At 49.0% G+C, this 70,972-nt stretch overlaps 2 protein-coding genes and 2 pseudogenes across 6 annotated transcripts; 1 reads left to right on the forward strand and 3 right to left on the reverse strand.

The window, feature by feature from the left end:
- Positions 1-5,043: 5,043 nt before the first annotated feature.
- On the reverse strand, positions 5,044-6,501 carry LOC103631542 (exosome complex exonuclease RRP46 homolog; annotated as a pseudogene).
- A 487-nt stretch (positions 6,502-6,988) lies between these two features.
- On the reverse strand, positions 6,989-8,902 carry LOC103631543 (uncharacterized membrane protein YuiD-like; annotated as a pseudogene).
- LOC100383701 (uncharacterized) lies at positions 8,675-13,295 on the forward strand. Of its 3 annotated transcripts, none has more exons than XM_035959745.1 (14): positions 8,675-9,012; positions 9,159-9,230; positions 9,312-9,388; positions 9,660-9,741; positions 10,572-10,704; positions 11,097-11,161; positions 11,245-11,294; positions 11,381-11,422; positions 11,590-11,641; positions 11,737-11,788; positions 11,885-11,898; positions 12,031-12,138; positions 12,326-12,469; positions 12,546-13,295. In XM_035959745.1, the coding sequence occupies exons 1-14, from the start codon at positions 8,956-8,958 to the stop codon at positions 12,933-12,935; spliced, it is 1,338 nt and encodes a 445-aa protein (XP_035815638.1). In that variant the 5' UTR covers positions 8,675-8,955; the 3' UTR covers positions 12,936-13,295.
- A 16,318-nt stretch (positions 13,296-29,613) lies between these two features.
- On the reverse strand, positions 29,614-43,233 carry LOC100285618 (COV1-like protein). 3 transcript variants are annotated; one of them, XR_552431.4, is made up of 8 exons: positions 42,838-43,141; positions 41,769-41,821; positions 41,566-41,675; positions 40,966-41,133; positions 31,793-31,890; positions 30,812-30,938; positions 30,199-30,371; positions 29,614-30,006 (listed from the first exon to the last, which is right to left on the reverse strand). XR_552431.4 is itself a non-coding variant. In XM_020539024.2 (8 exons), the coding sequence occupies exons 1-7, from the start codon at positions 42,478-42,480 to the stop codon at positions 30,268-30,270; spliced, it is 675 nt and encodes a 224-aa protein (XP_020394613.1). In that variant the 5' UTR covers positions 42,481-42,495; the 3' UTR covers positions 29,620-30,006; positions 30,239-30,267. The 3 variants fall into 3 exon arrangements, 2 of the variants coding, with proteins under 2 accessions (XP_020394613.1, NP_001151981.1); XM_020539024.2 differs by lacking the exon at positions 42,838-43,141 and adding an exon at positions 42,466-42,495 and having other exon boundaries at positions 29,620-30,006; positions 30,239-30,371; NM_001158509.2 differs by having other exon boundaries at positions 29,666-30,006; positions 30,239-30,371; positions 42,838-43,233.
- Positions 43,234-70,972: the final 27,739 nt, after the last annotated feature.

The raw sequence follows: 70,972 nt of genomic DNA on the forward strand, positions 1-70,972 counted from the left end.
AAGTTCGACGGTACCCACGTTCTTAATGTTAAGTTCGTCGGGGCCGTCGAACTTAAATCTCTAAGTTCGTCCAAAAATTGTCGTCGACTATATTCGTCGGTAAACCCACGTTCTTATGGTAAGTTCGACGACCTATTACATTAAGTTCGAAGGTTTTTCACCCACGTTCTTTAACCAGTTTCCTGTAGTGTATACATGGTTTCCTGACCCCCCAGGAGACAAGTGCCCGTTCTTCAGAGCCGGACCTCCAGGTTGTTGGACGCACAGGACTTTAGTTTTAAATACTAGGACACCCGCCACGGAGTGGTGGAGTGTGCAGGATTTTGGGTACGGAACCAGGCTAACCGCCCACACAGGCTCCGAACCATCTATGGAACGGGCATCCGTTCTTTAGAACCGGCCCCCAGGCCTTCCCCCGGTTTTGTAAAGAAATAAATATTGTTTTCTAAGCAGCATTTAACACTTATCTGTGTAACACATGTTCCTGTTGTGTGCGATATTGTTGACTCTTCCTTAGTACCTGGCCCCCCGCCTGGGATGCAGGCTTGATGTGGTGAGGTTGGATACCAGCGTTTCTGAAAAGGTTGTCAACAATCCTCGGGAGGCAAACTCACCGGGATCTGGATCTGTACACAACTTTTAGCTAGAAAGCATTAGTAGTACACCTCATAGGGTTCTCCGTCTGACATTAGTCACCCTTTGATACATGCTCGGGACCTGCAGGTTTTAGTCCGGGTGGCCAAGTTGCGTGTCCAGACCCCCTTGGGTCGCGGTTCTAGATACTAGGGCACTTGTCGCAGGGCGGTGGAGCGTGCAGGCCCATGGCACGGGACCAGGCTGAGCGGCTGCACGGGCTCCGGACCACCCCAGGAGACTAATGTTCGTTCTCTAGCTCCGGTCCCGAGGTTGTCGGACCCACAAGACTTATAACTCTAGATACTAAGTTCCCATCATGGGGTGGCGGAGCATGTAGGCCCACGGTACAGGACCTGGCTGAGCGGCTACACGGGCTCTGGACCACCCTATGGAACGGGGTCCCGTTCTCTAGAGTCGCCCCCAGGCTGTTGGACCTCTCTACTTTCATATCAGGGGCCCTAAACTGCAAGCCTGGCTGTTCAATTCGAATGTCGCCATGTCAGACAGATGGAATCGTACGGGTGGGTTAGCTAAAAAGTATTATCTAAAAAAATGCAGGGTAGGACCATAGAGCAGCAAGATGGAACTATCACAAGAGCACAGCTGAGGGGGGTAGTTCCTCTTTATAACTTGCCGTGCATGTGTGCATACCAATAGGCCGGGTTCATGGGGACAGACCCCACCGGGTTGTCGTACACGTATGCGTCTTCTAGTTACAACAAAGGGGAACAGACTCGACCCCTTAGTCTTGCTCTATGGATAGAACTTACAGAGATGTTTGGCATCGGGGCAAGGTACTCCTCCAGTCGTAGCTAGATGGTTGCCCCTGGGTCGGTGCACTCCCGTTACTTCGAAGGGTCCTTCCTAGTTGGGGGAGAGTTGCGAAGCCCTCCTTGGTATGGTACTTGCCGTGGGGCTAGGACCTGACCCAGGGTTTCCACCTGCATTTGACACGGGAGCCCTCGTCTCTGGTTGTGGTCACTCCTGCATGTACCTGTCTGCAGCCCGGACTCGCGGGGGATCCGGAAGGGCCTCCGGTGGAAGGCGTGCTTCAGCTCCGTAGATCGAGGAACGCGGGGTCCCTCTAGGGTCCGTCTAGTTGTCTTCACCGGAGTAGGAACCTCCGGCGAAGATATCCTTCAGGCCCCCCTCAGGCGACTGATACCCGAGGTCCCGCTCAGCCGCGGCCACCTCGCCGTCGTCCACCTTTTCCTTGACGGGGCGACAGCGAGGCGGGGAGCCGTCTTTGGAAGACAGCTCGCACCGCTCGCTGACGTGTCTTGCGAGGTCAATGATCTCACGACACTCCGCGGCGCTGTGGCGACCGTTCGGGTGCACAGGGCATGAACCACTGCTACCCTTCTGCGGCCGCTGGTGTTTGTTGCGGTCGCCCTGACCTCCGGTCGCGGCTGTGACCCCCAGAGCGGTGGACCGCGACTTTTGGTAGTCGCGATCCTTCTTCTTCTTCTTCTTTCCGTCCCGGGGGACGGCCCCCGAGCCACCCGACTGGGCAGCTCCAGTTTGTGGGGCCGAGTGCCATGCACGGCCCTCGACGGCTCTGGCGCACTTGTCGGCCAGAGCAAAGAGAGTGGGGACAGTTTCCATGTCATGTGTGGCCAACTTCTCCAACATTTTTTCATCACGTACTCCCTGTCGGAAGGCCGTGATGATAGAAGTGTCAGAAATACGAGGTATCGTACCTTGCACCTTGGTGAAGCAGGAGATGAACTTCCGGAGGGTCTCCCCGGGCTCCTGCCTCACTGCATGGAGGTGGGCCTCCACACCGTGCTGTTGGTAAGCACTTGCAAAGTTTGCCACGAACCGCGCACAGAGTTCTTCCCAGGAGTAGACTGATCCCGAGGTGAGGTTCATGAGCTAGGTCCGGGCAGGTCCAGACAAGGCCACATGAAAATATGTTGCCATCACAACTGTGTTTCCACCTGCTGTCGTGATGGCGGTAACGTACACCTGCAGGAACTCCGACGGGTTCGTCGTTCCATCGTATTTTTCCGGCAGGTGCGGCCGGAACTTGGGTGGCCAAGACGCCGCGCGGAGATGATCCGCAAGGGCGGCACAGCCCACACCGGCCAAGGGGACACCCGTTTGGGACCGGGTGCCCATTGGTGTCTGCGGTGCAACCGCAGCGAAGTCTTGATCAAGGTCGCGACCATCGATGTTTTGGCGGCGCTCGCGCGCCCTTTCCAAGGATACCCGGGCGTCCTCTCTCGCATGCCTGCGGTTGAGCTCTGCCCGGAGGTCGTTGGTCTGTGCGCCCCTCACTCAGGGCGAGCGCACAGATGCTGATGCCTCATGTTGGCGTTGGGATGACCGCGTCTTCGACCTGGTCGAGGTAGAATGCGCCATACCGAGCAGTCGGTCGACGTCGTCCCGCCATTGCTTCATGGCTCCTGGTGAAGCCGTGGAGCTTGGAGGGTGTCGCAACAACTCCCTGGCCGTCGATAATGCCCCCGGAGACGCCCTTGATGGAGTCCAGGACACTTGCGCTGCTGTGCGCTGCCATGCGGTGTGCACAGCAGGAGTACCTGGTACTGGGTGACTGGGAACCTGCAGTGTGGAGGAAGCAGCTTCTCCCTCCACCGCAAAGTCTACCGAAGTCTCAGCACGATGCTCAGTGATCTGCACCATCATGCTTGGGCTAGGGATCAAGCGAAAACCTAATGCCTCTGCCCCTACCTGGCGCGCCAAATGTTGGCACCCGCCCTAAATCCTGAGATGAGGAGGGGCTTAGGCGTTTTGCTTGATCGTTGGAATGAATGGGAAGAACTCAAGAACACACAAGGATTTAGAGTGGTTCGGGCCACCGGAGCGTAATACCCTACTCCACTGTGAGGTGTATTGCTCGAAAGCTTGTATGAGCTTGCGAGTCTAAGGTGTGACCTAAGATTGTGTGTGTGTGTAATGTCGCATGCCTCCCCTTTTATAGCTGAAGGGGCGCATGCACAAAGGTACTGGGCCCCGACATGTGGGCCCAGGGACATAAGGAATATAGTGCTTGGAGTTTTCTAATGTCTGTTGTCGAGACAATCTTCTTGTGCCCTGACACCCGAGATCTCCGTATCCTCGGCGTGCAGGGGAAGCTTCTTGTAGAAGGGAGGATGAGTATAGCGTGCTGCCTGCTGGATGACCTTGACGCCGTATGCCAGCTGATGGGACGGGACACATTAAATGCTGAGAGGGCACGTCACCCGTCAGCGCAGTGGCAGGCGGTGCGTCCTCTCCTCAATAAATGCAGGGGCTGCACGACTTCACGTCAGGCTCGGCCCGATAGCTTATGTCATGGGCCACAAGCAGTGGGTCTCCGCCTGAGCGGGAAGTGGAGGGCAAGGCCCGGACACGTGTCAGCACTGGACCCCTGCTCATACTAGGGTCCTCCTCGTTCTGGGACCCTGCTGAGGTTCGGACTTACCCGGAGGCTCCGGACTTATATGTCTCGGGGTCCAGTGTCCTTCTGTGGGGGCCCGGACCTACTGGGATGTGTTGTCTCTCCTTGCCACGTGGCGCCCTTTGGCCTGCCCATGCGGTGGGGTCAGGCGCCGTCTCCTGTGTGGCTAGGAGACGTTGCATGGGTGCGGCGTCTTCATGCTGTAGAAGAGGGTACCCCTGATTTAGGATACCGACAATAGTGTTTCCTGCCATGCCAACACGCATGGGTGGGAAAATTTGGTGGCCAAATCGACGGCCAATGCAGCGACCAAATCTGGGCACAAAAATGTAATTGGCGTGGGAGTACTGGCAGGCAAATCCTAGACTTGACTGAAATAAGTGGCATATGCTCGATCAAAGCCCAAACTCTGGCATAGCCGACAGCAACCACGTCATAAAGTTGTCCCAAAAAGCAAGATTAACAAGCGTGTCTGCCCAAATAACTCTACCACCTACAACTAAAGTCTAATGAGATTTCAACATATGTATAACCAAACCAAAACCAGTGGCAAGTTATAAGATTTGCTGTCGTGGATCGGCAACATATTTCGAACAGGCCAAACCAATGAACCTACCAAAAGGCAACTCACCAGCACCTTTTATGTCATCTAGAGTGCAAGTAATGTAAAACTACTGTTGCTAGCTTCAACCTTAAACACAGGTCAAACCAAACCTACTAACTTCAGCACAATTTGGTTGACCAATAAGGTTTTAGCACCTTCTTCTAATTCAGATAAATAGAGTAGTATAATTTTAGCCTGGGAACCTATCTTTTTGTAGAATTTAACCAACCGACAGGGGAAAATGTTGGTCACTGTATGTAGCACATATAGAGTTTTTCTGAATATCACATGAAGTCAATACCCTTAGTAAATAACATTTTATCTATCATTGAATGTCCAACTACCAACCAAATTTGACCAGAACCACAAGAGTTATCAGTCCACACTTGACACGTGTATGTCACAGAAACAAGAAAATAAGACCTGTAGTAATAACTGCACCATTGTCCATCACCCCACAACCAATCGCGACTGTAGTAAATAGAAGCTTGTGACTTGTTAGCTACATTACCTAAAGCTAAAGGAATGACGCTAAAAATGTACTCAACTTACCAATGAGATGTTTCATAAGGATTCCAACAAATGCAAGGGCAGCACAGGAAGCATTAATTGCACATGGAAGAAGCTAAGCACTATCAAGGAAACAAGGGCTAGCTTCGATTGAAAAAATGAAGCTACTCATATTTTGGGTTTATAGGTCTTGGAGTGCACATGATGTTCATAGGGACAAAGATTCAACTCCCTTAAATTCCACACCTAGTTGATGTGATCGATTTGCTCATGCCTTCATGCATTATTCCCTATAATTTACTACCTAATTGATCCTAGCAGATTTATCCAAAAAATCAATGGCAAAGAGTCAACAGCCTAAAAATTGAACTTTTAATATTGAATGCAGGACAACAAATGCAATAAACATAAAGCAGACAAACTATATTACTGCTACATCATGTGGAAAGATATAGAGCCATCATGAGCCACAACCTGTAATAGCGAGATTAACAATGGAAAAGTGATGTTTAGTGTATGAGCATGGACTGCAATAGCCAACATAAGAGTTTTGGAAGTGGGCATCCTATCCTAGTAATTATTGTACCTCCCATCAATACTATAAGTTGTTCATTAGTGCACATAAGCACATCAAGTCTGCACCCTTGGGGATGCACTGAAAAAGGTAGTTATTAAGGTTAAAATAAGAGAACTAAGAGGTGCATTTTACTTTGTTTATGGCATTTCCAGTGCAATTGATATAATTGGCTCTAATAAGAGTAAAAATATGTCCACTGATTTTCCATCGGTTCGCCAAAAGTAGTACTATATATGATTTACTATATAATGTATCTAGCTACATTGTACCTAACACAACCAACAACAATTGTGGAACTGTTTATAGAACAACAGAAGTAAATCAAGAGTAGCATGGTAGCTACCAGCCAGGCAAACATTACCTGAAGCACGACAGAGGTGGTGGTGTTAGGATGAACTGTGAGCAAGCAAATACTCTGCAACGTTCTCTTGAGTGTCATCTCATACTCCCTCTCTTGCCTTCCTGCAAAAACAACTCGCCATTTCAGTGACCCAGTAACACGCACAACCTTGGGACAAAATGAACTCGAGGGGAAGAGCAGGGTATCGATCTGGCTAGTCTTGGGCTTCCACACGACTTCGATGGAGGCCTTCTCGGTGTTCTCCCCCTTACGGTCCCTGGCTTGGGCCCATACACGGCGGCTAGCACGACGATTCCGCCCTGCGCCCACCGCGCGCAGTCGTGGGCGCGGTGGAACAGGTTCCCGGTGCAGGTGAACAGCCGGAGCTGGTTCGGGTTCTATCCATCTGTGCGGCTACCTCCCTCCATCATCCCTTACCACTACGCTCCGGTCAGGGGCGTCCCAGAGTGCGAAATGAAAGTAGAGGCCTAATTTAACATACTAAAATAAGAATAGTAGTATGTGATAAAGGTGTAAACTTAGTATTGTACCTCCTGGTACATAATATTCACATGAAAATCATCAATTTCTTTGTGTTCTTTGTAATGAAATCTTCAATAATATATTCATAGTCAATCTTTTCTAGCATATCTCCCTCAACTACTATGACAACCAATGCATTAAGTCTTTCTTATATCATTGTAGAGCGCAAGTAGGACTTTAATAGCTTCAACTTAGAAAAGCTTCGCTCAGCCGGTGCAACAGTCACAAAAATAGTCAAAAAGAACTATGTATGCAATGGTTGCATTAGGAAAATAATCATGCTCCTCCAGAAAATTTTGAATTTCAAGAGGACCAATATTGTTCTGTGGAATAAAACCTTGGAGAAAACCCAATTCCACATACAGGTCATTTGCATCAATTACCAAAGGCATCATACATCACCTGCAAAGTGCCGCAAGAAACAATCAAGTCTGTATTTTGATAAGCAATACATGCAGTGAAACCGGGGTGCCGAAGTTGTGTTTCTGAAAAAAGGTGATGAAAAAAGCCACAATAACTAATCAATATTTCTGAGATACCAAAAAATAAAACATGGGGCAAGTAGGGACGGACTGTTGGAATTAAAGCACATCACACATGCCTAAGTGCTATGGCACTGTATGCCATCATTTTGCATTAATCCTTTGTTCTATAGGTTTCATCCTCATCTGATCAGGAAGTAGATCTTGGCTATCAGATTTCTACCATAACCCCAGCCGCATTTATCGTTCTATATGTATCAACTGGAAGTCTGAAACTTCAGCAACAAACTGACATTAATGTCCTACAGTGTACTCAACTCCCATCAATATCGTACAGTCATGTCCTCGTATGTACACAGTACTTGTACTTCTGCCTACAATCTGCACGGCACGAATGTACCTTCCACGACTGAGGTCCATACTTGAAGCTAAGTGAGGTAACCTAAGGAAGCAATTCATCAAGCAAGAGTTTTGAAGTGCAAAGGACACTCATTTGCCTCCCCCAGATCACCACAACACGTCCCAAAATGATCAGGCTGCCTATCACCGCCTGCCAAAGATGGCCAGCGCGTTTTTGGTGTCGAAAGGGAGAGGGGGAGCGGGGAGGGGAACCAACCACGGAGGCGAAGACGGCGGCGGTGGCGAACAACGAGCTGGCGAACCCCTCCTACAGGCCAACGGCGACAGCGAGCGCTGTGACGGTGGCCGAGTGCGAGGACGGTATCCCGCCGGAGCCCACCAGCTGCTTCGCGTCCCACCGGTTCTCCTTATACCTGCACGTCGGTCGCGCGCGCGGAGGAGGGGTGGGCAGATGCAGATCCCGTTAGGGAGGGAGCTCAGATCCGGGCACCGCGTGGAGATAGAGAGGGGGGGAGAGGGCGTACCAGGTGGTGAGGACCTTGATGGACTGCGCGATGGCGAAGGTGAGCACCGCGACGATGAGCGAGCAGTTGGAGAACACGGCCAGGTAGGAGAACGAGGGCGCGCCCGGCGGCGGGGCGACAACGCACAGGCTTTGGATGGAGAGAGGGGGGAGACGGACTGAACGAGAGCGAGGGCGGCTGGCACGCGGTAGATGCGGGGCGAGCCGTTCGGGAGCGAGGTCAGGGGAGGCGAGGGGAGGTTGGGGATTGGGTGTGGGGGGAGGCGGGCAGAAGCCTGGGCGATACACACGATACGGATCGTCCAGATCAATGGGTTGCAGGGGTTGCTCGCGTGGACGAGAGAGTGGTGGGCGATGAGCAAGGAGACACACGCGGGCGTGGGCAGTATCGGACGGACGACCAAAACAGAGGCGGGAGAGAATAGACGGTTAAGATCGTCGGAAGTCAGAACACAAGGGAGGCAGGCTACCCCTTGTAGCATTAATAATCCTCTTTCATCATAATTCAACTTATATATAATATTTCATCATAATTCAACTTATATATAATATTTCATCATAATTCAATTTATAATTTCATCCATAAACCCTAAACAAACAGGACAGTAACGAAGAATAGAGATAATTTTAACCTGAATTGCAGCAGTCGTTGCCACTGCTACTAGTAGTTACTACCGTCTACCGCCCACTATTTCCTTCCCCGCCACCTACTGACCTACCCCTCCACTTCCCTACCCTACTCTCCCCCCTCCCTCTCTCTTCCCCGCCTCTCCTCTCTCTTCCCGCAGCGGCAGTCGACGGCAAAACCCTAGATCCCTCTCCCTCTTAAACCCTCTACGAGGTAACGTTTCTTGCCCGGAGATTAGAGCTTTGGCTCTAGATCTCTCTTCTCCCCGTTTCCTCGATTGGTTCGGGACCTTCCATACGACCAATTTCGTGGTGTATATTGGCTGCTGCCTGTGTTACAGTGCGGGAGGATGTCGGAGCCTTCCAAGGTAATCCACATCCGCAACGTCGGGCACGAGATTGCCGAGGTATGTAGGGGATCAGTTAATGGGAAATCTTTAATCTTTTGGGCTTTGTTCTTTCTGGGGTCAAATTTTAATCCGATTGTTTGGTTTATGCGAAAGATTTGATTATTAGCTATTCTCCCACCGCTCCCCTGCCGTTGTGTTTGCAGTCTGATCTCCTTCAGCTGCTGCAGCCGTTCGGCGTGGTCTCCAAGATCGTCATGTTGCGTGCCAAGAACCAAGTGGGTTATTTCTTAATTCCAGCACTTGACTGAGTAGATTGACTATAGGTATTGCTTACTTGTGCTTGTTTCGAGGCTCAGACTCTTCTGCAGATGGAAGACATACATGCTTCCGTGAGTGCGCTGCAATATTACACTTCCGTTCAACCTAGCATAAGGTAATTTGGTCTATGCGTATTGGCTGCAATGCTTTATGGATGCCAAGGGCTCCAAAAGAGATATCCATACATGTATTACAGTGTAAGCAGCCAAGTAGCATGGTCATATGGCTGATAGATAATGTGTAGATTTATGGATGCTGATGATATATTTTTGGACTTTCTGTTGCGACAAGTGTTGAAATTAAGTACAACCTCTTTTTACCAATTGAGTTTAACATTCCATCCTATATGTGATTTATTATTTTGTGCATCATGTTTTACATTTTAGGGGAAGGAATGTTTACATGCAGTTCTCATCTCACCAAGAGCTTACCACAGACCAGAGCTCGCATGGAAGGAATTCTGATCAGGTATGCCATAATTATGTAATTTATAAAGTTTATTGTTATATTTCCTAATATAGTCTATACCTGAACCAATATATGCATTTATGCTATAGGCCTTGGTTGTAACTAATGCATGTTGGATATTATGCTATAGGCCCTGTATGTAACTGATGCATATTAGTGCATCATGTTTTGTTTTATTTTCTTATTGACCTTTGTTGGCATTAAGCTGTACGATAATTAATTAACCACATCTGACATGTAGGCATGAAAACAATAGTGCATTGACTTAAAACACGAAAACAATCATATTTCTTATTAGGTCCACTATTTGTGTGTGAGCGTATTTTTGGTTAATGTAGCACTGCGTTCTTTTAATATGTCTCTGTAAAACATCAGTTCTTGGGACTCTGGTATTGGTTTAGTTGCCGGCATGGCTACAGGTTTTTTGTGGTTTTTTTGGGGGTTGGGCTGGTTTGTTTTGAAGTAGGATTTGTAGTCCCCTCCATTTTCAGCAATCCATTTCATAACAAAATTGTGCTTGGTTATTAGTTTTGTAATGATGGAAAGGATGGGAGAAGGTTCTTAAAAGTTTCCATATGATGTAGCAGCGATAAAACTAGATCTCTATAAAAGTCATTGACATGTGCAACTAATTGTTAGAAAAGTGTACTGATTGTAAGTATGTTTAGCTGTAGTTTATATCTTTCTACCTCCTCTTGTAGATAGAGTTAGATTGTATCACATATCTGCTGTCTCTTGTATTCCAACTAGTTATACACATTCCTCCCTATTTATTCTTTTCTTTCTATCTCCTCTTTTCTGTCTCGGTGCTTGCTGCTGCTTGGCCTCAGGAGTCTGAACCCAACCGAATCCTCTTAGTTACTATCCACCACATGATCTATCCTATAACGGTGGAGGTTCTACATCAAGTATTCAAAGCTTATGGATTTGTGGAGAAGATTGTCACATTTCAAAAGTCAGCTGGTTAGATTTTCCTGCTCTCTTTCTCTTTCACCACGCACACGTGCACCTAGTATGCATTTTCTGATTCCCTTACAGGTTGCATGTGAATGGTAAGGTGGATTTACCAATTGATATGAGCTTTATATGCATTAATGTGGGTTCACTGGGCTGTACCCTGTTTCAAAAATTAAGCTATTAACAACAGCTTTAACCACTAACAACATTATTCGCTGTAACATAGCTAATAATTAAAAGTTCTAGATGTGCCTGCAAGTGGATGGTACAGCTTGTGCATCTACAACTTGTCTGGTTACAAATTTGAATGCTTTTTGTGCCAAAAGTGTTCACAAACTTAACCATCTAGCCCAATTTATCATCTTTAAGGTTCGTTATTCTTTGCTTAACTGATGCAGGTTTTCAAGCTCTTATTCAGTTTCACTCGCGCCAAGAAGCTGTGGAAGCATTTGGTTCTTTGCATGTAATAATTTATATTGTTCAGCTATGTTCTTACTGTGCATGTATATCTGGGACCACTTATTCTTACGAACAAAAATTTCTCAGGGAAGGAACATATATGATGGTTGCTGCCAGCTAGATATTCAATATTCAAAGTATGAGCTGTAGCCTATCACATTTTAAATTTGTTCTCACTTTCTACAACTTAATTTTTTCTTGTTTTCTTTTACCGAAAATCCAGTCTCAGTGAACTGCAAGTCCATTACAACAACGACCGATCTAGGTAATATTGGCTTTTTTTCATTCCTGCTAGATGTAGCAATGTGTGTTGACGCCAGTTACCTTCAGATAATTGTTCCATCGTGCAAAGTTCACATGCAACTTCGTTTAGTGGTTAGATCTTTTTTCTGTGATGAATTTTATTTTCTTAGTTCCTCTTTCTTTCCTCAGAGATTTCACAAATCCATCATTACCTACAGAACAACGCCCTAGGGCCTCTCAGGTTGGTGGTTGATACTTATGCTTACACTTTTTGACTGACCATTTTGATTCTGTGAAGCTAACTGTGTGGTTTTCTATTTTTTAAACTTACTGGAGCAGCAAGCTTATCCTGATCCAGCTAATCTCTATGCCTTCCAACAAGCTGGAGGTAGCATACTGAAACTTCCATCACTCGGATAAATTATTATACATCACTGATATTTGCACAAAATCTTATTCGCCTTTCTTTTCTTTTTGTTTGCAGCTTCATATGCACAGGTTGGTAACTGAATGGATTATCTGATGCTGTATTTTTTAGCAGAAAATCATTGACCTGAATATGTTCACGTTTGTTGTGTGCTGTCTTGTCTAATTCATGCGAATACTCATACAAAACTTTTGCAATACCAGATGGGGAGGGCTGCAATGATTGCTGCCGCATTTGGTGGAACTTTACCTCATGGAGTGACTGGTACCAATGAACGGTGCACACTCATAGTCAGTAATCTGAATAATGATGTAAGCCTTGAGTTGTTTTGAATACTTCAAGGATCGTTTCCTAGTTGTAACTGTGTTAAAATTCTTTACTCTTTCGAATAATATTTGCTGGTTGGTGAGTTCCTTAATAGTCAGATACCTTTTATATACTGCTGTGACATTTAGGTCTTAAAACTTACTACCTGTAATCATTCCATTTTCTGTGCAGAAAATTGATGAGGATAAGCTCTTCAATCTGTTTTCCTTGTACGGAAACATAGTTCGTATCAAGGTACTGCGTAATAAACCAGATCATGCTCTTGTTGAGATGGCTGACGGGTTGCAGGCTGAGCTAGCTGTGCATTATTTGAAGGTACATTCTTACTCACTGATATATGCATTAAGTTACATTCCTATTGTTGCAGTTCACAATACCTATCTCATTGCAGGGGGCTATACTATTTGGGAAGAAGCTGGAAGTTAACTACTCAAAGTACCCTAACATTACACCTGCCCCAGATGCCCACGACTACTTGAACTCGAGCCTAAACCGATTCAACAGCAACATGGTAAAAAACTACCGACATTGCTGCTCTCCAACAAAGATGATCCACATCTCTGCCCTCCCCCAAGAGATCTCTGAGGAAGCAATCCTGAACCATTTGTCTGAGCACGGTACTGTTGTCAACACCAAGCTATTTGAGGTGAATGGCAAGAGGCAGGCTCTCGTTTTATTTGAGACTGAAGAGGCAGCGACCGAGGCCCTCGTGTCAAAGCATGCCAGCACACTTGAGGGTAACACGATCCGGATCTCTTTCTCCCAGATGCAGAGTATATAAGCCACCTCAAGGGAAAGCTCATGTCGCCCTCGCTTACCACCCGGCGAGCACTATTTAGGAAGCATTTCAGACTAAGATGTGAATCCTCTGCGCCATTCTCCAAGACATGCTGTCTGAGCTGTACCTCCCCCTGACCTTCGGGTTTTCTTTTCACTCTACACTGGCCTTGCACCAAAAGGTTTCTGTGTTTCTTTCCAAATCCTGTTGGCTAGGTTATCAAAGGACATTTACCCCTTGTCGTGATATTCTGAGTTGGAAGGCCTGTTAATTGTGTGAATCGTATTATCCTTTTGCCTGGACGCTATTTGCCTTGTTTTATATTTTTTTCGGTGTAATTGTTGCACTGGACTTACTTGCAGCTGCGACCTTTCTGAACACAATCCATCAATGTTTTTAAGTCTCCACTAAGCCTGATTAGTCGTCCAGGTCGCCTGGAAGGGGATCAGGTGTCCTGGCATTCGACTAATCGCTTGACTTAGGAGCGATCAGTTGTCCAATTTGGTGAGAAACCGTCCAACCAATTGTAGGAGTGATTAGTCGTCCGATTATAGGTCTTATATTTTTGGTCTGTCTACCAGGGTCTGTTTGGATTGACTTATTTTTGATGAGCTTTTCTGAAAAGTTGACCGAGAAGAATCTAATTGTTTGGATACGTATATTATGAGATTATAGATTCTGAGTGAAAAAGGAAATAGGCATAAACACAATAATCAACACTTAATTAAAATTAGACATGATTTGTCCATTACAACATTAACTATTGACTAGTTCAGATAACTAACTACGACACTAATGCATTAGAAATTACATCTCTAAAAGCATTTATGTCTAACTCATCTGATATGGTAGTACTCTCACTTATAGCCACATCTTGAACATGCCTCGTGCTAGGTACATATTGGTCAAAGTCGTGATCGTCCCGAACAAAGTTATGCAACATCATGCATGAAATAATTATCTTCGTTTGTTTCGTCAGTGAAAATGAAGCTAGATTGATAAGAATTCTACACTTCATCTTCAGCACCCAAATAATCGCTCTATAACATTCCTCGGTGATGAGTGTGCGTAGTTGAAAACTTATTTGGCACCAACAGGTTGCCTCGCATGCTGCCATTATGAAATGTTGTACTTTTGACCCTTATAAGGTGCAAGGTATCCCTCCGTGTTGGGGTACCTAGAATCTACAAAATAATATTTCCCTGCAAAACAAATTTATTATGGTTAAGCTCATACATAACGACATTAACTGGAAATGCTACAAATGTACAATGTACTAATACCTTCTGGAGGATGCGGAAACCTATCCCCGTACGTGATCAAAGTATCCTGTAGCACTCGTGTCATGCACCGAACCAGGTCATCTAGTCACGACAAATGTGTACCTCATATCGAAGTCACAAACGACCATGACATTCTGCAATGCGTAACCATGACGACCAATATATTTGAGTTGCATTGACAAAGGGACAAAGTCGTGAAACTGGCTTCTATCGATAACTCCTATGTTGTCCTTGAAATGTGGCCAAAACCTAGATTCCCATAGTCTAGGGTGAATCTCAGTGAAATGGGCATCCTTTGGCTTAATCACGTCATTGGACATCCTATATATTGCGTGAAGGACTTCACTCAATTTCCGGCTTATAGTTTCCAAAGAGTAGCCGAACTTGTTCCTTATCTGTCTAAATGATTGGGGGCCCCACAAGCCCACAAGAAAATAGCAAGTGCCTCCTTCGTACTAACTTTGCGACTCGCTACGAGGCCATAATCGTTCACCAATGTCTCATGAAGACGACGAAAAACAGTTTGCCGCATGCGAAACATATCGTAGCAATCATCACTACTCTTTAAGGTTCTCTCAGCCCATTAGATACATGTCTCTGCCATTAGTTGTCGTGCAACCCCCCTTAAGGAGCTCCCCCAGATATCTAATGCAAGAAGAGCCACCATAAATTCCTCATGAAATTCGTCATCATTTTGTTCATCCTCGGTTTGCATCATCTGCATACTAACAACATATGTACTAGAATATTAGTCATCCACAATTCAAACATATAGTTACTAAGCACTACTACAAACTATTTAACAACATATAAGCACTATCGGTGTCAGACTTACAAAGAACCAGACTCGCTCTCAAGTGTTTTTACTCCAACATAATTGTTGGGGACTTGTTCTCAAATGCTATGAATTAAGAACAAGGCAACATAAAGTGTTAAATGTCAATGTCCTTCGTCCATGAAACATTATTCCCTTGAGGATAATGGGCCTTGGACGAAGGCTAATAAGAGCATAATTACGAAGCTTAAATCTTCGTAATAAAATTTCAGTAAAAATTATAAGATAACATAAAACAAAAGGTATAAAAGGGATAAAATACATCATAGACGAATTACATTGTATCTACTTAATATATTGAGTTATTGAATACAATAATACCTTTGCCTTGGCAAAAGGTTGGATTCCGGAAGATGCGATTGCAAATACTCGAATGCGTGAACAGTAACGGAATACTGTTCACTATTTATAGGCACAGGACACAGCCTGTGAGGAATTACAAGTATGCCCCTTATAAAAGCTTACAACATTGACTTAGACCTTTATGGACTAAAAGGTCATTCTATCTTTAAGTCGGTTTGTAATACCGAAGCTTCACGAAGAGGAACCTTCGGCTATCTTATACAAACAGCTTCAGCCGAGGACCACTTCTTTCTATAAGACCTTCGGCGACGAAGCATAGTCCCAACACTAATACCATGACCGAAAACTGCAACCATAACTCCGATGGCGAACAAACATGAACGACAATAGTTCTAGAAAAATTAAAACACATGACCGACAAGAACAGACTCAATACAGTAGACCGAGAAAACGAAAGACTCCATCACACCAGCACGAACAATTATACTAATTGGACTTTTCATGCTTCTCGTATGCGCGGCGAAGTCAAGCGGTCCTTCCTTTGTCCCAAGAGTTGCAAAGACATCCCGGTGACGTATGTCTATTAACAGTTGAGTTGCAAAGAAATGCAAATAGCTTGCTTCGGTAGCACTGTCTTCAATCACTTGGTTCAATTGAGCTGCAGCCTCCTTGCGTACCGGGTCCTCCTCATACTTAGAAATGGTCTTGTTGGAGCTAAATGTCATTGCCTCAAAGGCATTAACAATCCTTCTCATGTAGTCATCCCTCTGTTCCTTTTTCTTCCTAGGCTTCAGAGAGTCATGGTACACCTTGCGCTTTCTTTTCATTGCAGTGCTTGGGCAAGGAGTACTATTTTTAGCAGCAGCGATCACATCATCCTCGTGACCATCAGAGGATGAATTTGCATCCTCAATTCTAGGAACTAGGGTAGTCTCATTGGGCACACAATTTGGCCAAACATGATCTTTAGGCTATCCACATTTTCAAGAGGGGCAGATTTGAATATAATACACCCTGGCATTGCCTGCAGTAAAATTTGATTGCCTATTTTTAGATGGTGAGTAGTAATACTATTCTCTACGATGAAATGAAACATAAAGTCTACTTACTTCATTTTGCTTGGCCCACCACTCATCTGGTGCACTAATAGATCCTGTATGAGGATCTCGACCAAGTCTCGTGGCCCTTTCATTCAGCGTTTTCCATTGGGTGTACATTCTTTTGAGACCGTTCCACCTATTTTTCATTTGATCCCTAGTGTATGTGCGTCCAGTTCGTTCCTTAAACTTACTAATAATGTTGGCATACCCTTCTGCATTCAAAAAGTGATGCGACATGTTGCATGGATTCACCTCTTCTACACATAATTTAGTGTAAATTTTAGTTGCTCTCGTGTCCCACTTTGCTATATCTTTCCCAGATTTGTCCATCTAATGGAAAACAAGTATATTGGTAAGAAACAAGGATTAAGGTTTGACAAAAGATAAAGGTAACACAGAAGGATGTTGAAGAAATGGTATTACCAGAACTGCAAAGGAAGCTTAAGAAAATAGAACGCATTAGACATGATATATATAATATTATCAAACTAATAGGTACCCTTATGACAAGTTCACAAAGTACTTTGCATACTTCACATCAATCCACCTGAGCAGTGACGTTCATACCCCTTGGAACGTCTGTACAAATAGCCTAAACAAAAGCCTGCTCCTAACATAGGTAGCCTTACTAAACCATAGTACATGACTCACTAACTTAGAACTCATTGTCACTAAAGGATGACATCTGATTTGAGTCATATTCAACACCCTACATGTTTTCGAAGTGCTCGGCGAAGTTGAGAGCACCTAGAGGGGGGGGTGAATAGGTGATCCTGTGAAACTTGAAACTTAATCCACAAAAACTTGATTAGACGTTAGCACAATAATGCCAAGTGGCTAGAGAGGAGTCTCAACAAAACACAATAACCACAAGAGATCAATCACAGAGAAGGCACAGTGGTTTATCCCGTGGTTCGGCCAAGACCAACACTTGCCTACTCCACGTTGTGGCGTCCCAACGGACGAGGGTTGCAATCAACCCCTCTCAAGCGGTCCAAAGACCCACTTGAATACCACGGTGTTTTGCTTGCTTTACTATATCCCATTTGCGAGGAATCTCCACACTTTGGAGCCTCTCGCCCTTACACTTGAAATTCACAAAGAAGCACGAAGTAAAGGAGGGATGAGCAACACACTCAAGATAAGAAATCACAGCAACACCGCGTACACAAGTCGCAACAAGAGCTCACAACACAACTCAATGAGTTCACAACTCAACTAGAGCTCTAATTGCTATCGCAAGGAATCAAAAGCGCGGAATCAATGTCTTAGTGCTTAGGAATGCTTTGAGAATGCTTCGTATCCTCCTCCATGCGCCTAGGGGTCCCTTTTATAGCCCCAAGGCAGCAAGGAGCCGTTAAGTGCATTCCAGGAAGGCATTTCTTGCCTTCTGTCGACTGGCGCACCGGACAGTCCGGTGCGGATCTCTTTCCTTATTTGGTGAAGCCGACCGTTGGTGCCTTGGAGCCGTTGGCGCACCGGACACTGTCCGGTGCACACCGGACACAGTCCGGTGCACACCGGACAGTCCGGTGCCCCCTTCTAGTCGTTGGCTCGGCCACGCGTCGCGCCCGGATTAAGCGGCCGACCGTTGGCCCGGCGACCGTTGGCTCACCGGACACTGTCCGGTGCACACCGGACAGTCCGGTGAATTATAGCCGTACGCCGTTTATTTCTTCCCGAGAGCAGCAAGTTTGCCTGAGCCAGCCTGGCGCACTGGACACTGTCTGGTGCACCACCGGACACTGTCCGGTGCACCCAGACAGAGCTGGCTTTGGCTGAACAAGGCCATCTCTTCTCCAATTCGATTTCTCCTGTTTCCAGCACTTAGACACAATACATTAGTCTCTAAAACAATGTACTAAGTCTGAGAAACATACCTTTATACTTGATTTGTACTTCGTCCACCATTTGACACTTAGGCACTTGTGTTGGACACTAAATCACCAAAACACTTAGAAATGGCCCAAGAGCACATTCCCTTTCAATCTCCCCCTTTTTGGTGATTTATGCCAACACAACATAAAGCAAGTAGAACAAGTACAAAATCAATTCAAATAAAAACTCAAATTTGTTTTGAATCAAATTTGGCATATATGGATCATTCTTTGCCACCACTTGGTTTGTTTTTGCAAATCAGACTCAATTTCCTATTTCTTAGTCAAACACACATGTTGAAACCTAAAGAGATATTTCACGAGAAATTGATCAAGGATTCAAAAACTCCCCCTTTTTCCCATAATTAAACCTTCTTCCCACAGGAGACCAACTCTTGACAATAAGAGCAAATAAGAGTACTACTATTTTCAAAATTCACAAAATTCACAAGTTTCAAAATTCACAAGTGGTAGCTGATCCATTTATTGCTTTGGCCTTATTTTCTCCCCCTTTGGCATCAAGCACCAAAACGGGATCAATTTTGGCCCTTTAACCCCATTGCCTCACCAAAATCTTCAACTAAGAGTAAAAAGGCAATAAGAGTACAAAGATGAACTTGGAAAAGTTACTCTTTCATCGAAGTGCAGTGGAAGTCTTGCATGATCCAGGTCCACCTTTTCCCTTTCAAACCTCCTTTGAGACTAAAATAAGTAGACTCAAGCACACAGTTAGTCTCAAAGGGTCAAGTTGTAGCACATCTCCCCCTAAATTTGTGCATCACTTGCAAAGGACTTGTGAGGTCCGGGGAGTGCTTGTACAACTTGAGCACCATAAACACACAAAATGTATTAAGGAATATGATCAAGGCATAAAACACATGTATGCTATAAATCAATCCAAGCTCCGCGAATCTAAGACATTTAGCTCACTACGCAACTTGCAAAAGGTCTGCTCATCTAAAGGCTTGGTAAAGATATCGGCTAGCTGGTTCTCGGAGCTAACATGAAACACTTCGATATCTCCCTTTTGCTGGTGGTCTCTCAAAAAGTGATGCCGGATGTCTATGTGCTTTGTGCGGCTGTGCTCAACAGGATTATTCGCCATGCGGATAGCACTCTCATTATCACATAGGAGTGGGACTTTGCTCAGATTGTAGCCAAAGTCCCGGAGGGTTTGCCTCATCCGAAGTAGTTGTGCGCAACACTGTCCTGCGGCAACATACTCGGCCTCAGTGGTGGATAGGGCAACGGAGGTTTGTTTCTTAGAACTCCAGGACACCAGGGACCTTCCTAAGAATTGGCACGTCCCTGATGTACTCTTCCTATCGACCTTACATCCAGCATAATCGGAGTCTGAATATCCAATCAAGTCAAAGGTAGACCCCTTTGGATACCAGATCCCGAAACAAGGCGTAGCGACTAAATATCTAAGAATTCGCTTCACCGCCACTAAGTGACATTCCTTGGATCGGATTGAAATCTAGCACACATGCATACACTAAGCATAATATCCGGTCTACTAGCACATAAATAAAGTAAAGACCCTATCATAGACCGGTATGCCTTTTGATCAACGGACTTACCTCCTTTGTTGAGGTCTGTGTGTCCGTCGGTTCCCATTGGAGTCTTTGCGGGCTTGGCGTCCTTCATCCCAAACCGGTTGATCAAGTCTTGCGTGTACTTTGTTTGGGAGATGAAGGTCCCATCCTTGAGTTGCCTCACTTGGAACCCAAGGAAATAGCTTAGCTCGCCCATCATCGACATCTCAAACTTTTGAGTCATCACCCTGCTAAACTCTTCACAAGACTTTTGGTTAGTAGAACCAAATATTATGTCATCGACATAAATTTGGCATACAAAAAGATCACCATCACAAGTCTTAGTAAAAAGAGTTGGATCGGCTTTCCCAACCTTGAAAGCATTAGCAATTAAAAAGTCTCTAAGGCATTCATACCATGCTCTTGGGGATTGCTTAAGTCCATAGAGCGCCTTAGAGAGCTTACACACGTGGTCGGGGTACCGTTCATCCTCGAAGCCAGGTGGTTGCTCCACATACACCTCCTCCTTGATTGGCCCGTTGAGGAAAGCGCTCTTCACATCCATTTGGAACAACCTGAAAGAATGGTGAGCGGCATATGCTAGCAAAATACAAATGGATTCTAGCCTAGCCACAGGAGCAAAAGTCTCCTCAAAGTCCAAACCTGCGACTTGGGCATAACCTTTTGCCACAAGTCGTGCCTTGTTCCTTGTCACCACCCCGTGCTCGTCTTGTTTGTTGCGGAACACCCACTTGGTTCCCACAACATTTTGCTTGGGACGAGGCACAAGTGTCCAAACTTCATTTCTCTTGAAGTTGTTGAGCTCCTCTTGCATGGCCAACACCCAGTCCGAATCTAGCAAGGCCTCTTCTACCCTGAAAGGCTCAATAGAAGAGACAAAAGAGTAATGCTCACAAAAATTAACTAATCGAGATCGAGTAGTTACTCCCTTGCTAATATCACCCAAAATCTGGTCGACGGGATGATCCCTTTGAATCATCGCTCGAACTTGGGTTGGAGGTGCCGGTTGCGCTTCTTCCTCCATTACATGATCATCTTGTGCTCCCCCTTGATCACACGCCTCCTGTTCATCATCTTGAGTTGGGGGGTGCACCATTGTTGAGGAAGAAGGTTGATCTTGTTCATCTTGTTCCTGTGGCCGCACATCTCCGATCGCCATGGTGCGTATTGCGGCTGTTGGAACTTATTCTTCATCTACATCATCAAAATCAACAACTTGCTCTCTTGGAGAGCCATTAGTCTCATCAAATACAACGTCGCTAGAGATTTCAACCAAACCCGATGATTTGTTGAAGACTCTATACGCCTTTGTATTTGAGTCATAACCTAACAAAAACCCTTCTACGGCTTTGGGAGCGAATTTGGAATTCCTACCCTTTTTCACTAGAATGTAGCATTTACTCCCAAAAACTCGAAAACACGAAACATTTGGTTTGTTACCGGTTAGTAGCTCATACGACGTCTTCTTGAGGAGGCGATGAAGGTAGACCCTGTTGATGGCGTGGCAAGCCGTGTTCACGGCTTCCGACCAAAAGCACTCGGGGGTCTTGAACTCTTCAAGCATCGTCCTCGCCATGTCTATAAGCGTCCTGTTCTTCCTCTCTACCACACCATTTTGCTGTGGTGTGTAGGGAGCGGAGAACTCATGCTTGATCCCTTCCTCCTCAATGTACTCCTCCACTTGAAGATTCTTGAACTCGGACCCATTGTCGCTCCTTATCTTCTTCACCTTGAGCTCAAACTCGTTTTGAGCTCTCCTTAGGAAGCGCTTGAGGGTCCCTTGGGTTTCAGATTTATCCTGCAAAAAGAATACCCAAGTGAAGCGGGAAAAGTCATCAACAATAACTAGTCCATACTTACTTCCTCCTATGCTTAGATAGGCGACGGGTCCGAAGAGGTCCATATGTAGCAGCTCTAGAGGTCTTGATGTAGTCATCACATTCTTGCTGTGATGCGCTCCTCCCACTTGTTTACCTGCTTGACAAGCTGCACAAGGTCTATCTTTTTCGGAAGTAACATTGGTTAGACCTATCACGTGTTCTCCCTTTAGAAGCTTGTGAAGGTTCTTCATCCCCACATGTGCTAAGCGGCGATGCCACAGCCAGCCCATGCTAGTCTTAGCAATTAAGCATGCGTCTAGACCGGCCTCCTCTTTTGCAAAATCAACTAAATAAAGTTTGTCGTCTAATACACCCTTAAAAGCTAATGAACCATCACTTCTTCTAAAGACAGACACATCTACATTTGTGAATAGACAATTATATCCCATTTTGCATAATTGACTAACAGATAACAAATTATATCCAAGAGACTCAACTAAAAACACATTAGATATAGAGTGCTCGGATGAAATAGCAATTTTACCTAACCCTTTTACCTTGCCTTGATTCCCATCACCGAATATTATTGAATCTTGGGAATCCTTGTTTTTGACGTAGGAGGTGAACATCTTCTTCTCCCCCGTCATATGGTTTGTGCATCCGCTGTCGATAATCCAGCTTGAACCCCCGGATGCATAAACCTGCAAGGCAAATTTAGGCTTGGGTCTTAGGTACCCAATTCTTGTTGGGTCCTACAAGGTTAGTCACAATTGTCTTAGGGACCCAAATGCAAGTTTTATCCCCCTTGCATCTTGCCCCTAACTTCCTAGCAATCACCTTCTTATTCTTTCTACAAATGGCAAATGAAGCATTGCAAACATGATATATTGTAGAAGGTTCATCAACTTTCCTAGGAACATTAACAACATTTCTCCTAGGCATATGAACAACATATCTCCTAGACATATCTCTACTGTGCATATAGGTAGAACTAGAAGCAAACATGGCATGAGAGTCAAAAGCATCATAAGCATTACAACTCCTATAAGACTGTCTTCTATCATGGTACATAAAAGCATGGTTCTTTTTAGCACTACTAGCCATAGGGGCCTTCCCTTTCTCCTTGGCGGAGATGGGAGCCTTATGACTTGTTAAGTCCTTGGCTTCCCTCTTGAAGCCAAGTCCATCCTTAATTGAGGGGTGTCTACCAATCGTATAGGCATCCCTTGCAAACTTTAGCTTGTCAAATTCATTCTTGCTAGTCTTAAGTTGGGCATTAAGACTAGCCAATTCATCATTCAATTTGGAAATTGAAACTAGGTGTTCGCTACAGGCATCAATGTCAAAATCTTTACACCTATTGCAAATCATAACATGTTCTACACAAGAGTTAGATTTACTAGCTATTTCTAGCTTAGCATTCAAATCATCATTTATGCTCCTTAAGCTAGAAATTGTCTCATGGCAAGAAGATAGTTCACAAGAAAGCATTTCATTTCTTTTAACTTCTAAAGCATGATATTTTTGTGCCTCTACAAATTTGTCATGCTCTTCATATAAAAGGTCCTCTTGTTTCTCTAAAAGTCTATCCTTTTCATTCAAGGCATCAATCAATTCGTTAATCTTATCTATTTTAGTTCTATCCAATCCCTTGAACAAACTAGAGTAATCTATTTCTTCATCACTGGACTCATTATCACTAGAAGAATCATAAGTGGCATTGTTTCGAGTACATACCTTCTTCTCCTTTGCCATGAGGCATGTGTGGCGCTCGTTGGGGAAAAGGGATGACTTGTTGAAGGCGGTGGCGGCGAGTCATTCATTGTCGGAGTCGGATGACGAACAATCCGAGTCCCACTCTTTGCCAAGGTGTGCCTCGCCCTTAGCCTTTTTGTATGCCTTCTTCTTCTCCCTCTTGTTCCCATGTTCCTAGTCACTATCATTATCGGGGCAGTTAGCGATAAAATGACCAATCTTACCACACTTGAAGCATGAGCGCTTCCCCTTTGTCTTGGTCTTGCTTGGCTGTCCCTTGTGACCTTTTAGCGCTGTCTTGAAGCGCTTGATGATGAGAGCCATCTCTTCATCATTTAGCCCTGCCGCCTCAACTTGTGCCACCTTGCTAGGTAGCGCCTCCTTGCTTCTTGTTGCTTTAAGAGCAAAGGGTTGAGGCTCATTGATTGGACCGTTCAATGCGTCGTCCACGTATCTCGCCTCCTTGATCATCATTCGCCCGCTCACGAACTTCCCAAGAACTTCTTCGGGCGACATCTTGGTGTACCTAGGATTTTCACGAATATTGTTCACCAGATGTGGATCAAGTGCAGTAAAGGACCTTAGCATGAGGCGAACGACGTCGTGGTCCGTCCATCTCGTGCTTCCGTAGCTCCTTATTTTGTTGATGAGGGTCTTGAGCCGGTTGTATGTTTGGGTTGGCTCCTCGCCCCTTATCATTGCAAATCTCCCGAGCTCGCCCTCTACCAACTCCATCTTGGTGAGCAAGGTGATGGCGTTCCCCTCATGAGAGATCTTGAGGGTGTCCCAGATCTGCTTGGCATTGTCCAAACCGCTCACCTTATGGTACTCGTCCCTGCACAAAGAGGCTAACAACACAGTAGTAGCTTGTGCATTTTTATGAATCTGTTCATTAATAAATATAGGACTATCCGAGCTATAAAATTTCATTCCATTCTCAACAATCTCCCATATACTTGGATGGAGAGAGAACAGGTGACTACACATTTTGTGACTCCAAAATCCGTAGTCCTCCCCATCAAAGTGTGGAGGTTTACCAAGAGGGATGGAAAGCAAATGTGCATTTGAGCTATGCGGAATACGAGAGTAATCAAAAGAAAAGTTCGAATTAACCGTCTTTCTTTTGTCGTAGTCGTTGTCGTCGTTGTCCTTTTGGGAAGAAGTGGACTCATCGCTGTCGTCGTAGTAGATGATCTCCTTGATGTGTCTTGTCTTCTTCTTCTTCCCATCTTTGTGTTTGTGGCCTGAGCCCGAGTCGGTAGGCTTGTCATCCTTCGGCTCGTTGACGAAGGACTCCTTCTCCTTATCGTTGATCACAATTCCCTTCCCCTTAGGATCCATCTCTTCGGGCGATTAGTCCCTTTGTGAAGAGAACGACTCTGATACCAATTGAGAGCACCTAGAGGGGGGAGGGTGAATAGGTGATCCTGTGAAACTTGAAACTTAATCCACAAAAACTTGATTAGACGTTAGCACAATAATGCCAAGTGGCTAGAGAGGAGTCTCAACAAAACACAATAACCACAAGAGATCAATCACAGAGAAGGCACAGTGGTTTATCCCGTGGTTCGGCCAAGACCAACGCTTGCCTACTCCACGTTGTGGCGTCCCAACGGACGAGGGTTGCAATCAACCCCTCTCAAGCGGTCCAAAGACCCACTTGAATACCACAGTGTTTTGCTTGCTTTACTATATCCCGTTTGCGAGGAATCTCCACACTTTGGAGCCTCTCGCCCTTACACTTGAAATTCACAAAGAAGCACGGAGTAAAGGAGGGATGAGCAACACACTCAAGACAAGAAATCACAGCAACACCGCGCACACAAGTCGCAACAAGAGCTCACAACACAACTCAATGAGTTCACAACTCAACTAGAGCTCTAATTGCTATCGCAAGGAATCAAAAGCGCGGAATCGATGTCTTAGTGCTTAGGAATGCTTTGAGAATGCTTCGTATCCTCCTCCATGCGCCTAGGGGTCCCTTTTATAGCCCCAAGGCAGCAAGGAGCCGTTAAGTGCATTCCAGGAAGGCATTTCTTGCCTTCTGTCGACTGGCGCACCGGACAGTCTGGTGCACCACCGGACACTGTCCGGTGCGGATCTCTTTCCTTATTTGGCGAAGCCGACCGTTGGCGCCTTGGAGCCGTTGGCGCACTGGACACTGTCCGGTGCACACCGGACAGTCCGGTGCACACCGGACAGTCCGGTGCCCCCTTCTAGCCGTTGGCTCGGCCACCCGTCGTGCCCGGATTAAGCAGCCGACCGTTGGCCCGGCGACCGTTGGCTCACCGGACACTGTCCGGTGCACACCGGACAGTCCGGTGAATTATAGCCGTACGCCGTTTATTTCTTCCCGAGAGCAGCAAGTTTGCCTGAGCCATCCTGGCGCACTGGACACTATCCGGTGCACCACCGGACACTGTCCGGTGCACCACCGGACAGTCCGGTGCACCCAGACAGAGCTGGCTTTGGCTGAACAAGGCCATCTCTTCTCCAATTCGATTTCTCCTGTTTCCAGCACTTAGACACAATACATTAGTCTCTAAAACAATGTACTAAGTCTGAGAAACATACCTTTATACTTGATTTGTACTTCGTCCACCATTTGACACTTAGGCACTTGTGTTGGACACTAAATCACCAAAACACTTAGAAATGGCCCAAGAGCACATTCCCTTTCAGAAGTCCTAGTCTTCACCGAGATGTGCTTCAGTTGGGGTTGGTGAGGACAAGTCGGAGGGCACGTAGTCGTTGTCAACATGGTTATTCTCGTTGTTCACCTTGTCCAAATACTCTTGGAACACCAGAGAGTCCTGCTCCAGCATGTACGCTATGTCCTCCAATGCTACACGGAGCATGGTAGCGTCAAATGATGTCAAACCTCATCCCGGACGGATCGTTTCCCTGGCTATAGAAAAAAAAATCTTGTCTGATATCTCTTGCATCCTTCCAATTGCCTTGTGAGCTATGGACTCTGTCGAATCCATGTGATGTGGATTTTGGTTGGTTAGTATACGATGCCATGGACACAATCTAACTTAACATATTTGTGACATGAAGTAGTTCGGCTACTGACACACAAATAAATGCAACTACTACTAATTGTTGGTATCCAATACGATTCAAACCCTAAACAAACAACACCTGTGTCTAGTAATTGTAGCGGAAACACAGTCCAACAAATATGTTCCAACCCCTAAATTCATTGACCAAATAGCTAAACTAACCCTAAAATGACATCCCCAAGCAAATCGAGTGCAACACAATACAAGTACAGATTAACATCACCTTGGTTAAACCGAATCTTTGTAGCGAACATGAACAACCGGATTTGTCTCACAGATCTAAAGGCCACATATGAAACACAAATCATTAGAATGATTGCAACCTATTCGGATTTACTCATGCAAAGAAGGAAACAATAATATTCATGGATCTGTTCAACTGAAGTGCAGTTCATCAACATATAACCAAGGAAACAATAATACGACTCATGTAAGGTGTAAACCCTAAACACCGACACATCTATGGTGCAAATCCCAAAAACGTCGTATGAGCAACGAAGGGGTGCAGATGACGACAAAATGTGGGAGAGCATACCTCTGTAGGAGTCAGCGACAGTAGAGTGGACACCTGCAAGCGAGTCATCATGTCTGTAGGACTTGCAACCAAAAGTCCGACGAGTCGTGACACGAATCAGCGAGGTGGGACGAAACAAAGAAGAAGGTAGGGGAGATCCGGACGCGGGCGAGATGGGGGAGGTACGACGTGGTTAACAGCACAGAGCGAGGCGACGACAAATGGAGAAGGAAGGGAGGGTCGGGATGCCGGAGGTATGGAGGAGATGGAAGGGCGTACCTACGAAGACGACGACGCGAGCGGATGGCAGCGGCGTAGTGCGGGGTTGAAACCCTAAGGGGCATCACGAGTGGTCACGCGATGCCAGTGGATTCTTCAAGACACGAGGCTTTAGCGGGTTCTGGACGATCCGTTGTGGGGGCGACTTCACTCGGAAGCTCGGCCCACGGACGCGTCCCAAGAAGCTGGGCGTTTGGAAACGCCGGGCAGCTTCTAGCGGCCAAAAGCTAGCCAAAAGCTTATCCAAATATGGCAATATAGGTCTGTTTGTTTCTGTTTCTCATCAGAATCGGTTTCTAACAGCCAACCGCTTCATTTTGTAGCATGTTTATGTGAGAATTAATTTTATGAAAATCGCTCAAATGGAGAACGTGTTGTCCACATGGTCATAGACATTAGAGCCAACTTCAAAGCATTGTGGAGCCAACTTCAAAGAATCGGGGATCCTTATAGTTAGAATTCCTCATTTGTTTTAGACACCTTATGGTGCCCATTACTTGGATTTATCATCGGAGGATATTGACCATTCCCTAAAATTCAGTGGTTATATAAACTTATCCCTTAAGAAATACAACTTAAGTTACTGGTGAAGATGACGAGATGATGCTTCTGCTCTAGCTGGACTATAAGTACAACGAGAAGCAACAAGACTATTGATGCATTTTACTTGGATGTTGCTGCTCTAGGTAAGGGTGGTAATGGGCTCTAAAATTTAGGCTATAAAATTTAAGAAACGGATTAGATTAGAACCAGACTCTATTTCAATTTATTTTTAAACTATAATTAATTTAGAGCTCAAATAAATTGTGAAGGAACATTTAGATCGTGATCTATTACCATCCCTAGCTCTATAGGTCATTAGTAAATGTTTATTTGCTTGTTTGCATGAAGATTTTATTAACATTCAATATTGCAGAATTGAGCTTGACATGAATATTGAGTTTGAGTACACGCACACACGCGTCGATTAGGGGACGACCAGGACCGGTTTTACCGTTTTAGTACCGGCTCCGGCGTGCGCTCAGCCCTCCAGCTCTCGCCTGCCGCCCAGCCGCCACCCGCCAGGCCCCAGGAACAGGCGTGGCGGAGTCCCGCCTCGGCCTTGGCCCCACCCCCTCAACTGCTCCAAGCCTCCAGCTTCTTGGTGTTGTGCTGCAAGCTGATGGTCGATGGATGGTGCAGTGTGCCTTCTGTGCGCCTGTGTGCAAATGCTCCTAGACTGAGTTTGTAGTTTGCTCCAAATGACCAAGTTGTGTGAAGTTTGTTCCAAGTTGGCAAGGTGTCTAGTCGGCCAGCCCTACCTGTTTGCTGTTTGGCGTTGGCTATGGCATACTGTTGTCTACTTCTCTATTGCAGACTTGCAGTTTGTTTGTTCCAATTTGCAGACTTGTCACAAATATGGTTATTTGCTTCATTGCTTATTGGGTACTTGTTTCAGGTATTTCTAAGTTAATTTGTCATGAACATTGTATGGACATGTGTGCAGTTTTTAGATTTTGTATCAGTTTGTTTGCTATAACATGGAGTAATGGGGTTGATTGTTTGTTCGGGTTCGGTTCTCATTATCTAAAACCCGAATAGGCCGAACCGAATAACCCATATAACCCGAATGCCTAGCCCTAACGACCAGGACTGATTACTCAATTAGTCATTCTAACCGTGGTCCTAATCACGATTAGGTGACCAGCGAGTCGTCAGACTTCAAAACTATGCAACCCACCCCGAGACCCAGCGACATTCAGTCGTGATTAGGGATGGCAATCAAACGTGATTAGGGATGACGTGATTAGGGATGGCAATCAAACGGGTAGTATACGGATATATAGTTCACGAATCCATACTCACGAGACAAAACTCAACACATACTCGTGTCCATAAACGTTCATGGGTATGAATCTGTATCCATACCCATACCTGCCGGATATCCGCTATCCAGTGAATACTCGTTACCCGTCCGACCACTACAATTTTAGTATTCAACACCAAACAATAATTTTATCACATTTCCAAATAATTATCGTTCCAGTAATATCAAATGATAATTTCAGCACCAAACAACATGTTATGGATAAAAATTGAACAATAAGAATTTATGATAATATATAAATCCGAACGGCCCACATGTTAAATATCCATTATATCCATTGGATAACGGGTACGTATACTGGATATCCACACCCGCGAAAAAAATATCCGTGGATACCTTATTATATCCATAACCGTACCCGCAGATACCAAATTCCACTATACTCATATCCAATGGATAATTATCCACGGTTTACCCATATCCGTACTCATTTCCATCCCTAGTCGTGATTGAATGTATAAGAAACGGGGATCTTTGTACTGTAGCATATCGTGACTGAATGTGCAAGAATTAGGGATCTTGATAGACAGTAGCATAAGGAACTTTATATACACAAGTAACACTGGTAGATGCAGCATTGAATCGCGTTCAGGTAAACACGATCTAGCACACTGCTGGAGAACAGTTAAAAGTGCATCTCGTGCTTGTAAGTGGAGCTGCAAAATTCGTGTCACCAACCGATTGCAACGAAAGTCAATGCAGGTTGTCATGTATCTACGTCTACCAACGCGCACCCGAGTTCTGAATGCAATCTACAAACTGATACTGCTTCATGCTCCATGCCCCAGCTTTGAATCCATTAATTAAACAATCCATCCTGCAGTGCAGCATAGCAGCAATGATCCTTAATCAGTCTACTCAATCAGGAATAACTTAGATTTTGAAGTTATGGATCAGAATTTCATTGAAAAATGGCAACTGGCCGGCTGGCCCTTCCTAAAAAAATACAAACGGCTTTTGAATGAAATTCAACTGCAAATAACCGACAATAGAAATGAAAAGCCCTTACAAAATAGCTTTCGAACCCTGCTTCCTGCAGAAGAATATACCTGAAACACCCATCGCTTTCATTCATGCCTCATACAGTCCTCACTCTGTCTAAACGGACGTGGCTCTTCCGAGGTGTTGGTTCCAGTGACGTGATCACCTGTGGCATAGTCATTCCTCCTGAAACAATTATTTCTGTAGCATGCACAACAGAAAATATATTAAGTGTTATGATGAGTCGACGGTGAATTTGTTTTAGCTTCGGGCCAAGAAAACACTGAGCATAATTCAGTTGTCTAGGCTTCTTGTGGTGGAACATGACTAGTGATGGTAATCCTACCCGCAGGTAACCACCCACATCCACTGAGGCAGTAACTAGTGAGGCGTCTACATAAGTTTGTCAATCTCAAAATTTCTGGTCCATTAATCACAGGCGTTCATAGGGATAAGTGCATATGTGTGGTTCACAGTTACACACGCCACAAAAAAAAACATACTATCTGGATGAACAACTTAACAGGAACTTGTTATCTCAAACCAAACCATTGAAAGCAATTAACATAAGAAGCGTTATATTTTCTTTTCTCTGAACAGTAGCAGTAGAGGCAAAGGTAAAAAGAGAGCAAGGAACCAACCAATGCCTTCACGAATGGACAAATTGGGCCTTATAATGTCGGTGGAGTTTACCAAAAAGATGTCACCGATATATAAATGATTGGTTGGCACATAAACACTACACAATTCTTCATCACCTTTGTCTGTCTGCAATGCAAAAATAGATGGTCACCTCGGAGTTGAGAGTTCACAGTGAAAGATCAAGTGTTAAATCAATCATGGACGCATGTCGTTGTACGCGCAGGAACTGCATAGTTCATTGCCTGATTGCCTCTATAAGTCAACCATCAATTTAAATGAAACAATAGATGACCACTTTAGTATGGGATAGGGGTCACTGTTATATCCCTTTACCCCAATTGGGTGTTAGCTCCAGGCTAGCTTGTAGGGCTAAAGTTCCCGGCCTTATATGATTAGCCAAATAAAAGGGGTGTGAGACTTAGGTAGTGTTTGGATGGAGGGACGAGAAAGGATGAAAAGGGATGGGATGAGATCATTCTAACTTAACCCCCGTTTGGTTTGGAGGTCCAGAGTCATGGTCAAAGAATATTTTTCAAAAATGGTGGATGAGGCCGTCCCTCAAAAAACAAGGGACGGGGTCAGTCCAGGGTTGATCCTGTCCCATCCCTCGTTGACACCGAACCAAACACTACCTTATGCAGCGGTTTAGCTTACTACTACTAGGCGATGCAGAACTCAAATTAATTATTTAGGGCTAGTTTGACAACCCCATTTTTCCAAGGGAAATTAGTTCATTTCCCCAAGGGAAAATGAAAATCCCTTGGGAAGTGGAGTTGCCAAACTAGCCCTTAGGCTAATTTTAAACACATGATAAAAGCTAGCACAATGTAACGGAATGGATCTTCAGATGCATAAGGCTGAATCACCAAAAAAAATGTATACAAAATCTGCGGACAGCATATTAACTAGGAAAATACTCATCACCAAAAGACCACATTTGCTGGTCTAAGCCATACATAGCTGCAGTGATGAAAAAGTACCTGAAGAACCATGGTTGATGTTATGAATCCAAACGCATATTCACCAACACGGGGATGACTAATAATTGCTACTTCTTTGAATGCTGTTGTATTTTGATCTGTCCAAAGAAAAAATATCCTAAGAACATTTCTGTCTGACAAAAGGAACAACAAGAAAGTTGGAAACAAATACAAACTTGTGATATCTATGAAACACAACATGCAGCGCATTGAAATATGGTGTTGTTGAGTGACTGAGTCATGCAACACTCATGGTAGTAAAAAAATTTAAGGGACTTTGGTATCCTTGCCCTTTACTGTAGAGGCTAAAATGGTGTTTTTACTCCTTTTCCAACTTTGTGATTTTATCCTCATGTTTTGAAATCGAATGAGCCACTTGCCTCAGTTTTGGATGGATGTTAACTTTGACTGGACAAAATATATATTTAAAAAAGATACAAATGCATGGGAAAGGATGGAAGTACCCCTTATCCAACTTTGTGATACAAATGCATGGTTTCATCCAAGCAAACCAGAGATTCCCCTGGCCAGTCCCATCCTGCCTCATTCGCGTCAAACTCTAGCAGCAGGAGGCGCAAGGCGCAAGCGGGTGGTCCCGGACAGTGGCTGCAGCATGAGGCACGGCGCTAATCTAGGCCAGTGCCCACGCCTGCTACAAGGCTCAACGACCTCAGCAGGAGGCACTCGTGGGTCAGGTCAGCTGCTGCGCAGCGAACTGGGCACGGACGCCACATGGGCGACGACAGTGGCAAACACGCACAGCAAGGTGAGTCTGTCATGGACAGCACGTAGACGATGACGAAACAGCCATCAAGCATCAGCATCTCTGCGAAGCCATACGGGATCAACTTGCTAGGACTGGGACTGATCTTTGATCTCCCCACCCGATGGTTCGCTCTAGGCGGCGGCAGCGAAGATGCTGATCCTCACTCTCAACACCATGGACTGCTCTGTTATGAGTCGGTGGAGCTCTCAAATGCGGCGACAGCTCTACAAGCAGTGGCCGGCAGCAGGTGGCACAAGCGCTGGACAGCTGTAGGATGCGGCGCAAGCGGGGGGGGGGGGGGGGGGGGGGGGGGGGCATAATGTTTGTCTGCGACTGGATGGCCTGTGGTTTGCATAGAGAAGCCTGACCGGTGAGCAATCAGCATCTTCACAAGACGGTGCCTAGTAAGTGTTCAAGAAATAGTCGAGTGTCATCATGTTTTTATGAGGGGGCACTGATGTTTCACATGTGAATCTGCTTGCCTGATGCATGGATTAGAAGCATTTGTACTACTCCCTCAGTCCAAATTCAACAACGTTTTGGTTTTTCTAAATACATTATTTTTACTATGTATCTAGACATAGTGTATATCTACATGTGTAGCAAAAGCTATATATCTAAAAAAGCCAAAACATCTTACAACCTGGTTTGGAGGGAGTACTACTTACATTAGAGTAGCATTACACTTGAAATATATCCGAATTCTATCAAGTGTCTATCATAATTTGTCAAAATTTCATACATGAAAGTTATGTCAAAGTTTTATCCGATTCAAATATACAAAAAAAAACTGTGAAATGCCATTGTCAAAATTCTTCTGAAACTGTCAAAATGTTGCCCAAATGATTTATGTTAAAACAAGGGTAAAATCATAAAATCGCAAAGGGTAAATTTACATTAGCAAAGTTGTCTTTTCATAGCTGAATGTCGTTAAGCCTCCTTACCAGAATAGGGTCAAACTTAATTTTCAGTTTAAAAATGTGACAAAATCACCATGTTAAAAACATAGGACAAAATCACCATTGGCCTTAGAAGTAGAGACATGAATGAACGCGACAACAACAACACATTTTTGTCCCAAGCAAGCAAGTTGGGTGTCAAGGGCAGTGGTGCCCAAGGCAGCGGGACCCCGGCTACGTAGTTCGTAGTCGAGATCCGTCGTCGCTGGCAGGGTTATTCCCCCACGCCGTCGCCGACTTCGTCAACCGGGTTATACCCCCTAGTTGCCGACCTAGAGAGGAAGAGGAAGATGATAGGCTGATAATACTTAATTAATTCTCTCATGTGTGGTTACAGTTTATATGGCCAGAGGCCCAACCGAAAGGAGCAACAAACTCCATAATCTAAGGAACTGAATAACAGCAACTCCACAATCTAAGGAACTGGCCCCTAGCTGTCCTGCATGGCCGCTGCTTGCTCTAGGGCGCGGCGCACGTCACGGGCACGACGTCGCCTCACATACGTGCGCCCGACCATGACATCTCCCTCTCCGTCGAGAGTCAGCTCGTCCTCGAGCTGGAAGGAGGGAAACCTGGTGCGGAACGTGTCGGTGTCCTCCCAAGTAGACGACGCCGCAGAGCAGTTTTTCCACTTGATGAGAACCTGTAGAACGCCGCGGGCGAGACGATAGCGCACCGCGCGCTCAGGTTCTGGTTCGATGGCGCCATGACGAAGTGGTGGCAGTGGCGGTATCGCATCGGGTGGAGCGCCTTGGAACTTCTTTAGGAGGCCCACGTGGAAGACGCCGTGGATATGGGCGCCCTCCGGAAGAGCAAGGCGGACAGCGACATCGTTGATGAGTTCAACGACGCGATACGGCCCAACGAAGCGTGGCTTGAGCTTACCACCCGTATCTTGCGGCAGTGAGGACGCCGATCGTTGCCGAAGACGAAGTAGAGCCCAGTCGCCGACCTGGTAGCTGATCGGCCGGTGGTTGCGGTCGTATTGCAGCTTCTGCGTAGCCTGCGCCTGCTCGAGGCGGTAGCGCACATCGGCCAGGAACTCCGCCCTCTCCTCCATGGACTTCGCGACTGCTTGCACCCTGGTGTCGCCCGACTCATAGGATCTGATCGAGGGTGGGTCGCGTCCGTACACCACGCGGAACAGAGTGTCGCGCAGGGAGGACTGAAACGCCGTGTTGAAGAGGTACTCAGCCCAAGGTAGCCACCTGACCCATTGGCGTGGCCGATCCCCCGTCAAACACCGCAGGTACATGACGCTGACGCGGTTGGCCGACTTGGACTGGCCATCAGACTGGGGGTGGAACGCCGTCGTCATGTGTAGCTTTGTGCCCATCAGGCGCATGAGTTCGCGCCAAAATGAGGAGGTGAAGACCGTGTCCCGATCAGAGACGATGGACTGAGGGACACCGTGTAGACGAACGATGTCGGTGAAGAAGGTCTGGGCGACGGATTCAGCGGAGTACGGGTGCGCCAGGGGGATGAAGTGGCAGTACTTGCTGAACCGATCCACCACGGTAAGGAGCACCGACTTGCCGCGGACGCGAGGGAGGGCCTCCACAAAATCCAACGCGATGTCCGTCCAGACACCCTGTGGCACTGGTAGAGGAAGGAGCAGGCCCGCCGGTTGAAGGTGCTCGGATTTGTACTGCTGACACACTGTGCACACGCGCACCATGTCCTGCACCCGTTGCTTCATGTTGGGGAAATGGAAGTCGCGACGGAGCCGGTGAAGGGTGCGCTGGACGCCCTCGTGGCCATCTTCATGGACCGCCCCCATGATCTCCTGGAGTAGCGGGGATGTGGGCGGAATGTACAGCCGGCCGGCAAAGTGAACCTTGCCGTCGACGAGCGCCCAAGGCGCCTGGCGAGACCCCGCCGTGATGTCAGCATGGAGGGCTACGAGGGCCGGGTCGACGAGCTGGGCGTGGCGTAGACGGTCGATGAAGTCGAAACGGGGGGCCGAGAGGGCGAGTAGCGCCCCGTCTTCAGTGTCCCGCCGAGACAGTGCATCAGCCACGGAGTTCGCAGCGCCCGGCTTGTACTCGACGGAGAAATCAAACCCAAGCAGCTTGCCAACCCAATGGTGTTGCGGAATGGTGGCGAGGCGCTGATCCAGCAGGTACTTGAGACTATAGTGGTCCGTCTTGACGCAGAAACAGCGTCCCCATAGATACGGGCGCCAGTGTCGCACTGCCTGAACCAAGCCGATGAGCTCGCGTTCATAGGCTGCCAGGGCGCGGTGTCGCTGCGCCACCGACCGACTGAAGAAGGCGACCGGGTGACCGTCTTGGATGAGCACTGCCCCGAAGCCGTGAGAGGATGCGTCACACTCGACCACGAAGGGCTTGGCGAGATCGGGCATGGCCAGGACCGGTGCTGCAGTCACGGCGGTCTTTAGGTCCTCGAATGCCTTAGCGGCCTCCGTACCCCAGGAGAAGCCTTCCTTCTTGAGCAGACTGGTGAGTGGTGGTGCCAGGGTGCCATAATTGTGGATGAACTTGCGATAGTACCCCGCCAAGCCGAGGAAGCCTCGTACTGCCCGTGCTGACCGAGGCACCGGCCAGTCATGGATGGCCTGGACCTTGGTCGCGTCCATAGCCACACCATCTGCCGAAATTGTGTGTCCGAGGTAGGCAACCGAAGGCTCCCCGAACGCACACTTGGAGCGCTTGACGAAGAGGACATGGCGGTGTAGCTCACTGAGGACCACGCGGAGGTGTCAGAGGTGGTCCGCCCATGACTTGCTGTAGATCAATATATCGTCAAAGAAAACGAGTACAAAGCGACGAAGGCAAGGGCGCAGTACATCGTTCATTAGGGCCTGGAATGTTGCCAGGGCATTGCACAGGCCGAATGGCATCACTAAGAACTCGTAGAGGCCATCGTGAGTGCGGAAAGTCGTCTTGTGGATGTCCTCGGTCCTCATGCGCACTTGATGGTACCCGGAGCGTAAATCGAGCTTGGTGAAGAACCGAGCACCATGGAGCTCATCGAGCAACTCGTCGACGACAGGGATGGGGTACGCATCCTTCACCGTGATGGCGTTCAGCTCGCGGTAGTCGACGCAGAACCGCCACGATCCATCCTGCTTCTTGACGAGGAGGACCGGGGAGGAGAACGCGGAGTCACTGTGCCTGACGATGCCTTGAGCGATCATGGCGTGGCACTGCCTCTCCAACTCATCTTTGTGCGTCGTAGGGTAGCGGTATGGTCGGACCGCCACTGGGGTTGCGTCGGGCTTGAGGACGATGTGGTGCGTCCGGCCCCGCTCCGGAGGCAGGCCACTTGGCTCGGCGAAGACGTCGTGGAATTCACCCAGGAGTGCGTCGAGGAATGGTTCCCTGGCCTCGACGGAGTGGAGACGGCCAGGGGTCTTGGGAGCGAGGCCCTGCCAACAGACAGACCTGCCCGCATGATGGAATGCCATAGTGCCAGCCGCCAAGTTCCACATGATGTCCCCCAATGGCGCCATCCAGTTGGTTCCAAACACCACGTCATAGCCTGCAAGGGGCATAAGAAACAAATCCACCTGTAATTTTAGTCCGTCGATGAGCACTGGCACATGACGGAGCACCCAGGGTAGGAAACACGCTCGCCATTTGCCACGGTTGCCGTCAGACGTGGGCGTTGTTCGATGTGGACACCAGCGCGATGGGCAGCCTCCTCCCCAATGAAGCTGTGCGTGGAACCGGTGTCAATGAGTGCGATGAAGTCGGCCGTGCCCACCTGGACCGGCAGCTGGATCGTTTTGCTGCCGGGAACGCCAGCGACCGCGTGCAGGGAAAACACCGGGGCTTCCTCGTCCGTGGCGCCCTCATCCAATTCAACGTCGTCGATGAAGAAGATGCGACAGCAGACGCGGTTATGGCCCCGCGAATACGGCCCGTTGCAGTTGTAGCAGAGACCCAGGCGACGTCGTTCTGCTTGTTCCTCGGTCGAGAGACGCCTGGCCGGGTTGGGAGTGCCCCTGGGTGGCGGCGCCTGAAGTGCTAGCACGGGTGGCGCTGGGGCAGGCAGAGCCAATGGTGCCTGGGCCGCCGGAACCGTCGCTCGGGGCGCCGATGTTGGAAGCAGCGCGCGTGACGTGGCCCGGGGCGGAGCCTGCTGGACCCGATCCAACTCCATCAACTCGACCTGGCGTGCGAGACTCATCGCGGCGGCGAGGGTCTCGGGGTTATGGATGCGAACTGCGTGGCTCAAAGGTGGCAAAAGCCCGCCCGTGTAGAGCTGAACGCGTTGGGCCTCCTCCAAGCGTCCGGCGCGCGGAAGAAGGGCTTGGAAACGATTGGAGTACTCCTCCACGGTGCTCGTGCGGCTGCACTCCGAGAGCTCGAACATTGGAGCAGAATGGAGGGGAGGACCGAATCGCAAGTTCAGGAGATCCTTGAAACGTCCCCACGTCGGTGTGTTGTCGTCGTCCTGCAGTTGGGTAAACCACATATGGGCGACGTCGTCCAGGTAGTACGACGTCAGCGCCACGCGCTCCTCCGCCATAGTTCTGTGTTGGTGGAAATAGGCGTCGCATTTGTGGAGGAAGAGCATTGGGTCGGTCGTACCGTCGAAGCGGGGAAAATCCCACTTTTTATGTTTGTGGTGGAAGTCTTGATCACGTAGGCCTTCCGCACGTCGGGCAGCACCGTTGCCGCCGGATGACGAAGACGTGTCCTTGATGGCCGCCATGTCTGACTTCAAGGTCGTCATCTCCGCGGTGAGGGACTTCAGCTGTGCCATGATCTCGACGAGGGAGGGTTCGGCCATGGTGTTGCGGTTGGTGGCCGAGGCAGTGGATGGTGGGCTAGCGATGGCGGCAGCTGCGGTGGAGGAGCGGCTGGAGCGGGTGGGGGAGGATCGACGTGACCGTGATACCAGGTTGTCAAGGGCAGTGGTGCCCAAGGCAGCGGGACCCCGGCTACGTAGTTCGTAGTCGCGATCCGTCGTCGCCGGCAGGGTTATTCCCCCACGTCGTCGCCGACTTCGTCAACCGGGTTATACCCCCTAGTTGCCGACCTAGAGAGGAAGAGGAAGATGATAGGCTCATAATACTTAATTAATTATCTCTTGTGCGGTTACAGTTTTATATGGCCAGAGGCCCAACCAAAAGGAGCAACAAACTCCATAATCTAAGGAACTGAATAACAGCAACTCCACAATCTAAGGAACTGGATAACAGCAGGCTATCCTATCCTATCCCCTAGCTGTCCTGCATGGCCGTTGCTTGCTCTAGGGCGCGGCGCACGTCACGGGCACGACGTCGCCTCACATACGTGCGTCCGACCATGACATTGGGGTAGGCTAAAATTAAAACCCAACAGAAACCACAATTCAAGGTTCAGATACATGGATAGCTATTTTCTATGCAGTCCTATTTAAAGCTAAATCTTTGGTCTTCCCTTCAAGTATCCATTTACTGCCTCTTCCCATGTCAACTTCGGCCTTCCCCGGTCTGGCTGTCCCTCTTCCCATTGCTATCGCGCCTTAGAATCCCACCACGCACTAATATTTCTAGAGGTCTCCGTTGACATGTCCAAACATCTCAACCGGTGTTGGACAAACTTTTCTTTAATTGGTGCTACCACTAACCTATCACGTATATCATCGTTTCAGACTCGGTCCCTTCTTGTATAACCACAAATCTAACGCAACATACACATTTCTATAACACTTATCTGCTGGACATGTCTTTTTGTAGGCCACATTTTGCACCATAAAACATAGCAGGTCTAACGGTCGTCCTATAAAACTTGCCTTCTAGCTTTTGTGGTACTCTCTTATCATATAGAACGCCAAATGCTTAACACCACTTTATCAACCCTAATTTGATTCAATGCTAACATCTTCATCAATATCCTCGTCTCTCTGTAGCATTGATCATAAATACGAAAAAGTATCCTTTCTTAGCACTACTTGACCTTCCAAACTAATGTATCCTTCCTCGTGTGCAGAAGTGTCAAAGTCATGTATCATATATTCGTTTTAGTTCTACTAAGTAGAAAACCTTTGGACTCTAGAGTCTCCTACCACAACTCTAGTTTTCTATTTACTCTTGTGTGACTTTCATCAACTAGCACTACATCGTCCACAAAAAACATACACCAAAAGATTTCTCTTAGTATGTCCCATGTTATCTTATCCATCACTAAGGCAAAAAGGTAAGGGCTTAAAGTTGATCCTTGATGTAGTTCTATTTCAATCGGGAAGTCATCTGTGTCTCCACTTGTTCGAACACTAGTCACAATATTATTGTACAATGTACATGTCCTTAACTTTATGTTTGTCTAAAGGCCACCACATAACATTCCTTCGTATTTTGTCGTAAGCCTTCTCCAAGTCAACGAAACCCAAATGTAGGTCCTCTTCTGATTCCTATACTGATCCATCACTTGTCTTATTAAAAAATAGCTTCCATGGTTGACCTTCCGGGCATGAATACCAAATTGCCTTGTAGGGATCCTCGTTATTCCTCTCAAACGATGCTTGATAACTCTGTCCCATAGCTTCATAGTATGACTCATCAACTTATTTCCTCGGTAATTAGTATAACTTTGAATATCTCCCTTATTCTTGTAGATCAACACCAATATACTTCATCGTCAGACATCTTGTTTGATCGGAATATATGGTTAAACAACTTGTTAGCCATACTATAGCTATTTCCTCGAGCCATCTCCATGCCTCGGTTGAGATACCATCAGGGCCCATCGCCTTACCCTCTATAATCCTTTTCACTGCCCCACTAACTTCACATTCTTCGATCCTACCACAAAGCATCTATTGGTGTCATCAAAAGAGTCATCTAACTGAAAGGTTGTGTCCTCATTCTCCTCATTGACCAATTTATTAAAATACTCTCGCCATCCATGGTGTGACCTCATCCTCCTTTACCAAGAGGCGCTCCATTTCATCCTTAATGCACTTAAGTTGGATTGCACTAAAAACGTATTGTGGCTTTCAAAACAGAAGTGCGACCAACAAACTGTTTATGTTGTTTATGAAGCATAAAGTTTACGTGATCTAAAACTTACCAGTTTTTCGTGCAGACAATGGAAATGTATAGGTGATGTGGTTTATTGATTGGTAGATGGGATAGTCGATAGATCCGTGACTCGCCCTCCCTTGGAGGCTCTGAGCTACACTTCTTTGATCTAATTTCTGCTTAATCTCAACTGATAGAAGGGTGTCCCTTTTAAAGAGACAACTTGACCCCTATGCAAATATCTTAACCAAATCTATCTTATCTCTAAACTCTGTCCTAATCTTATCTCCAACTAACTCTATCCTAATGGATCTGCTCAATCCAATAGGCCCAGCCCAACTGGCCCCATCAACTGCCCATAACAATAAGACTCCTCTACAGGAAAGCTAAAATATTTTTTGAAGAGATAATATGGATGGACAACATTGGTGCACGTAGAATTGGAGCTGCGTATGAAAAAAAATTACATTACCTGGTGAAACAGCAGTACTAACTTGCTTTGATGCAGAGTATATGTGCCTTACAAATGGCATTTTTTTTATAAACCATTCTCCAACCCAGAAGACAGTTGAACCCACCCAAGAAGACACAAAGATTCCAACAAGAAGTATGAACACCAGGGAGGTAAAAAATCCAAGGCCTGAAACATTGTCAAAAGCAATTGTCACAAGAAAAAGATTACGAATTCAAGAATGAGGTTATCTGCACTGTACAAACCATAACAATTCACCATGTACTCAGACACTTCAGGAATCTGTTTTTTGGTAATACAGGGAGAGTTCAGGACCAATTAACACCACATCAAAGGAAACTGGTATTAAATAAATGGTCGAACAAAAAACACCTATATTTCCCTGAGATAGGGTTTGCATTTCTTAGTTCCTTCTGAAGATTAAATCTAGATCGAATACAAAGAACTCATGGGGAAAAAACTTGTAAAATGCTTACGTCATAACAACATTATACAGCATATAAAAATAAAAGGAAAAATGAAATTATGACATTGACAATTCTACAATTTTAGTAATATATCATGGCAAAGAAGTACCACAAATAAAGCATAAACAATTACCGAACATGTCAAACCCCAGTTTTGCATAGAGTGGGCTGAAAAAACCATCAACAAATTGAATAAACCACCACGTGAGGAAGAATGTGACAGCAATTGGGAAAAGAACTACACTGCAGAGACAAAGTAGGCAGCCAAAACAGGATATTAGCATAGATATATTGTAGTCACTGCAAAGTATCTGAATTGGTCCTTGTGAAGCATACCATCCGGTCATAAATTTTCTTGACACCCAGCTTTGAAGAACAGCAAAGCATGCCTATTATGAAATGAAGATATTAGCTACAAGAACTGTTCGAAATCCTGGCACATGAATGTAGAGGAACAAAAAAAAAATCATTTGGGTGCATCAAGAAAAACAAGAAAGTGACACAATAAAATCGGGGTACACATTTTGTTTTGTTTGTTGGAATAAATTCATTCCCATGGTATCTAAATGATGTGAAAATTGCTGGCTTCATAAATAAACCTTTACGGTGGAAAAATGGTAGAATGGCTAAATATGTGGACTACTATTTGTCCACTAGATAGTTGAGGCTAACACTCGGCCACAATTAATTTATCATATTTCTATTGTTGGTAACGAAACTGTATGACTAGGTCATATGTATTGCCTCTGCAAAAATCCTGCATGTTCAAAATCAAGAAACATTTGAAGCCAAGAACATCGTGATAGACTGATAGTTATTGTAGACTAACTTGACATCTATATTATGCCAAAATTTGCTTCAAGTCTAATTAATGTGCAGTAGAATAAAATACAGCATTCGGCCCAAATATTCCTTGATGATAATTAAAAGTCTCTCGTTTAAATCAGTGCCTACTTCACATAACAAAAGCATTGACGCATCAAACGCGAGCGTGGCCTGCATTTGGTGTCACGAAGAAGAAATCATGTTATACCCCGTAAACCTTCATTTCGAACAAGCCACAACCAGTGGATTTCAGCCTTTCACGATAACAATGGAAAGTGCTCATGCCAGCACTACGAGAACCGATGCAAAATATTAGACGTGAAAAATAAAATCAAAGAGTTAATTTGACCACAAAGACGTCAGGTGGGTCAGGTCCCGCACAAGACCAACGCCTGCTTCCCTCCCGAGAAAGGAAAGGAGGCGAAACCGTGGAAGTCCGAAGGGCGAAAAGGCAGTTTCAACTTGAACAGCGCGGCCGCACAGGGGCGACCGCGACCAGATCCAAGCGAAGCGACTAGGGTATGGTAGAACCGTACAAGCTGCAGGGTGGGGTAGGGTCTAGGGCGAGACGGATTCGGACCTTGCGAGTGGACGTGGCAGGCGAGCTGGGTCGCGGCGGCGACTTGACGGGGTCCTCGGGGTCAGGCGCCGCCGCCTGGCCGAGTGGCAGGGGCGCGTACTCCTTGTCCTCCGGCATTGCGATCGGCGGGACGGATGCTGCTTGCCGAAGCTTACGCGAGGTTCTCGCGAGCGGCGCAGTGCGGTGAGGAGTCGCGGTCTCGGTGCTCGACGGGGACAAGGTGGTTGGCTTCCGCTGGCTGCCAGCGGCAAGAGGCAGCTAAACCAAACAGCACTTGCAGAACTGCGGAAGCACCGAAGCAGTTGATGTGGCTGTCTGGTGGCCGAGTTGGAAAGCGACACGCCGCCGGGAGTGACCGAACTGCCCTCGCGTGGAGCCCGTGCGATCTGGCCCCGCTTGTGATTCGGCTGCGAGGATGGGGCACGTGCTGACGTGCAGGTGGCCAGGAGTGGACGTTTTAAAACCGAACACCTGAACTTGGACTCTAACTTCTATTCAGGTTTTTTTTTGTTCAAATTCGGTTCAGGATATGGATCTAGGTTCGGTTCCTAGTCTTTAAAACCTAAATAGACCGAATAGATCTAAAGTATAAAAAATTTTAATATGTGATGATATTATTATGTGATTTTATGAACTTATTAGCTAAAAAATATTATGTCATGTGAATCATAGTATATATATGTCTATATGTTATTTTTATAGTGAATCCTTGTAATAATAGTAATTCTATTTAATTATTTATTCTGTATATTTTAAAAAAAAACACTTAACGAGTGCTCTTGCTTTTTCCTCCCCGTCCATGATCAATTGTCTCACTCTGACCTGCATGTTGGTTCACTGTCTCTTGGTTGTGAGTATCTCCCTTTGCTTCTAAAAGTGATTGTTTTTTATGTGGATGGCTCACGGTTTGAGTTGGTCTTCCGCTAAGATTCTCAGGTGTTCACCTTCTTATACGATGTCTCCGGCCTCTTGAGCTGGACGTGTGTTGTGGGAGGAAATCCCAATGGGGTGTCATCGCATGGGAGGTCTTCAAAGCTTTGTGTATGAATGTTGCCTTCTGGGGTGGGCGGGTCTTCAGTACTCCTAACCATCAGAAGGCACATGGAATGGTTTCAAGTTGGCTTCTTAACCATGGAGAACGACATCCATCTCAAGAACAGTTCTAATAAACCAACATGCAAGCATGCAAGAGCCAAAGTTGAATGATGTTGGACCTTCATCAAACTTAAACATGCATGTTATGTATGGACACACCGAAGATAGTTTGCTTTCTATTGATCTTGAAGGGGATTGGATTATAGAAGAGAAACCAAGAACTGAAACTACATTGCTTGGAGATAGTTCAGCGGAGATCCTTGATGACGCTCACATGGTGATGTCTGCTGAACCTTTCAATGTGCCTGGTTATTTGAACTTGGAGGTAGGAAATTCACGCACAATGGATCATGTTGAGCTAACAATTTTCGATGAGAAACTGGCCTTGGCTTGAATGTTGCAAGTCTTTCTGTTGAATAATTAGACAAATTCCAATCTAAATTCCGAATATAAATCATGACCAAATCAGAAGAACTGAAATAACAAGCCAAATCAGATGATGCGTACTGATTAGACTTACTGATCGATGGCACGCGCCGGAATCAGCAGGGTCGACGATGTCGAAGTAGCGAAATCAGCAGGGTCGACGAGGTCAGCAGATCACGAGCAGTCGCGTGAAGACGCTTCCCAAAAACCTTATTCGCCCTCTCCCGGTGCAGGATCTAGAAGACGAAGGGTTCCGGAGACCTGCTCTCCTGATCGCAGATGCACCTCTGCGGTCGGGACGAAGGGAACTAAAAGGCGGCTCAGCTATGAAGAGAGGCGAAAGCGAACTGGGAGCTGGGGATGATTTGGAGGCTGGCTGCCGGGCTCCTTTTATAGGGCCGAGTCCGCGACCCCCGTGCTTATCCGCCCACGAAAATCTCGCAATCAGTTGAGATTTTATAGGGATCGGTTAGGATAAGTGTAACAACCAAGAAACCAAAAAATCAAACGGCAAAAGGTAGCCGCGCCCCCGCAAGGCGAGGGGCCGGATTTCGGCGGACCATTCACGCGCATGTCGTGCGCCCGCGCCCTTCGCCCCGGCCCGGCCCGGCCCGGCCAGGCGAGGCGAGCGAGCGCGCGCGCGTGTGGCTCTCCACACTCTCTCCTCTCATCCATGACTTGGTGAGTGAGTGTGGCTTCCATATTTAAGCTAGCTCTACTCCACAAGAGCTAGCAATATGGTGCTATTGGTTCCACCTATCACTTTGCCATCCACTTATATGGGCTTTTGAGATTTTCCTGGAATTATTAGAAATTCTTAATTGGGCCAAGCCCATAAATCCTAACAATCCCCCACCAGATCTCAAATGCCCATCTGCAGTTTTCGCCACTGTCCACTACTGTTTAATATACTAGTTTTTCAGCAGAGACTGTTAAGTTGAACTTCCGCCTAGAACTCCAAGTTACACCAACCCACAACTTGGACAATGGACTATGCCTTGAATTGCAAGTTTTGCGTGAATGGGTTTCACTTGAAGTCATGACCAGTACTTGGCTACCAGTAGTCCCCTTCTCGTGTGGAGCATATACGTCGTACTCCAAGGTCTCTTCATGAGTTTACTAGAGATCACCCAAATCTCATAGACTGCGAAGTTAGACAGTCTAACTCATATAGGTGTGTTCTTTCAAAGAATGTTCTGCAGGACAACATCTTCGCTAATACAAGCCAACAGAACACATTAAGGCACAAAGCCAACCTGCCTTACAGCATTTGAGAGTATTGCATCTTTACTTAGAGAGGGTCAAAAGTTACTCTCCTCAGTTCACCAATGGCTTGTTCTTCCCATGACCTAATTCACGGGATCTCCGATCACATAGACTGGGTTTCCACCATGGCAACTTTATTCGGGTCTCATACCCATCTCTCTCGATGCGATTTCTATCACATTACGTGGTAGTCCCTTGGTAAAAGGATCTGCCAGATTTTTATCTGTTGAAATATAAGTCACACTTATAACTCCGGAGTTTCTCAACTTTCTGACAGACTTCAATCGTCTTTTGACATGTCTTGATGACTTTCCATTATCCTTAGAACTCGTCACTTTAGCAATCACTGTCTGATTGGCACAGTTCATAAGGATAGCTGGTATTGGTTTCTCAACCACCGGCAAGTCCATCAAGAGTTCACGCAACCATTCTGCCTCAACGGTTGCTGTGTCAAGTGTAGCTAGCTCGGCTTCCATGGTTGACCTCGTCAAAATGGTCTGCTTGCATGACCTCCATGATACCGCACCTCCACCAATAGTAAAGACATAACCACTGGTGGCATAAAGCTCGTCTGCATCAGATATCCAGTTCGAATCACTATATCCTTCAAGTATTGCATGCTGACCAGAATAGTGAATTCCATAACTCATTGTACCTTGCAGGTAGCGCATAACCCGCTCAAGTGCATGCCAATGATTAGTCCCGGGGTTTGACATGAACCTACTCAATTTGCTCACAGCAAACGAGATATCGGGCCTTGTTGCACCAGCAAGATACATGAGTGAACCGACAATCTGAGAGTATCTCAATTGGTCTAAACCAATTCTCTTGTTCTTTCGCAGTGTCACACTGGGATCATAAGGTGTTGGAGAAGGTTTGCACTCAGAGAAGCCAAATCGCTTCAAAACCTTTTCAACATAGTGAGATTGCGAGAGAGTAATCCCACCATCTGCCTTAATCAGCTTGATGTTTAGAATCACATCAGCTTCTCCCAGATCTTTCATATCAAAACTCTTTGATAGAAAAGACTTGACTTCATTGATCACATCAATGTTTGTGCCAAATATCAATATATCATCAACATATAAGCACAATATAACTCCTTCGCCCCCACCACAGCGATAATATACACACCTGTCTGCCTCATTAATGGCAAAGCCTGCAGACGTTAGAGTAGTGTCAAACTTCTCATGCCACTGCTTTGGTGCTTGCTTCAGACCATACAAAGATTTCAATAACTTGCACACCTTGCTTTCTTGACCCTTTACTACAAATCCATCAGGCTGTTCCATATAGATTTCCTCGTCCAGCTCTCCATTAAGAAAAGCTGTCTTTACATCCATCTGATGAACAAGGAGACCATACGAGGCAGCCAAAGAAAGTAGTACTCGAATAGTGGTCATTCTAGCAACAGGTGAGTAAGTATCAAAGAAGTCTTCTCCTTCTTTCTGAGTATAGCCTTTAGCCACAAGCCTAGCCTTGTACTTTTCAATTGTACCATCAGGCTTGAGCTTCTTTTTAAACACCCACTTACAACCCACGGGTTTGCATCCATAGGGTCGATCAGTGACTTCCCATGTACCATTTGAAAGAATAGAGTCCATCTCATTATGAACTGCTTCTTTCCAATCATCTGCATCTGGAGATGCAAATGCTTCTGCAATGGTAGTAGGAGTATCGTCCACAAGGTACACAATGAAATCATTACCAAAGGATTTTTCAACCCTTTGTCTCTTGCTCCTTTTAGGAGCATCATTGTCATCCTCCTCTAGGACAATTTCATGTGGCTGTTCAAAACTCTCAATAGGTGTATTATGTTCAGGAATTATCTCAGAAGAGTATCTAGAATTGCTATGAATGTCTTTCATTGGAAATATATGCTCAAAGAAAGTAGCATCACGTGATTCCATAATAGTATCAACATACACATCAGGAACTTCAGATTTAACTACTAAAAATCTATATGCTATGCTACACGAAGCATATCCAAGAAAGACACAATCCACTGTCCTTGGACCAAGCTTGCGCTTTTTATTAATTGGTACATTGACTTTCGCCATGCACCCCCAAGTGCGCAAGTATGAAAGTGATGGTTTTCTCCCAACCCACTTCTCATAAGGGGTTTTCTCTTCTTTGCCCATAGGAATTCTATTCAGAACATGACATGAAGTCAGGACTGCCTCCCCCCACCATGCCTTAGATAAACCACAAGTGTCTAACATGGCATTCACCAGGTCAGTCAACGTACGGTTTTTCCTTTCAGCAATCCCGTTTGACTCGGGTGAATAGGGAGGAGTCCTCTCATGAATAATGCCATGTTCTGCACAGAAATCATCAAAGACTTTGGGAAAGAACTCGCCACCACGATCTGATCTAAGACGTTTGATCTTTCTCTCTAGTTGGTTTTCAACTTCAGCCTTATAGATTTTAAAGTAGTCTAAAGCCTCATCTTTAGTTTTTAGCAAGTATACATAGCAAAATCTAGACGCATCATCAATCAATGTCATGAAGTATCTCTTACCACCTTTTGTCAACACACCATTCATCTCACAAAGATCAGAATGTATGAGTTCTAGTGGTGCCAAGTGTCTCTCCTCAGCAGCCTTATGAGGCTTTCGAGGTTGCTTCGACTGCACACAACTATGGCACTTAGAACCTTTGACTATGGTGATATTCGGAATTAAACTCATGGTTGCAAGCCGAGACATAGAGCCAAAATTAATATGACACAAACGAGAATGCCAAATACTCGCAAGATCATCAACATTAGCACAAATATGGTTCACAGACTTATTATTGAAATCTAACAAAGAAAAGCGGAACAAGCCTCCGCAATCATAGCCTTTACCAATAAATTGTCCAGACTTGGACACAACTAATTTATTAGACTCCAAAACTACCTTGAACCCATCTCTACATAGAAGGGTTCCGCTAACGAGATTCTTGTGTATAGAAGGGACATGATGCACGTTCTTCAGCTGCACGATCTTTCCCGAAGTAAACTTCAGATCCACCGTGCCAGTGCCATGAACAGAAGCATGTGACCCATTCCCCATTAGCACGGAAGAATCCCGGGCGCCCTGATAAGAAGAGAACAAGTTGATGTCAGAACACACATGAACATTAGCACCAGTATCAAGCCACCAGCTAGGTGATTGAAATACTGAGAAGATGAAAGGTAAATTATCATACCCTTTGTCTTCCTCATTGCTAGCGACCACTGTGTTGACATTGCCCTTTTTGCCACGGCGATCCGCTCGATCGGGACAATCCTTAGCAAAATGACCCGCCTCGCCACATGCGAAGCATGTCAATTCAGCCTTGTTCTTCTTCTTCTTAAAGTTGGTAGTTTTGTTGGGCTTGTTAGATTTTGGCTTTCCTTTCCCCTTGTTGTGGTTCCTTTGAACCATGTTGGCGCTGGAGTTGCCCTCGCCTCCTTTAGATCCCGTGTCCTTAGCCCGAGCTTTCTCCTCAACATCTAGAGACGCTATCAGATTTTCAACTGATATCTCTTGTCTCTTATGTTTCAGAGTTGTGGCAAAGTTCCTCCATGTAGAAGGCAACTTTGCAATAATGCACCCAGCCACAAATCGATCAGGAAGGACTATCTTAAGGTGGTCGAGCTCCTTGGCTATACACTGTATTTCATGAGCTTGCTCTACAATAGAGCGATTATCAACCATCTTATAATCATGAAAGCTCTCCATGATATACAGGTCACTGCCAGCATCTGATGCACCATACTTAGTAGTAAGTGCATCCCACAACTCTTTCCCATCTGTGTACTGCATATTCGCATCAACCAGACGGTCAACAAGGGCGCTAAGAACGGCTCCCGTGAACATAGTATTGGCATGGTCGTACTCTTTCTCCTGTTCAGGAGTCAGTGGACCCTCAGGTCTGCCTTTACTAACATGGAAGACATTCATAGCAGTAAGCCAGAGCGTGGCCTTGACTTGCCATCTCTTAAAGTGCATACCATTAAACTTTTCTGGCTTCAGCGCGTCGGCAAAAGCAGCCATAGAAAAACTAGGAAATTGTCTACAATAAGGTTTTTGGATTGTTGAATAATTAGACAAATTCCAATCTAAATTCCGAATATAAATCATGACCAAATCAGAAGAACTGAAATAACAAGCCAAATCAGATGATGCGTACTGATTAGACTTACTGATCGATGGCACGCGCCGGAATCAGCAGGGTCGACGATGTCGAAGTAGCGAAATCAGCAGGGTCGACGAGGTCAGCAGATCACGAGCAGTCGCGTGAAGACGCTTCCCAAAAACCTTATTCGCCCTCTCCCGGTGCAGGATCTAGAAGACGAAGGGTTCCGGAGACCTGCTCTCCTGATCGCAGATGCACCTCTGCGGTCGGGACGAAGGGAACTAAAAGGCGGCTCAGCTATGAAGAGAGGCGAAAGCGAACTGGGAGCTGGGGATGATTTGGAGGCTGGCTGCCGGGCTCCTTTTATAGGGCCGAGTCCGCGACCCCCGTGCTTATCCGCCCACGAAAATATCGCAATCAGTTGAGATTTTATAGGGATCGGTTAGGATAAGCGTAACAGCCAAGAAACCAAAAAATCAAACGGCAAAAGGTAGCCGCGCCCCCGCAAGGCGAGGGGCCGGATTTCGGCGGACCATTCACGCGCATGTCGTGCGCCCGCGCCCTTCGCCCCGGCCCGGCCCGGCCCGGCCCGGCCAGGCCAGGCCAGGCGAGGCGAGCGAGCGCGCGCGCGCGTGTGGCTCTCCACACTCTCTCCTCTCATCCATGACTTGGTGAGTGAGTGTGGCTTCCATATTTAAGCTAGCTCTACTCCACAAGAGCTAGCAATATGGTGCTATTGGTTCCACCTATCCCTTTGCCATCCACTTATATGGGCTTTTGAGATTTTCCTGGAATTATTAGAAATTCTTAATTGGGCCAAGCCCATAAATCCTAACACTTTCTTGCATTCGCCATTGATTAGAAGCAAAGCAAATGTAGAAGACATGCCCTGCTAATCACTTGTACCACTAGCTTTAGCAAAAAACAAACAAACTAGGTGACTCTAGCCACTGCAGAAAGATCACGAACAAGATGTCGCTGCATACCAATAGTTGAACTAGCAGCCAAGGAAGAACATACCAAATACTTGAGCTACAGTAATTGTTGAACCATCCTCTTATCAAGAGGCTTCTAGTATTCTTGAGTAGCAGCTTGCTATGCTTGAGGAATTGCTGCTCTCAAACGCACGGGTACGTGGATGTGGGATATTCTTCCTCTACCCTTGAAAGTTCTCCCCATCTCATGTAAATGGGTCTTCAGAGTTAAGACAAAATTTGATGGTTCCATTGAGTGATATAAAGCTTGTCTTGTGGCTTATATATGGTTTCTAACTGTCGGCGTTTCGAGACCGGGGGGTCCCTAAGCCGACGAGTGAGTGTGCCGCGTGCCCCAGCCCAGATGGGTCGAGCGCGTGGGCGAGCGCGAAGGGGGGAAGGCGAGGTGGCCGGAGACGGGCGTGAGAGAGGTGGAAATCCCGCGGCCTTCGTGTTCGTCCCGCGCCCAGGTCGGGTGCGCTTGCAGTAGGGGGTTACAAGCGTCCACGCGGGTGAGGGAAGCGAGCGGCCCCAAGAGAGCGCCTGTCCCGTCCTCGTTCCCGCGCGGCCAACCTTCTCTAAGAAGGCCCTGGTCCTTCCTTTTATAGTCGTAAGGAGAGGATCCAGGTGTACAATGGGGGTGTAGCAGAGTGCTACGTGTCTAGCGGAGGGAGAGCTAGCGCCCTAAGTACATGCCAATGTGGCAGCCGGAGAGATCTTGGCACCCTGCTGGTGTGATGTCGTGGCTGTCGGAGGAGCAACAGAGCTTGACGGAGGGACAGCTGTCGGAGCGGTCGAGTCCTTGCTGACGTCCCCCTGCTTCCGTAAGGGAGCTGAGAGCCGCCGTCGTCACAGGGCACGCGGGCGCCATCATTGCCTATCTGGCGGAGCTAGCCAGATGGGACACCGGTCTTGTTCTCTGCGGCCCGAGTCGGCTCGGGGTAGAGTGATGATGGCGCTCCCTGTTGACGTGGCGGGCCCGCGCCCGAGGCCGGGCGACGTGGGGGCTCCTCTGAAGCTGGGGTCGAGTCTGTCTTCGGTTGCCGAGGCCGAGCCCGAGCCCCTGGGTCGGGCGAGGCGGAGGTCGTTCGGCAGAGGCCAGGGCGGAGTCCGAGCCCTGGGGTCGGGCGAAGCGGAGTTCGTCGTCTTCCGGGTCTTAGCCCGAGTCCGAGCCCTGGGTCGGGCGGAGCGGAGTTCGCCGTCTTCCGAGTCTTAGCCCGAGTCCGAGCCCTGGGTCGGGCGGAGCGGAGTTCGCCGTCTTCCGGGTCTTAGCCCGAGTCCAAGCCCTGGGTCGGGCGGAGCGGAGTTCGCCGTCTTCCGGGTCTTAGCCCGAGTCCGAGCCCTGGGTCGGGCGGAGCGGAGTTTCCTATGGCGCCTTTGGCAGGGCCTGACTGCCTGTCAGTCTCACTCTGTCAAGTGGCACTGCAGTCGGAGTGGCGCAGGCGGCGCTGTCCTTCTGTCAGACCGGTCAGTGGTGCGGCGAAGTGACGGTGGTCACTCCGGCTCTGCCGGGGGGCGCGTGTCAGGATAAAGGTGTCAGGCCACCTTTGCGTTAAATGCTCCTGCGACTCGGTCGGTCGGTGCGGCGATTTAGTCAGGGTTGCTTCTTAGCGAAGGCAAGGCCTCGGGCGAGCCGGAGATGTGTCCGCCGTTAAAGGGGGGCCTCGGGCGAGACGGAAATCCCTCGGGGTCGGCTGCCCTTGTCCGAGGCTAGGCTCGGACGAGGCGTGATCGAGTCGCTCGTATGGACTGATCCCTGACTTAATCGCACCCATCAGGCCTCTGCAGCTTTATGCTGATGGGGGTTACCAGCTGAGAATTAGGCGTCTTGAGGGTACCCCTAATTATGGTCCCCGACAGTAGCCCCCGAGCCTCGAAGGGAGTGTTAGCACTCGCTTGGAGGCTTTCGTCGCACTTTTTTGCAAGGGGACCAGCCTTTCTCGGTTGCATTTTGTTCCGGTGGGTGCGCGCGAGCGCACCCGCCGGGTGTAGCCCCCGAGGCCTCGGAGGAGTGGTTTCACTCCTTCGAGGTCTTAATGCCTTGCGTAATGGTTCGGCTGGTCTGGTTGTTCCCTCATGCGAACTGGCCGTAGCCCGGGTGCACGGTCGGGGCCCAAGCTCTCGGGCTGGTATGTTGACGCTGTCAACGGTTCGGCCGGAGCCGGGTTTGCGAGAGCAGCCCCCGAGCCTCCGCACAGGGCGAGAGGGCGATCAGGGACAGACTCGGCTTTTTTACATACGCCCCTACGTCGCCTTTCCGCAAGGAGGAGGGGGGAGTGCGCCATGTTACCCTCGATGGGCACCGAACATGGTGTCTCCGGTGAGCTGCAAGCGGGTAATCCGACGTGGACGTCCGTGCCCCGTTCGTTGGGGGTCGGCTAGGGGCCCAGAGGCACGCCCAAAAGTACCTGCGGGTGATCTGCCGGACCCGGTCCCCTGGCGACGGGGTCCGAGGGCTCGATGCCTCCCTCCGATGGGATTCCGTTACAAGATCGCTCCCGCTGGTCTCGGAAATGTCCTAGGGTACCTCGGGAGCGCAGCCCGAGCCTTGGTTATGTATCGAACGTACCCCTGGTCATCCCTCGCTCGGCGTCTGAGGCGACTGTGAACCCTTCGGGGGCCAGCCTTCGAACCCCTGATCAGTAATGGGCGCGGAGCCCGAGTAGCCTGAGGCGGCCGTGGAGCCCTTCGGGGGGCCGGCCTTCGAACCTCTGACCAGTAGTGGGTGTAGGGCCCACGCGATCTGAGGCGACTGTTGAACCCCTCGGAGGGCCAGCCTTCGAACCTCTGATCAGTAGGGGGGCTCGGAGCCCGGTTCCTTCACAGGGAAGGATCCTTTTCGGGGTATCCCCCTTTCCCGGTCCCTGTTACAAGAGATAGAGAAAGAGGAAAAAAGGAAAAGGATACGAAATCGAACGACGTGGCGTACCTTTTTTGGCGCGGTTATTACGGCGAAGGCGAAGCGTCGCCCGCTTCTCCTGCCAGAAACGCCGCCTGTCCCGCCGCGGAGTTAATGCGACGGGGCGAGTGGTTGGCGGGGCGGCCGTTGCGCGTGCGCGAGCCGTTCGAGGGACGGATCACGGGTGCGTCGTCTTCACGCCGTGAGAGGAGGCTCTCTTGCTGCCCCTGGATGGGACGTAAGCCTGGCTGACGACGTGACCGCTGCTCCCGCCCGCCTGCCACCGTCATTACTGCCGGCCCACTTTCGGCCGCATTGACCGTCGCGCCAGGCTGGCGCCGCTGGGTCGTGCGCTGGGTCGCCTCGAGTCGTGGCATTGGTTCCGCAACCGAAGAGGCGCGACGGTGGCGCAAGTGGCGGTGCAGTTGCCTGCATGCAGCATCCGGCGCGCCGGTTGCGTGACGCGTGGGCCTGGGCCTCCATGCTGGTGCGTTGGGAGTCGGAGAAGCGTGTCCACTTGGCGCGGTTGCATGCCGCCTGCATGGCTGCCCACTCCTTCCGCCCGTTGGTCTGGGCAAAAGTGGGGGGTCGCTTGTAACCGCTGGGCGGTTGTGTGCACCACACGTGGCGCTTTGGCTTCTTCTGCTCTGAGCCGGTTTGCATGACATGCGGGACCCAGCCCCCGCGCCGTAGGAGAGGGCCTTGGAGCGTGTTGGAGAAGACTCAGACCGTGGCGTTTGGGGGCGCACGTAGGGAGAGTTGCCTTTAAAAGGAGGGCGACCCCTTTCGGAAGGCAACCATGTCTTCTTCCTCCCTTATGTGTCGCGTCTTTCCACCTTCCAAGCCCCCGGATGGGGGGCATCCGCCGTCTTTTCGCCTCATCGTTGGAGGAACGCAACTCCGCAGGAGTTGGTACCTTTCAGCCATCGTTCGACTTCAAGGATTTTCATCATGCAGCTCGGTTGCACCCCTCCACCGGTGGTCACCCAAGATGGTGACCTCCAGCTTGATGGTGGGGGAAAGCGAGCCGGGCTGCGGCCTCTGCCCCTCCCTCAGCCTCAAGGATTTTCATCACCAAGGCTGGGGAGGGGAGTGTGCCGAGTTGGGGTCGGCCCCTGCGTGGGCGGTGGCCCGCTCCTTCACTCAGTGATGGGGGGGAGGAGCGGTTGTCGTCCGTGGCGCTGGCAGCTGCAGCGTGCCCGGCTTTCGGACGCGAGTGGCTTCGGAGCCGCTCGCGGCGCCGGCGTCTGCCACGGCAGCTGGAAGAGGTTCTTCCGCCGGCGTGATAGCCAGGGCCGGCCACGGACTGACCTCCAACTCTACGGCCTTCTGCCCGTCCTTGCCTCACAAGTTTTGGCATGGGCGGGGGCCTCCTGGCGGCAGCATCCGCCCTGAGGTCAGTGCTGCCGCTGTTCGGCCCCCCGGAGCAGAAGTCGTCGTCGTCGCCGCTGCTGGAGCAGGTGACGGCGCGCCGTTCGTCGGTCTTCCGTTGCTCTGCAGGCCCACCCCCATGGAGTGGGGTTGTTCGTACCTGCGGAGGGGGAACCGGAGTTCCGTTTGTGATGGCACCTTGAATGCCAGTGTGTTTGTTCATTGTGGCTGTCAAGGCCTGAACATGTATGTAATTTCGGCATGGAGCCATGTTTTTTCCTCATTTTCGAGCACTAAGTCTCGCCTGTTGATTATCTGAACCGCTTCACCAAGCATGAGTCGCCCCGTGTCAAGGTGACGAGTGAGGTATCCGTATCCCGGAGGCGTAGGAGTCCCTCGGCTCGATCGGCCTTGTTGTCTGAGGCTCCTCTAGCTTAGTTAAAGAGACCCCTCGGCCGCTCTTCGATGAGCCGAGGCCAGGGGTAGCGATATCAGCACGAACAGAGGCAGAGTTGGCTCGAAAATGAAAACCTGGTTGGTCGGAGCCTAGCCGGGTTGTCCGTCAGCGGGACCAACGCCGGAGTTGACCAGCCGAGGCCTCGGACCGGGCTAGTGCCCTTGGAAGACGGTTAGCCGAGGCCCCTGGGGTAACCGACCGAGCCGCCTGCTCGGGCCGGATTCCCGGAGAAGTCCCTGGACCGCGTCGCCGTCCGAGGCTGGGTCGGATCTCGCTGAAGGTGTTGTCGATGCCGAGGGTGCTACAGCCCTCTTCCAGCGTGAAGACCCGAGCCTACAGGATCAGATTCCATCTGATTGGTTAGGTGAGTGAACTTGGCCTGGCTGGTGCCAACTTGGCCCGCTGGAAACGGAACGTGCTCTGCGTATCTATGCATGCAACGAGAGAGATGTTTTTGAACTGCACCTGCAGCTGCGGGTGCAGCTTTGGCTGAGCTTACACAGGCAACCAAACAAGAGTTGTGGCTTGGTCAACGCACGCGAAGAGTCTGGGCGGGCGGGCACAGGCAGCCAATCACGCTGATTGTCTTGTAGCGTGTGCCTTCTGCGGCCGCTGAGGCCAGAAAACACACCCTCGCTGTGTTGTAAAGTTGTGTCTCCTTTCCTCTTATTTCGAGCATCTGGACTTTTTGTCGGTAACAGGGATGTTTGTGCGAGCGAGAGTTGCTTCTCGCGGAAGGTGATGAGTGAGGTATCCGTATCCCGGAGGCGTGGGAGTCCCTCGGCTCGGTCGGCCTTGCCGCTTACGCGTACTTTCACCCGTCCATGAGGCCCTGTCATCGACTCAGTCGAGAAGGCTTGAAGGACCGCTTCGGCAGAAGAGCTTCCGAACGTAAAGACTTGTTCGGTCCGCGGGATCACTTTATCCGAACGCGAGTTACTTATCGCAGAAGGTGATGAGTGAGGTATCCGTATCCCGGAGGCGTAGGAGTCCCTCGGCTCGGTCAGCCTTGGCTGCTTACATGTACTCCGTCGTTTTCAGGATCCGCTTTTCGAAGTAGTCAAAAAGCACGAAAGATATTCTGCCAAAAGGGATCTTTTTTCGAGAAAATTTCGACGCTGAGGGGGTCCCCCCCCCTTTTAGCCCCCGAGGGAGGGTCGGGCTTTGCCGAGGCGAGGCCGACCCTTCCTTGATGACTAAACTTTGCGTGGGTCCGAGGTATATGAACAACTTGAAAACATCTTAAGGGTAGAAGCGACGTAGCTGTTTGATGTTCCAAGCGTTGCCGTAGATCTCGCCTTGATTGTTGGCCAGCTTGTATGTTCCGGGCTTCAGAACATTGGCGATGACGAATGGCCCCTCCCAGGGGGGCGTGAGCTTGTGCCTCCCTCGGGCGTCTTGCCGCAGCCGAAGCACCAGGTCGCCCACCTGGAGGCCTCGGGACCGGACCCCTCGGGCGTGGTAGCGTCGCAGGGACTGCTGGTACCGCGCCGAGTGTAGTAAGGCCTTGTCCCGAGCCTCTTCCAGCTGGTCCAGCGATTCTTCTCGGCTAGCTTGGTTGCTTTGATCGTTGTAGGCCCTCGTCCTCGGGGAGCCGTATTCCAGGTCGGTGGGCAAGATGGCCTCGGCCCCGTAGACCAGGAAGAACGGCGTGAAACCCGTGGCTCGGCTTGGCGTTGTCCTCAGGCTCCAGATCACCGAGGGGAGTTCCTTCATCCATCGCTTGCCGAACTTGTTGAGGTCGTTGTAAATCCGGGGCTTGAGCCCTTGTAGAATCATGCCGTTGGCACGCTCTACTTGCCCATTCGACATGGGATGAGCCACGGCGGCCCAGTCCACCCGGATGTGGTGATCCTCGCAAAAATCCAAGAATTTTTTGCCGGTGAACTGGGTACCGTTGTCAGTGATGATGGAGTTTGGGACCCCGAAGCGATGGATGATGTTGGTGAAGAACGCCACCGCCTGCTCGGACCTGATGCTGTTCAGGGGTCGGACCTCGATCCACTTGGAGAATTTGTCGATGGCGACCAGCAGGTGCGTGTAGCCCCCGGGCGCCTTCTGCAAGGGACCGACGAGGTCCAGACCCCATACAGCAAAGGGCCAGGTGATGGGTATCGTCTGCAGAGCCTGAGCGGGCAGGTGGGTCTGCTTCGCATAGAATTGGCACCCTTCGCAGGTGCGGACAATTCTAGTGGCGTCAGCCACCGCCGTTGGCCAGTAGAAGCCTTGCCGGAAAGCATTCCCGACAAGGGCTCGAGACGCTGCATGATGGCCGCAAGCCCCCGAGTGTATTTCTTGCAGGAGTTCCTGACCTTCGGCGATGGAGATGCATCGCTGGAGGATGCCCGAGGGGCTGCGGTGGTAGAGCTCCTCCTCATCGCCCAGCAAGACGAACGACTTGGCGTGTCGCGCTACCCGCCGAGCCTCGGCTTGGTCGAGGGGTATCTCTCCTTAGCGGAGATATTGCAGGTACGGGGCCTGCCAATTTCGATCAGGCGTGGCCCCGCTCTGCTTCTCCTCGACGTCCAGTGCCTCGCCCTCGGGGGCCGAGGGTACCTCGGGCTGAACCGAGGACGCCTCAGGCTGAGCCGAGGGTGCCTCGGGCTGTGCCGAGGGTGCCTCGGGCTCGGGCGTGTCGTCGATCTTGACGGAGGGTTGATGCAGATCCCGGGAGAAGACGTCCGGGGGAACCGTTGTTCGCCCCGAGGCTATTTTAGCTAGCTCGTCCGCAGTCTCGTTGTAGCGCCGAGCGATGTGGTTAAGCTCGAGCCCATAGAACTTGTCTTCCAGGCGCCGAACCTCATCGCAGTAGGCCTCCATCTTCGGGTCGCGGTAGTGGGAGTTCTTCATGACTTGGTCGATGACGAGCTGTGAGTCACCGCGGGCGTCGAGGCGTCTGACCCCTAGCTCGATGGCGATCCGCAACCCGTTGACCAGAGCCTCGTACTCAGCCACATTGTTGGACGCCGGGAAATGGAGGCATAGCACGTAGCGTAGGTGTTTCCCGAGGGGCGAGATGAAGAGCAGGCCCACGCCGGCCCCCGTCTTCATCAGCGACCCGTCGAAAAACATGGTCCAGAGCTCCGGTTGAATCGGAGCCATCGGCAGCTGGGTGTCGACCCATTCGGCTACGAAGTCCGCCAACACCTGGGACTTGATGGCCTTCCGAGGGGCGAACGAGATTGTTTCGCCCATGATTTCCACCGCCCACTTTGCGATCCTGTCCGAGGCCTCTCGGCACTGGATGATCTCCCCCAGGGGGAAGGATGACACCACAGTTACCGGATGAGACTCGAAGTAATGTCGCAACTTTCGCCTCGTCAGGATCACTGCATACAGCAGCTTCTGAACTTGTGGGTAGCGGATCTTGGTCTCGGACAGCACCTCGCTGATGAAGTAGACTGGCCTCTGAACGGGCAATGCATGCCCCTCTTCTTGCCTCTCGACCACAATCGCGGTGCTAACCACCTGAGTGGTCGCGGCGACGTAGACCAAGAGGGCTTCTCCGTCAGCTGGGGGCACCAAGATAGGCGCCTTTGTAAGGAGCGCCTTCAGGTTCCCGAGAGCTTCCTCGGCCTCAGGGGTCCAAGCGAAACACTCGGCCTTCCTTAAGAGGCGGTACATAGGCAGACCTCTTTCGCCGAGGCGTGAGATGAAGCGGCTCAGGGCCGCGAGACATCCCATGACCCTCTGTACGCCTTTTAAGTCCTTGATGGGCCCCATGCTGGTGATGGCTGCGATCTTCTCCGGGTTGGCTTCGATGCCTCGCTCGGAGACGATGAACCCCAGGAGCATGCCCCGGGGCACCCCGAAGACACACTTCTCGGGATTGAGCTTGACTCCTTTCGCCTTGAGACATCGGAATGTCACTTCAAGGTCGGAGAGGAGGTCGGAAGCCTTCCTTGTCTTGACTACGATGTCATCGACGTAGGCCTCGACTGTGCGACCGATGTGTTCGCCGAACACATGGTTCATGCACCGCTGGTACGTCGCGCCCGCATTCCTCAAACCGAACGGCATGGTGACGTAGCAGTACATGCCGAAGGGCGTGGTGAAAGAAGTCGCGAGCTGGTCGGACTCTTTCATTCGGATTTGGTGATACCCTGAGTAGGCATCGAGGAAGGACAGTGTTTCGCACCCAGCAGTGGAATCCACGATTTGATCGATGCGAGGTAGAGGGTAGGGAACCTTCGGACATGCTTTGTTGAGACCAGTGTAGTCTACGCACATCCGCCATTTCCCCCCTTTCTTCCTCACAAGCACAGGGTTGGCAAGCCATTCGGGATGGAATACCTCTTTGATGAACCCTGCTGCCATTAGCTTGTGGATCTCCTCGCCTATCACTCTGCGCTTCTCCTCGTCGAATCGGCGCAGAGGCTGCCTGACGGGTCGGGCTCTGGCCCGAATATCTAGCGAGTGCTTGGCGACATCCCTCGTTATGCCGGGCATGTCTGAGGGACTCCACGCAAAGACGTCGGCGTTTGCGCGGAGAAAGTCGACGAGCACTGCTTCCTATTTGGGGTCGAGCCCGGAACCGATCCGGATCTGCTTGGAGGTGTCGCCACTAGGGTCGAGGGGGACGGCCTTAACCGTCTCCGCTGGCTCGAAGTTGCCGGCATGACGCTTCACGTCTGGCACCTCTTTGGAGAGGTTCTCCAGGTCGGCGATGAGGGCCTCGGACTCGGCGAGGGCCTCGGCGTACTCCACGTCGCATTCGAACGCGTGTTTGTACGTGGGGCCGACGGTGATGACCCCGTTGGGGCCCGGCATCTTGAGCTTCAGGTAGGTGTAGTTGGGGACGGCCATGAACTTCGCGTAGCATGGCCTCCCCAGTACCGCGTGGTAGGTTCCTCGGAACCCGACCACCTCGAACGTCAAGGTCTCCCTTCGGAAGTTGGAGGGCGTTCCGAAGCAGACGGGAAGGTCGAGTCGTCCGAGGGGCTGGACGCGCTTCCCAGGGATGATCCCGTGGAAGGGCGCAGCGCCTGCTCGGACGGAGGACAGATCGACGCGCAGGAGCCTGAGGGTCTCGGCGTAGATGATGTTGAGGCAGCTGCCCCCGTCCATCAGGACCTTGGTGAGCCTGACGTCGCCGACGATGGGGTCGACGACGAGCGGGTATTTCCCCGGGCTTGGCACGTGGTCGGGGTGGTCAGCTCGGTCGAAGGTGATGGGCTTGTCGGACCAGTTTAGGTAGACTGGCGCTGCCACCTTCGCCGAGCAGACCTCCCGGCGCTCTTGCTTGCGATGCCGAGCCGAGGCGTTCGCCGCATGCCCACCGTAGATCATGAAGCAGTCGCGGACCTCGGGGAACTCTCCTGCTTAGTGATCTTCCTTCTTGTCGTCGTCGCGGGCCCTGCCACCCTCTGCGGGCGGCCCGGCCCTGTGGAAGTGGCGCCGAAGCATGACGCACTCCTCGAGGGTGTGCTTGACGTGCCCCTGATGATAGGGGCACGGCTCCTTGAGCATCTTGTCGAAAAGGTTAGCACCTCCGGGGGGCTTCCGAGGGTTCTTGTACTCGGCGGCGGCGACAAGGTCCGCGTCGGCGGCGTCGCGTTTCGATTCCGACTTCTTCTTGCCTTTCTTCTTGGCGCCGCGCGAAGTAGACGCCTCGGGAGCCTCTTCCGATGGGCGGCCCTGGGGCTGCTTGTCCTTTCGGAAGATAGCCTCGACCGCCTCCTGGCCAGAGGCGAACTTGGTGGCGATGTCCATCAGCTCGCTCGCCCTGGTGGGGGTCTTGCGACCCAACTTACTCACCAGGTCACGGCAGGTGGTGCCGGCAAGGAACGCGCCGATGACATCCGAGTCGGTGATGTTGGGCAGCTCGGTGCACTGCTTCGAGAATCGTCGGATGTAGTCCCGGAGTGACTCTCCCGGCTGTTGTCGGCAGCTCCGGAGGTCCCAGGAATTCCCGGGGCGCACGTACGTGCCCTGGAAATTGCCGGCGAAGGCTTGGACCAAATCATCCCAGTTGGAGATCTGCCCCGGAGGCAGGTGCTCCAACCAGGCACGAGCGGTGTCGGAGAGGAACAGGGGGAGGTTACAGATGATGATGTTGTCGTTGTCCGTTCCACCCAGTTGGCAGGCGAGGCGGTAGTCCGCGAGCCACAGTTCCGGTCTCGTTTCCCCCGAGTACTTTGTGATAGTAGTCGGGGGTCGGAACCGGGTCGGGAACGGCGCCCGTCGGATGGCCCGACTGAAGGCCTGCGGACCGGGTGGTTCGGGCGAGGGACTCCGATCCTCCCCGCTGTCATAGCGTCCCCCACGCCTGGGGTGGTAGCCTCGGTGCACCCTTTCATCGAGGTGGGCCCGACGGTCGCGACGATGGTGCTCGTTGCCGAGGTGGCCCGGGGCCGCAGGCGCGGTGTTGCGCGTGCGCCCGGTGTAGACCGAGGCTTCCCGCATGATTCGGGAGGTCGCGGCATGAGGTTCCGAGGGGTATCCCTGCCTTCGGGAGGCAGAGCTCTCGGCCCGTCGGGCCGCAGCGCCTTCCAGGAGATTCTTGAGCTCTCCCTGGATTCGCCGACCCTCGATGGTTGATGGCTCCGGCATCGCGCGGAGGAGCATCGCTGCGGTTGCCAGGTTCTGACCGACCCCGCTGGATGCGGGCGGCGGCCTGACCCTGACGTCGTTGGCGACGCGGTGCTGGAAACCTTGGGGCAGGTGACGTATTTCTCCGGCCGGGGGTTGGCCCGCCCATACCTGCCCGACGTCCCGACGGATCGGCTCAAGCGCTCCTGCTCCCTCGTCGAGCCTGGCCTGCGCCCCGCGGACTTGCTCGAGCTGTGGGTCGTGACCCCCCGCCGGAACGGGGACCACAGCTAGCTCCCGCGGGATGTCGGCGCGAGGCACCGGCCTAGGAGGATCACCGTCCTCCGGCATGCCAAGATGGTTGCCTTCGGAGGGATCCCCTAGCTCGACGTGGAAACATTCGCGGCTTGGGCCGCAGTCCTCATCGTCAAGGCTGCGGCTACCGTCGGAACAGTCGGAGAGGCAGTAGTCACATGCGGTCATAAAGTCCCGCATGGCACTGGGGTTGCCAAATCCGGAGAAATCCCAACAGATGCTGGGATCGTCGTCTTCCTCGGACCCAGAGGGCCCGTAGGTCAAGATGTCCGTCAACCGGTCCCAAGGCGACCGCATACGAAACCCTAGAGGGGTTGCACTCGCCTCAACGAGAGCGCCCGCCAAAGCAAGGTCGCTAGGCGGGTTGAGGCCGAGTCGAAATGACGTAAGATGGGAATCAGTCAGTACCTTTTGGTCGACGAGGAGCGACATAGTCACGTCGGGGACTGGTTGCACCGTTGTCTCAGGTTCGAGGGCGACGTCCTGCAAGCTTTCCGCGAGCGCGCTGGCGTCGTCTTCTTGCTCAGGATCGGTGTGTCGCGGGGGGACGGCGCTTGCCTTCGTCTCGAACGCGAGGTCGACGCCCGGCGTGCCTTCCGTTGGGGCATCGGGGACGTCGATTCGCTCGAAGGCCGACGAAGCGCGGCCTCCCGCTTGGCCTTGGTTGCCCCGCGTCCTCCTCCATTGGCGGGGGAGAGGACGGGGCGAGCTCGAATGTTGTTCTTCCACCATGCGGGGAAGACGTCGTCGATTCCGCCGCCGGCGGGCGGGTTGTCGGCCGCCATTGTCGTTGTCGCGCGGCGGTGGAAGGAGTATCATGTCGTAGCTGTCGTCGAAGGACATGAACTCAAGACTCCCGAAACGGAGCACCGTCCCGGGCCGGAGAGGTTGCTGGAGACTGCCCATCTGGAGCTTGACGGGGAGCTGTTCGTCAGCACGCAGCAGGCCCCTACATGGCGCGCCAACTGTCGGCGTTTCGAGACCGGGGGGTCCCTAAGCCGACGAGTGAGTGTGCCGCGTGCCCCAGCCCAGATGGGTCGAGCGCGTGGGCGAGCGCGAAGGGGGGAAGGCGAGGTGGCCGGAGACGGGCGTGAGAGAGGTGGAAATCCCGCGGCCTTCGTGTTCGTCCCGCGCCCAGGTCGGGTGCGCTTGCAGTAGGGGGTTACAAGCGTCCACGCGGGTGAGGGAAGCGAGCGGCCCCAAGAGAGCGCCTGTCCCGTCCTCGTTCCCGCGCGGCCAACCTTCTCTAAGAAGGCCCTGGTCCTTCCTTTTATAGTCGTAAGGAGAGGATCCATGTGTACAATGGGGGTGTAGCAGAGTGCTACGTGTCTAGCGGAGGGAGAGCTAGCGCCCTAAGTACAAGCCAATGTGGCAGCCGGAGAGATCTTGGCACCCTGCTGGTGTGATGTCGTGGCTGTCGGAGGAGCAACGGAGCTTGACGAAGGGACAGCTGTCGGAGCGGTCGAGTCCTTGCTGACGTCCCCCTGCTTCCATAAGGGAGCTGAGAGCCGCCGTCGTCACAGGGCACGCGGGGCGCCATCATTGCCTATCTGGCGGAGCTAGTCAGATGGGACACCGGTCTTGTTCTCTGCGGCCCGAGTCGGCTCGGGGTAGGGTGATGATGGCGCTCCCTGTTGACGTGGCGGGCCCGCGCCCGAGGCCGGGCGACGTGGGGGCTCCTCCGAAGCTGGGGTCGAGTCTGTCTTCCGTTGCCGAGGCCGAGCCCGAGCCCCTGGGTCGGGCGAGGCGGAGGTCGTTCGGCAGAGGCCAGGGCGGAGTCCGAGCCCTGGGGTCGGGCGAAGCGGAGTTCGTCGTCTTCCGGGTCTTAGCCTGAGTCTGAGCCCTGGGTCGGGCGGAGCGGAGTTCGCCGTCTTCCGGGTCTTAGCCCGAGTCCGAGCCCTGGGTCGGGCGGAGCGGAGTTCGTCGTCTTCCGGGTCTTAGCCCGAGTCCGAGCCCTGGGTCGGGCGGAGCGGAGTTTCCTATGGCGCCTTTGGCAGGGCCTGACTGCCTGTCAGTCTCACTCTGTCAAGTGGCACTGCAGTCGGAGTGGCGCAGGCGGCGCTGTCCTTCTGTCAGACCGGTCAGTGGTGCGGCGAAGTGACGGTGGTCACTCCGGCTCTGCCGGGGGGCGCGTGTCAGGATAAAGGTGTCAGGCCACCTTTGCGTTAAATGCTCCTGCGACTCGGTCGGTCGGTGCGGCGATTTAGTCAGGGTTGCTTCTTAGCGAAGGCAAGGCCTCGGGCGAGCCGGAGATGTGTCCGCCGTTAAAGGGGGGCCTCGGGCGAGACGGAAATCCCTCGGGGTCGGCTGCCCTTGTCCGAGGCTAGGCTCGGACGAGGCGTGATCGAGTCGCTCGTATGGACTGATCCCTGACTTAATCGCACCCATCAGGCCTCTGCAGCTTTATGCTGATGGGGGTTACCAGCTGAGAATTAGGCGTCTTGAGGGTACCCCTAATTATGGTCCCCGACACTAACAGACTCATTGGCTTGATTATGATGAGACTTTTGCACCAGTGGCTCATATGATTATTATTCGTACATTGATTGTTGTTGTAGCCTCATACTCTAAGACTATTGCTCAGATGGATGTCAAAAATGATTTTCTTCATGATGTTGATGCTTCGTCAGGGATGTTTGTCATCTTTGTTGTGCATTATATGGTTTGAAATAGGCCCTCATGCCTGGTTGAGCGATTCATTTCTATAATCAAGGCTGCTAGTTTTTGTTCTAGTGATCATGATCCTACATTATTTATTCACAAAGGCCACATTATACTTCTAATATTTGTGGATGACATGTTGATTATAAGAGATAATTTCGAGCAAATTTCTCAAGTCAAGAAGCACTTTAGCAATGGAGTTAAAATGTTTGGTTTGGGTCCTCTTAGTTATTTCTTGGGTATCGAGATTCTACAGAATCCAATAGGTTTTTATCTCTCATGGTCCAAGTACATCTAAGATCTTGTTGATCGATCTAGAATTACTGATACATGCACTGATGTGAAACCAATGGATATTCACTTGCAACTTCATTCGACTGATGGGACACCTCTAGAGGATTCATCTCGCTATCACCATATTGTGGACAGTCTTGTTTACCTTACAATCACTAGAACTAATATTGCTCATCTTGTTCATATCTTGAGTCGTTTGTATCTGCCCTGACCTCAGTTCATTATGGTCATTTGCTTCATGTGTTAAGATATTTATGAGGTACAAGATCCAATTTTTTACTTTATGTTGTTGATAGCCCTGTACAACTTCATGCTTACTCTGATGCCACTCGGGAAAGTGATGCAACTAAATGACGCTCTATTACATGTTATTGTATTCCTTTTGGATCTTCTCCTGTTGCATGAAAATCCAAGAAACAAGCACCCATCTCTCGATCTAGTACTAAACAAAAACTTCAAGCTCTTTCCACTATTACTGCTGAAAGTATTTGGCTATGGTGGTTATTGGCTGATCTTGGTGTCTCTTGTGACATTCCTACACCTCTTTTATTAGATAACATGGGTGCTATATAGATTGTACATATTTCTATGAAGCATAAACTTAGTAAACATATTGGTGTTGATGCATCGTTCACTCGATATCATTGTCAACAAAAGACTATTGATCATCAATATGTGTGTTCAAAATCCCAATTAACTGATTTCTTTACCAAAGTGCAAACCGGAGCACAACGTCATCTCCACCTGATCGAACTCAACACTTTAGATTCTCTACTACCAAAGAGTCTGAGGGGGTGTTTAGGCTCATCCTATTGCTAAGGCCTCTTGGCCTCTCTCTATATACTATTGTTCATGTGAGCACATGATCACCAGTCTTTAATACCAAGGTTAGTAAGAAATTATACATCAACGTTGAGAAGAAATATAATAAATGCGTGAAATCTTCGATTTTACATCTACTCTTCTAAATTATATTTTCTCGTTGGTTCGAATTTAGATTTGGAATATAAACTTATTCGAGCAATGGAACATAAAAATAATAAGTTATTCAGAAACATATTTTTTATCCTCAAATCAAAATATTCTGTTGGTTCAAATTTGAATATAGATAAAAAAACAAATGATAATAGTTTCCAAAAAATGGAAAATTGTGCATAATCGTGTTCTATTGGCCCACTACACGCCACTTTGGCCTATTTTCCGATGGTCGGTGCTTCATGATGGTCCATTTTCGGTGTGCTAGGCATATGATAACAAAAACTTAAAGGGCTAGTTTGGGAGCTAAAATGCCGGAGAGGATTGGAGGGGAGAAAATCTTCTTCTTATTCAAAATTGAATAAGAAGGGGATTTTAGCCCTCCAATCTCCTTCAGTTTTGTGACTCCCAAACTAACCCTAAGGGATTGTTTGGTTGCATGATAATTGACTACCATATAATCTCTTTGTAGTCATTTTTGACTATCAAGGGATTATATGCCCGCTCCAATCCACATGCTCAATCCCCTCAACCAAACCAATAGTTCATGTCCACCCGTCTGCGTCGAAGTTGTAAGTCGCGGCATTTTTAGGATGCTACGCGACAGGTGGTATTGAACTTGCAACATTACCTTTGCGCGAAACCTTTTGTACCACTTCACCTATGACATACCTTGTGTCTAGATTGCAGTTTTGATGTCCATATATTATAACCAACTGAATGTAAATTGATCTTTTGAGATCGTAAATGAATTCAAACAAAAAAGATGTCAGCTATAAAGTTAAATAACTTTTGAAGTTCTACAACTTTTATTTTAATTTTTTTAATCTGAGATCATTTGCAAAATTTGAATTATAAATTTAACAAATTTATATGAAATTTTTAAGAGCCGAAATGATTTCAAATAAAAAAGTTGTCAACTACAAAGTTTCATAACTTTTAGAGATCTATAGTTTTTGTTTTAATGGTTTTATCATACAAGGTCATTTGAAAACAAAAAAAATCAAGATAAAAAAGATATCTAGTGACGATGCAATTTCTTAAAAAACTATACGTAGATATCATGGATTTCTACATACGGTTTTCATAACGAACCGTCTATATAAATATGTTTTGTTAAGAAATCGTCTATAGAGATAACACTGGCGCTTGATGACTAAATCTATCCGTAAAAGTTAATCTCTACCGTAGGCTTAGAGCTTTTTTTACAATTGCGATTTCCACTACCGGAATCCGGCCCTATGCCGAGTGCCGGAGTCTTTGCCGAGTGCTTTTTATCGGGCACTTAGCAAAGAAGACTTTGTCGAGCGCCGCACTCGGCAAAGTCCGCCGCTCGGTAAAGAGCTCGTTTACCGAGTGCTGGACACTCGGTACAGCGAAGCACTCGACAAAGACGGCTCTCGGCAAAGGTCCGTTAGCGGCCGTCTACAGCTGACGTCCGTCAGTCTTTGCCGAGGGCCGCCAGCTGGCACTCGGCAAAGCAGATTCTTTGCCGAGTGCCACATAGCCGGCACTCGGCAAAGAGAGTATTTGCCGAGTGTCTTTTGTGGACACTCGGCAAAGCATATTTGTATTTTTTTTATTTTGGCCACCAAACTTTTTGTGGTATGTTCCTACACTATGTAGACCTACATGTATCATTTTGGGACAATTATAACTGTGTTTTCAATAGCTAGTAGATTTAGTTCGTTTATTTGAATTTCTTCGAAAAATGCAGATTTGAACTACAGGTCACTCGAAACTTGGAAAACCATGCATGCAAAAATGATATCCATGCTACTTAGCACAAGTTACGACCGATTTCAGGAGCGGACCGGAAACTTCGAGCACCATGCTCATTCAACATGCCCGTGAACTTGCCATCCAGGTGTTTATAAATTGTATAAAACACAAACAAAGTCAGGAAATCATGAAACCTGTACACGTGTCATGATATCATATGTAGAGGCTGTGATAAAAATTTGACAAAGTTTCGAGAAAGCTATGACGCATTATATGTACAAACCTAAGAGATTCACATTGAAACTCTATGGTTTCATGTGTAGTTCTCTTAGGTTTGTACACATACTGTCTCACAACTTTCTCCAAACATTCTAATTTTTTTTATCACAGCCTCTACATATGATATCATGACACATGGACAAGTTTCATGATTTTCTGAGTTTGTTTGTGTTTTATACAATTTTTAAATAGCTGGATGGCAAGTTCACGACCATGTTGAGTGAGCATGGTGCTCGAAGTTTCTGATCCGCTCCTGAAATCGGTCGTAACTTGTGCTAAGTAGCATGGATATCATTTTTGCATGCACGGTTTTCCAAGTTTCGAGTGACCTGCAGTTCAAATCTGAATTTTCCGAAGAAATTCAAATAAACGAACTAAATCTACTAGCTATAGAAAACAATGTTATAATTGTCTCAAAATGGTACATGTAGGTCTATATAGTGTAGAAACACACAACAAAAAATTTGGTTGGTAAAATAAAAAAATACAAATGTACTTTGTCGAGTGTCAGTTGGGTGGCACTCGGCAAAGAATAGTAAAAGAATTTTTGCCGAGTGCCACCCAGCTGACACTCGGCAAAGCCTACTTTGCCGAGTGCCACACTCGGCAAAGCGTATTTTAAAATTTAAAAAAATATTTGTCGAGTGCCAGATTACGGGCACTCGGCAAAGCGCGCGTACATAGCAAACTGTCAGTCCTTTCTTTCTCACTCTCTCACTCTCTTCTCACTCTCCACGACGTCGCGCCGTCGCCGCCTCGCCCTCCACCGCCGGCCGCCGCGCCCGGTACGGCGCCGCCCGGCACGCTGCGCCTGGCTCGCCGCCGCCCGCCCCACCGCGCCTGGCACGCCGCCGTCGCCCGTCCGCCACCCGCGCCCACCGCGCCCGGCACGCCACCGCTGGCCGACCGCCGCCCGCCCCACGCGCCCGGAACGCCGCCGCCGCTGCCCGCGCCCTCCACCGCCGGCCACGCCCTCCCCGCCGGTGATTTAGTTTATTATATTGTCATATGTTATTTAATTTATTTGTTTTATTTAATATATGTGTTTATTAAATTTAGGGAGTTTATACTATATATTTTGTATGTTTATTGAATTTAGTATATGTCATATGAATTTTGTGTGTTTAGTATATGTCATATGAATTTTGTGTGTTTATTGAATTTAGTATATGTGTTTATTAAATTTATAGTACATGTTTATTGAATTTAGTGAGTTTATACTATGTGCGTCCATTAGATATATTTGTGGATGTCAACCATCGTGCTACTAGTTTTATTTGCATGTTTTGTAAACATCCCCGTACAGGGAGGTGCTGCCGAATTTTTTGTTGATAGGCTTGAGTTATTTTATTTGCAGATGTCTTACATGTTATATTAAACTATAGTCGATTATATATGTTATAGGTTGGAGGACCGTGAGTGGATGTACACGGGTCGTAGAGGAAGGAACGATGTCACCACTGAATGGATTAGAAAGACCGATGATTTCGTGGAACGGGCATATAGCGAAGCTGCTAAAGGAGCGAGTCTAGTCCCATGCCCTTGCAGCAAATGTGCCAACCGGAAAAGAAAACCAAAGAAGGCCATGGTAGAACATATTTGAAAGAATGGATTTACGTCGGGCTATACTCGATGGATATTTTATGGTGAAGCGCATCATACGAGAGAGGAGGTGCTGAGACAACATGTCGAGGATTATGACGCGGATGCGGGGGTAGCGGATATGTTGAACGACTATCAAGAGGCACAGTACACGGGAGGATGTATGGATGACGAGCCAGAGCCGACTGCAAAGGCGTTCTACGACATGTTCGATGCGGCACAGAAGCCCCTTCACGGCCAGACAAAGGTTTCTCCATTGGATGCCATTGGGCGTGTAATGGTGTTTAAGTCGTAGTACAACATGAGTAGAGACGCATTCGATGGCTTGTTGTCGGTTATTGGGAGCTTGCTTCCGGATGATCACATTCTGCCAAAGAGCATGTACGAGGCACAGAAACTTCTTCGTGCACTCAAGATGACGTATGAGCAGATTCATGCTTGTCCGAAAGGCTGCGTGCTATTTAGGAAAGAATACGCGGATACATCGTTTTTGTATGTAAAATATGTCGCATTCGTTGCAAATTCTTGAAATAATATATGGATACATCGTTTTTGTATGCAGGATTTCTTCAGATGCGAGGCTGGATACAAGGCTAGGGCGGATGTGGTGGCCACCACGAGCTGTAAGAAGCTCGTCGTGGACATGCACTATGAGGCTCGAATCCAGGCCATCGTCACCTACCACGGCTCCGTCCTTGGGGAGAGGGTGACCAAAACTCAAGCCCGAACCATGTCGTTGACCAGGGACCAGTACCTGCAGGTAAAGTCATGCATGTTTGGTACCAGTACTACATGCATGAATTTTATTTTATCTTCTGATATGCACTTTACGTGTTTACTTTGTAGATGATTCCACATTGGTGCGCCGCACATCCTCTGTGTTAGGAGCAGATGGTGGATAGGTGGAGTTCGGCTGAGTGGGACGAGGCGCACACCGCTAGCCGGGAACGACGTATGATGATGCAAGGTCCCTCCTACCACCAAGGCAGCCGGAGTCTGGGCCAATATGCCAAAGCATGGGTACGCCCTCTTTTTTATTTAGGTATATAGCACTGGATTAGATATTATTTCTAACTATCTTGTTGTTTTCTTGCAGTCGGCGTCACATGGTGGCCGGCCTTGCTCCACCTTCTCGGCCTATGCTATGGCCCATAAGGGCAAGGC

The sequence above is a fragment of the Zea mays genome, chromosome 6, assembly GCF_902167145.1.
Source record: "Zea mays cultivar B73 chromosome 6, Zm-B73-REFERENCE-NAM-5.0, whole genome shotgun sequence".
NCBI lineage: Eukaryota > Viridiplantae > Streptophyta > Magnoliopsida > Poales > Poaceae > Zea > Zea mays.

What these genes read in the sequence shown, in the direction of transcription:
- LOC100383701 (XM_035959745.1), top strand. Translation starts at nt 8,956, where the DNA reads ATGTCGGAGCCTTCCAAGGTAATCCACATCCGCAACGTCGGGCACGAG. An exon ending in AAGCATTTGGTTCTTTGCAT is followed by an intron (nt 11,162 to 11,244) that starts GTAATAATTTAT and finishes AAAATTTCTCAG; the next exon opens with GGAAGGAACATATATGATGG. An exon ending in TACAACAACGACCGATCTAG is followed by an intron (nt 11,423 to 11,589) that starts GTAATATTGGCT and finishes TTCTTTCCTCAG; the next exon opens with AGATTTCACAAATCCATCAT.
- LOC100285618 (NM_001158509.2), bottom strand. Translation starts at nt 42,954, where the DNA reads ATGCCGGAGGACAAGGAGTACGCGCCCCTGCCACTCGGCCAGGCGGCG. An exon ending in CTGCCACGTCCACTCGCAAG is followed by an intron (nt 41,822 to 42,837) that starts GTCCGAATCCGT and finishes ATTTCATAATAG; the next exon opens with GCATGCTTTGCTGTTCTTCA. An exon ending in AGAAAATTTATGACCGGATG is followed by an intron (nt 41,676 to 41,768) that starts GTATGCTTCACA and finishes TTGTCTCTGCAG; the next exon opens with TGTAGTTCTTTTCCCAATTG.